The following is a 72,089-nucleotide window of genomic DNA, read 5'->3' on the forward strand; positions in this document are numbered from 1 at the left end:
GACGCCATTTTTAGCCAGTCTAACCACACCCAGTGATGCCGAAGAGTGGCAGTGTCACAGCGTTCGACAATGAAGTCGAAGATTGGGCGACATATGTAGAACGCATTGAAGTGTACTGCAAGGCAAATGAAGTGCCAGATGCCAGGAAAGCACTGGTATTGTTGAATTCCATGGGTGCAAAAACATATGGCTTACTGCGAAACCTAGTAACCCAAGAGAAGCCAGTGGATAAGGATTTTGAAAGCATAGTGGCAATCCTACAGGACCACTTAAACCCCACACCGCTGCTGATAGCAGAAAGATTTAAGTTTCACAAAAGGAACCAGCATAAAGATGAAAGTAATGCTGAGTATTTAACGGAACTGCGCAAGCTATCAAAACACTGCCAGTTTGGAATGGGACTAGCAGATACGTTAAGGGACAAGTTTGTGTGTGGGCTTCAAAGTGAAGGAACCCAGAAACGGCTTCTATCAGAAAAGGATCTTACGCTGGACAAGGCTTTCAGCATGGCAGTATCACACGAAGCAGCCGCACAGGGCGCTGCAGAGATACAACGGAGACCGCAAGAATATGGCACCAATGAAATGTCATATGGAGCAGTGAAGTGTTATCGCTGCGGCACAACAACACACGACCAGAAGGATTGTTGAATCAAGGACCAAGTGTGCAGACAGTGTGGAAAAGCAGGACATATAGCAAGAGTCTGCAGGTCAGGAAAGAAAACCAGCAGCAAGAGATCTCCACAGGAGAAGTACAAAAAGGTACATAAGGTGACGGAAAGTAGTTCAGACGAACAGAAAAGTGATACAGACTCCGGAAGCAAGGAGCTGGGTTGTCTGAAACTACATAATGTAATCAAAATGGAGGATCACCAGACTATCTGGGTCACGCTCAAGATAGACGGAGTCCAAGTGAAAATGGAATTGGACACAGGATCAGCCCTAACAGTCATAAACCGAAGGGACTACAAGCGGCTATTCTCACATATACCCTTGAGAGATACAGAGATTGTCTTGAAGACGTACACGGGGCAAAAAGTCTACCCCAAAGGAAAAATAAGGGTGAATGTGATATACAACGGCAAGGAAACACCAAAAATGGACCTATATGTATTGCCAGATGGAGGACCACCACTACTAGGACGTGAATGGATCCGGAAGATACAGTTAGATTGGCATTCCATACAAGCACTGATGGTAGAGGCCAAAAAGGATGACGACGTCACACCTGGACAACTGTCAAAAATGGTAACTGATGCACAAGAAGTGTTCCAGGAGGGACTCGGAACACTAAAAGGCATAACAGCGACGATCAAAATAGAGGAAAATGCAAGCCCAAAGTTTTTTAAGGCCAGACCGGTGCCTTATGCGATCCGCCCAGTCGTCGAAGCAGAGCTGGAAGGTTTGGAACGTTCAGGAGTACTGTCCAAAATGGACTGGAGCGAGTGGGCTACACCCATCGTTCCTGTAATGAAGAGGTCGTTGAGTAATACGCCTGGGGAACCAAAGAAGGTTCGCATCTGTGGGGACTTTAAGGTGACAGTGAACCCAGTCCTTCAAACGGTACAATATCCGCTTCCGCGGATTGAAGATATTTTCGCCTCGCTATCTGGAGGAAAACGCTTCACTAAGATTGATCTGGCCCAGGCGTACCTGCAAATGGAGGTAGAAGAAGCCTCAAAACAATACCTCTTGATTAGCACTCACAAAGGTCTCTACCAATACAACCGGCTGGTGTTCAGGGTGGCATCAGCTCCGGCTATTTGGCAAAGGGCAATGGATCAAGTCCTGCAAGGGATTCCAGAGACCCAGTGTTATTTGGACGACATCCTGGTGACGGGCGAAAATGACAGTGATCACCTCGCCAACCTGGAGCAGGTGCTCACTAGATTGAAGGAATATGGGCTCCGAGCTAATCGCCAAAAATGTGAGTTTTTCCAGAAGCAGATCTCATATTGTGGCCACGTTATTGATGAAGAGGGGTTACATAAGTTCCCTGAAAAGATTGAGGCAGTAGTCAAGGCTCCAGCACCGGAAAATGTGTCACAACTGAGGTCGTTCCTCGGGCTGGTGAACTACTACCATAAGTTCTTGCCAAATTTGTCTACAGTATTACACCCACAGAACACCCTACTGCAAACGGGGGCACCATGGAAGTGGAATGACGAATGTAAACGAGCTTTCCAGAAGTGCAAAGAATTGATCACATCAAAAGAGGTGTTGGCTCATTTCAACCCAGCACTACCAATTCAGTTGGCGTGTGATGCATCACCCTATGGTATTGGAGTGGTGCTGTCGCACAAATTCCCGGACGGTTTGGAGAGGCCAGTAGCCTTTGCGTCTCGGTCACTAATTTCAACCGAGCGCAACTACGCCCAGATTGACAGGGAGGCCCTCAGCCTAGTGTGGGGAGTGAAAAAGTTCAACCGCTATCTGCACGGGCAGAAGTTCACCTTGCTGACTGACCGCCAACCACTTGTCTCCATCTTTAATCCAAAGAAGGGCGTTTCGGTGATGACTGCGCAACGGCTACAAAGATGGTCCCTTTTTCTAGGGGCGAACCAATATGAAATAGAGTATAAGGGCACGAAACAGCATGGAAACGCTGATGGGCTATCACACCTGCCACTGCCTACTGCGGAGGAAGCACCAGCAGTGGACCCTGTCGAAATATTTTATTCAACTATAATTGAACGCTTGCCAGTAACTAACGCGGATATAGAGCAGGAGACCCGAAATGATCCGACACTGTCTCGGGTATATGATTTGACGGTGAAGGGATGACCAACACATGGCGACTCACTGTTGCCAGCATTCTCATCCAGAAGAGAACAGCTGTCAGTATGCCAGGGGACCTTGATGTGTGGATCCCGAGTGGTAATTCCACCCAAGTTAAGGGAGCGAGTGCTCAATGAGCTTCACGAAGGCCATCTGGGAGGGGTGAAAATGAAAAGCCTTGCTAGGGCTTATGTGTGGTGGCCGGGGATCGATCAACGAATCGAGGACCTAATAAAGAGCTGCTCAGGATGCCAGAAGGTCCGAAATGCACCACCACATGCCCCTCTACACCCATGGGAGTGGCCCTCCTCTCCATGGCAACGGGTGCATATTGATTTTGCTGGTCCATTCATGGACTCAATGTTCTTAATAGCAGTGGATGCGCACTCGAAATGGCCTGAGGTCATCAAAATGTCCTCCACCACTACGGAGAAAATGATTGCAGTCCTACGGACCATATTTGCCAGGAACGGCTTGCCAGAGCAGATTTGCTCTGATAACGGACCACAGTTTGTGTCCGAAGAGTTTCGGAAATTTATGAGAAGGAATGGGATAAGGCATTACACATCCGCCCTGTATCATCCAGCCACAAATGGATTGGCTGAGAGGTTCGTACAAACCTTTAAAAAGGCAGTAAGGGCCATGTGCAATGATGACATTCCACTGCAGCATAAGGTGGACAATTTCCTGTTAGCCTACAGAAATGCGACACATGCAGTTACCCACCAGACCCCGGCCATGATGTTCTTTAACCGAAGGTTGAGATCTCGTCTGGATTTGCTCAGACCAAATGTACGAAGAAATGTTGAGAATAAGCAATTCCAGCACATCAATGAGAAGCCGACAAGGAGCTTCAATGTAGGACAACCAGTCTTGGCCCGCGACTACCGAACAGAGAAATGGCAACCAGGAACGATATGCACACGGCAGGGGCCACTAATGTACACAGTGGATGTTGGGGAGAACATTGTGAGACGCCATGTCGACCAGATCCTAGCGTCACAGGAATGAGTCAACCCCATGTCTCGCGTACCTGGTGATGAACCCGACATACCGGTAGCATCTACCCCAGAAACAGTAGCATCGGAAGCTGATGAACTAACTGACGACAGGGGGCCAGAATCGCCTCCGCACCAAGAGCAAGACACTCAGGAAAGGCGCTATCCAGAAAGGATCAGGAAGCCGCCCCAAAGACTGAATTTATAAATGGACTGTTTCAGTTAATGTGCATGTGTGGTAAACCACGTTCACTATCGTATCACTGTTAGTAGTTAGCACGGTTCACCACTGTTCGTTATAACTGTATCACTGACCATTATTGTATCACGGTACGAGGTCGCCTCTTGCCACACTGCTATACCTGGGATGACCACTGCCGACTCCGCCTTGGCTCCACCCACCAGGCCAGGTATAAAGGTGAGCGACTGGCTGGTATTCCTCCTGCTTGGATCGGATCACCCACGAGAGTGGGCTCTGTTATTTAGTCAATAAAAACCTTTAGTCACCTTCGTAACTCTTCGCCTTTTATTGGAGGAATTGATAGGTATATCAATTTTATTGACTAAATTTAATGATGTCCGACAACGAGTCACAACCGGCGGAGGAGCCACCAGCGCAGCTCCCAGGAGCACAGCCACACCAGCCAGCTTGGCTGCGAGCCCTCAGACCGCCGTACCTGGACCTGAACCCACGAGCAGCAAACTCAGCCGCAGACTTTAAACACTGGCTGGTCTGCTTCGAATCATACCTGAGAGAATCCAGCGTCCCTCAGGCATCCAAACTAAGTGTCCTGCAGGCACAACTGAGCCCGAGAGTATACACTCTCATCGAGGACATGACTACCTACGAGACCGCCATCAACCTGCTGAAACAGAAGTACCGGACCCCGGTAAACTACATGTACGCTAGGCACCTCCTAAGATCACGGCCGCAACAGCCAGGAGAATCAGTAGCCGAATTCTCACAGGCGCTATATGCACTCGCCAGGAACTGTGACTTTAAATCGGTGTCGGCAGCCGAAAATACTGAAGATAATATCCGCGACGCATTCCTGAAAGGCCTACGGTCCGAGTACTCACGGCAAAGACTGCTGGAAGCTAAAGACCTCAGCATGGAAAAAGCTGAAGCCCTCGCTATCTCCCTGGAAGTGGCCCACCAAGATCAGGAAGCATTCACCAGGTACTGCTCGCGACCCTGGGACTCGGGCCCGACCCCTACCACAGCACCCTTCCCAGCGCCGCCCCCGGGACCTACCTCTGCGTCGGCGTCCCGGACCCGACCGGCCCCGCCACCCCCGGCACCGGCCCCGACATCGGGCATCCGCGATCGGGCCGCCGGCTGTTTTTTTTGTGGCCAGGAGAAGCACCCGAGGTCGCGCTGCCCAGCCAAGAACTCCATATGCAAAACCTGCCTGAAGAAAGGCCACTTCTCCAAGGCCTGCAGGAGCGGATCCTCAGAGGCCAGCAGTGCCGCATGCGAACTATGGGGGCAGCCATCTTCGTTTAGGGCAACTGAGGCCAGCATCCCCACACATGAGTCATGGGGCGGCCATCTTTGTTTAGGGCAACTGAGGCCAGCATCCCCACACATGAGTCATGGGGACGGCCATTTTTGATTAAGGCAACCGACCCCAATAGTGCCTCATGGGGCCCTACCTCGTGGGAGACGCCATTTTACTCACCACGCCCGACCGCCTCGGCCGCAGATGACAACGACTCGCTCAGCTACACACTAGCTTCCGTCACCCTGGACCAAGCCCGCCCGCACCATCTGTCCAAGTCAATGATGGACATCAAAGTGAACGGCCACGCCACGACCTGCCTGTTCGACAGCGGAAGCACGGAGAGCTTCATCCACCCAGACACGGTGAGCCACTACTCCCTCTCTGTCCTACCAACGCGCAGCCGAATCTCGATGGCATCGAGGTCCCACGCCACGGACATCAGCGGCTACTGTGTCGTGACCCTGTCGGTTAAGGGCACGGAGTATAAAAACTTTAAACTCCTCGTCCTCCCCCATCTCTGCGCTGCCATCCTACTAGGGCTGGACTTCCAATCCCACCTCCAAAGCGTAACCCTAGCATACGGTGGACCCCTCCCCCCACTCACAGTCAACAACCAGCAAACGTTAAACCGCCCACCGCGTAACACCTGCAGCCTCTCCACCCTCAAGGTCCCGCCACCCTCTCTGTTTGCTAACCTTACCCCTGACTGCAAACCCGTCGCTACCAAGAGCAGGCGGTATAGCGCCGGGGACAGAGCCTTCATTAGCTCTGAGGTGCGGCGCCTCCTGAAAGAGGGCATTATCGAGGGGAGCAGCAGCCCCTGGCGTGCCCAGGTCGTAGTCGTAAAGACCGGCGATAAAAACCGCCTGGTCATCGACTACAGCCAGACCATAAACAGATATACCCAGCTGGACGCATACCCCCTCCCCCGCATATCTGACATGGTCAATCAGATTGCACAGTATAAAGTATTCTCGACCATCGACCTGAAGTCGGCCTACCACCAACTCCCTATCCACCCTGAGGACCGCCAGTATACCGCCTTCGAGGCGAATGGGCGCCTATACCACTTCCTTAGGGTCCCCTTCGGTGTCACTAATGGGGTCTCGGTCTTCCAAAGGGAGATGGACCAGATGGTTGACCAGAACGAACTGCAGGCTACATTCCCCTACCTAGATAACGTCACTATCTGCGGCCGCGACCGGCAGGAACATGATGCGAATCTGGAGAAATTCCTCCGTACGGCCCAACGGCTGAACCTCACCTACAATAAGGAGAAATGCGTGTTTAACACCACGCGCCTTGCCATCCTCGGCTGCGTAGTGGAGAACGGAATCATCGGCCCCGAACCAGAAAGAATGCGCCCCCTCATGGAGCTACCCCTCCCCCACTGCCCTAAAGCACTTAGGAGAACCCTGGGGCTTTTCGCCTACTATGCCCAATGGGTACCCAATTACGCGGACAAAGCCAGACCCCTCCTGAAAGCCACTTCCTTCCCCCTCACGGAGGAGGCGTGCGCGGCCTTCTCCCTCATTAAGGGAGACATAGCCAAGGCCACGATGCACGCAGTGGACGAGTCCATCCCCTTTCAGGTGGAGAGCGACGCATCCGACTTCGCCTTAGCCGCCACCCTAAACCAGGAGGGGAGGCCAGTGGCCTTCTTCTCAAGGACCCTACAGGGCCCCGAGATCCGACATTCGTCGGTCGAGAAAGAGGCCCAGGCGATCGTGGAGGCAGTACGGCGCTGGAGGCACTACCTGGCAGGCAAACGATTTACCCTCCTCACCGAGGGGCTTTCATGTTTAATAACAAGCTGAAGGGCAAAATCAAGAATGACAAGATTTTGAGATGGAGAATCGAGCTCTCCACCTACGATTATGAGATCTTGTACCGGCCAGGCAAGCTGAACGAATCCCCTGATGCCCTTTCACGAATGACATGCGCCAGCGCGCATATCGATAGGCTTCAGACCCTCCACGACCAGCTCTGCCACCCCGGAGTCACCAGACTCTACCATTTCATTAAGGCCCGCAACCTGACCTACTCCATCGAGGAGGTCAGGACCATGACCAGGAACTGCCAGACCTGTGCGGAGTGCAAACCGCACTTCTATAGGCCGGACCGAGCAAGCCTGATCAAGGCCACCCGCCCCTTCGAGCGCCTGAGCATCGACTTTAAGGGGCCCCTCCCGTCCTCTGACCGTAATGTGTACTTCCTCAACATCGTTGATGAGTACTCCCGTTTCCCCTTTGCCTTCCCCTGCCCCGACATGACCAGTAGCACGGTCATTAAGTGCCTGAATGCCCTCTTCGCCTTGTTCGGGTTCCCGAACTATATACACAGCGACCGGGGCTCCTCCTTCATGAGCGAGGAACTCCGGCAATTCCTCCTAGAGAGAGGTATTGCAGCAAGCAGGACCACCAGCTACAACCCCAGAGGTAACGGTCAGGTGGAAAGAGAGAACGCGACGGTATGGAAGGCCGTCCTCTTAGCCTTAAAGTCTAAGGGCCTCCCAACCTCCCGCTGGCAAGAAGTCCTCCCGACAGCGCTGCACTCCATCCGGTCATTACTTTGCACGGCCACTAACACCACCCCCCATGAACGAATGTTCGTTTTCCCCAGGAAGTCGACTACGGGAACCACTCTACCAACCTGGCTGACCGCCCCGGGGCCGGTCTGGCTGCGGAAACACGTGAGGACCCATAAAACGGACCCCCTGGTTGAGAGGGTGAACCTCCTGCACGCCAACCCCCAGTACGCCTACGTGGCGTACCCAGACGGGCGGGAGGACACTGTCTCCCTACGAGACCTCGCACCCTCAGCCGATCCGGAAACACCGCCACCACCCCCCCCAACCTCAGTCCAGGTAGACGGCATGCCGGAACCCCACGAGCCCTCGCCGACCACGCAAACACCAGCATCAACACCGGATAAGGCACCAGCACCGGATAAGGCAACACCACCGCTGCGGCGATCGGAGAGGCTCACGAAGCCTCCGGACAGACTGACCTACCAGAATTGGTAGTACACTTCACCCCGCCGGACTTAATTCTAAACAAGGGGTGAATGTGGTAAACCACGTTCACTATCGTATCACTGTTAGTAGTTAGCACGGTTCACCACTGTTCGTTATAACTGTATCACTGACCACTATTGTATCACGGTACGAGGTCGCCTCTTGCCACACTGCTATACCTGGGATGACCACTGCCGACTCCGCCTTGGCTCCACCCACCAGGCCAGGTATAAAGGTGAGCGACTGGCTGGTATTCCTCCTGCTTGGATCGGATCACCCACGAGAGTGGGCTCTGTTATTTAGTCAATAAAAACCTTTAGTCACCTTCGTAACTCTTCGCCTTTTATTGGAGGAATTGATAGGTATATCAGCATGTTAAAAGTGTTAACTGTTAAATGAATGTTATGGTACTGTTAGTCTAAAAGGGGAGGAATTGTAGTGTCTGTACCTTTAAGAGGAGAACTACTTTTACAGCTCCTGTATACTGGAGTACCGGCAGTTACCACACCTGTATATAAACCCTGAGTAGGGATCTGTACTGTTAGTTTTTAGAATACCCTCATCCAGTAAACACCTGTTGATTGTTCATCTGCAGTCTCCGTCTATTTATTGAAGAACACCATACCTCAAGATTCACGGATTTAACAAACAGGAATTCCTGCCTACTGTATTACTTTCATTAGCAACAGACTAAGAGAGAATACAAGGAGGTCCAAGATAGGTTTACAGTGCATGTGTATAAAAGTACGAAATGTGGTAAATAAGGTTGGTGAGCTGCAGGTGCAAATAGCCACATGGGAATATGCTGTCATGGCGAAAACGGAGACCTGCCTCAAAAAAGGGCAGGATTGGGTTTTAAAATTCCTGGATATAAGGTGGTTAGGAAAGAGTCATAATGGCACAGAAGGAGGCCATTCGGCCCATCGAGTCCGTGCCGGCTCTCTGTAGAGCAATCCAGTCAGTCCCATTCTCCCCGCTCTGTCCTCGTAGCCCTGCAAGTTTATTTCCCTCAAGTGCCTATCCAGTCTCCCCTTGAAAACATTGAGTGTCTCCGCTTCTACCACTTCCATCGGCAACAAATTCCAGGTCATCACCACTCGCTATGTAAAAAAGTTTTTCCTCACATCCTCCCTGTATCTCTTGCCCAAAACCTTCAATCTGTGTCCCCTAGTCCTTTTAGCATTAACTAGTGGGAACAGCCTTTCCTCGTGTACTGGCCGCGCTAGACGTGCTCCTATCTAGCCATCCAGCAAGTTAAACACTTATTCAAAATAATTCTTCGTGAAGCCGTTTGCTGTTTTGAAGCTTTACTTCAACAAATTTGTGAAACTGTAAACAAAGATAAAGTATGTTTTGTACATAAACTGAATACTATACATTCGATATTACATAAGATATATACATGTTTACAACAGTAGAATAGACTAATTGTATAACTAACTAACATTTGGACTAACTTCTGTAACTATCAAATATTAACCTTTTATAAACATAGTGTTATCAAAATACTACTCTGACAACGTTGCTATTATGCTAAGAAACAAAGATACTCACAGATATTGCGCTTGGCCTAACATATGAAATCAGATTACATTGGATTGTGAAACCCTTATGGAATCCTCCATTACTGCCAGGTTCTTCCTGGAATTCTACTTCCTGTATTACACAGGAAGAAAGGTACAAAGGTCAAATGACCTCTCACAGGAAGAAAGGAACAAAAGTCAAATGACCTCACACAGGAAGAAAGGAACAAAGGTCAAATGACCTCTGCTTCATACAAACACACTGCTAACACAATAACCACCACCAGAGGGTGCTACTGCATGTAAAAATGTCCAGAATGTCCACATAATGTCCAGAACACTCCCTGTCTCGGGTCGTTAACGACTCCACATAGTTCAAGCTCTACTTGTCACTGGAGTCCTCTGGCGACAAAAGAAGAACCACCTCAGAGACAGCCCGTCAGTGTCGATGATAGGATGCAGCTTCCGTAGATTGCTGTGAGGAGGTAGGTTGCGTTCTGCTACGCACAGTTCCAATCTGGGTATGGTGAGGTCTGGCTGGGGCGCCAACTTGCCCCTATCAAAGACGAAGCCGATTTTGCTTTGTCCTTCTTGAGTAGTGACCTTCAGATAAGCCACACTTGCAATGGCCTTAGCGAATGCATCTGCAAAGACACAAAGCTCTTTGAATTGGGCATTTAAGGGAGAGAAAGACGAATAGCAGCGAGGTATTTGGATCTCCTGTAAGTTTTGGGGTGAGTCTCTCCATCTGTCCCACTCTGCTTCCATCTCTTCAGGGAGAGGTGAATCCCACTCTTCAGCGCGTGTGGAGAGTTCCCTGAGGAGCAGCCTGCCTTGTATGGTGACAGGGGCTAAGAAGCCGAGAGGGTCGTATAGGCTGTTGACTGTAGAGAGCACGCCTCTACGTGTGAAGGGTTTCTTGATGTCTAAGACTTGGAACGTGAACGTGTCTGTTGCTATGTTCCACGATACCCCTAGCCTACGCTGTAACGGGAGATCATCAGTGAAGAGGTCTAGGTCTTTGATGTCCTTAGCATGATCTTCAGGGGGGAATGCCTCCATCACTGCTGGTCTGTTAGAGGCTATCTTATGCAGCCTGAGGTTGGATAGTGCAAGTAGTTCCTGAGCTCGTCCGAGGGTACTGATGGCCTCTGCTTCGGTCGGGAATGACTTCAGTGCGTCATCGACATAGAACTCTCGTTCGATGAACACTCTCACATCACTGCCAAAGTCGTCGTCTTCCTTGGCAGCCCTCCTTAGTCCGTATATGGCGACAGCAGGGGATGGGCTATTCCCAAAGACATGGACACGCATTCTGTAGTCCACAATGTCTCTATTGGGGTCATTGTCCCGATACCACAGGAAGCGGAGGAAGTCTCTGTGGTCTTCTCTCACCACGAACCAATGAAACGTGCTGGATATCGGCAGTGATGGCGACGGGCTCTTTCCTGAATCTCATGAGCACTCCCAAGAGGCTGTTGTTAAGATTGGGCCCTGTGAGGAGTACGTCGTTGAGAGAGACTCCCTGAAATGGTGCACTGGAGTCAAACACCAGGCAGGTCTGTTCCGGTTTTTTGGGGTGATAGACTCCGAAGGAAGGGAGGTACCAACACTCTTGGCCTTCCTGGAGTGGAGGAGCTATCTCTGCATGATCGTTGACAAGCATTTTCTTGACAAATTCTAGGAAGTGTGTTTTCATCTTTTCAGATTCCTGGTGACATCCTACAGGGTACACATTAACGAGGCATATCTTGGAGCATGCTCTTGCGCTCACTCCTTCTCCACACACCTCGGTGCACCTAGATGTAATCTCCAGACCAGCAGCTCCCTCTCTCTCCCCGCCGTGCTCTGAAGTGGGAGGAGGCGTCTCTGACCCCCAAGGAGCTGGGCCTGGGTGTAGTGCTGAAACGTGCCGATCACTTTCGCCTTCTGTGCATTTTGCATCTACCTTGCAGTTCTTGGCGAGATGGCTCGTGGAAGAGCAGCACTTGAAACATATAGAGTTCTCTTTAAGATATTGTTTCCGATCTTCCAGGGACATCTCCCTGAAGCCTCTGCACTTCTTTAAAGGATGGGGCTTGTTGTGGATAGGGCATTGTTTGCTCATATCCTCAGGTTTCTTCTGAATCTTTGTGTGCTCAGTTGAGGACACTTGCATTTTGTGGACAGATATTGGTGTCTTTCCATGTCTGTCAAACTTGTCTCTTCTGGCAAGTGCTGGGTGGGAGGAGAAGAAGTTGAAGCTGGGGTCGTTCCTGGCTTTGGCTTCTTTACGGATGAATTTAACGAACGCAGAGAATGGTGGGAACGCCACGTTGTGCTTTAGCTTGAACTTTGATCCAAACGTTATCCACTTCTCCTGCAGGTTAAATGGAAGCTTCTCAATGATGGGACTTACCCCTCTGGAAGTGTCTAAGTACGATAGACCGGGTAGGTAGCCGTCCTGCTTTGCGGCTTTGAGTTCCGACAGCAGATCTCCAAGGTCGCGGAGCTTCTGGGGTTCCTTACTCGTCAACCTCAGAAAGTTCTCCAACCTATCAAAGAGAGCCCTTTCAATGGCTTCGGGCGAGCCGTAGCTTTCTTCTAGCCTCGCCCAAGCCTTCTTCAACCCCTCTGGCAGCTGTCCCACATTGGTCGCTTTTATCCTGCAGGCCTGTCCGGCGGACTCTGGGCCGAGCCATTTGATAAGGAGGCCGAGCTCTTCTCCTGCCGACAGGTCTAAGCGCGATATGGCATCGTGGAAACAGGACTTCCAAGCCCGATAATTCTCCGGCTTGTCATCAAACTTGATTAACCCCGAAGTCACCAGTTGGGTGCGTGCAAGGTATTTGGCGAGGTCGTAGGTGCTGGGACCTGTGCCAGGGTTGCCTTGGCTAGGGGCTCTGTTGGGGGTCTCAAGGAACCGAGAGGGGATTTGCCTCTGACTTTCTCTATTCAGCGTCCTATTCCTCTGCACCGTGTCTTCCTTTCTGCTGGGGGAGACTCTGCGGCTTGAGGCACGCCGTCTGCTTTGACCTTGGTTGGCAATTTGTGGCATGTTATACGAAGTGTTTGCATCTGTAGAGATGTGCGGGCCTCCATCCCTTTCTCCTGTAAACTGTATGTCGGCATGGTCGCTCACGTAATCTATGGTGCGCTGGCGTGGACTCTGCCATGGAACGGGAATTAAAGGTTTGTAAGCTGTCTCGGGATCAGCTCCCTCCAAAATTGCCTCGAATACTTGTGTCTCGGCTAATGCAGCATCTATCTCTTTTTGTTGCTGCAGAGCATCTAATGTGGCTTGGAGACGGGCCTGTTCAGCTTGTCGTTCAACCTGGTGATGGGCCAGGTCAGCTTGTCGTTCAACCTGGTGACGGGCCAGGTCAGCTTGGTGTCGGGCCTGTTCGGCTTGTGATTCAGCTTGGAGACGGGCCTGTCTTACTTTTATTTCTATTTCACTGTCCGCATGCACAGCTCTGGCTTGAGCTGCTACTAGCTTAGCCCGTGCTTTGGCGATGGCTATGCTTACTCTAGAACCACCCAATGACCGTGAACCAACTTGCGATCTGTAGTAACCGGAGCTTATAGACCGATTGTCACGTTCTACAGTTTTGTCTGCCTGTTTAAGGTCTTCTACTTGCTGCAAAGCATTTTCGTTATTATCTTCTGACATGTTGATGTGAGGTAGATGTGCTCTACGAGGTTAAGGCTTACTCTGGGTTCCTCCTGCTCCGCTCTTCACAGCTAGCCGTATTGCTATCTTTTCACTGATATCTTTTCACTGATATCTTTTCACTGTACTGGCCACGCTAGACGTGCTCCTATCTAGCCATCCAGCAAGTTAAACACTTATTCAAAATAATTCTTCGTGAAGCCGTTTGCTGTTTTGAAGCTTTACTTCAACAAATTTGTGAAACTGTAAACAAAGATAAAGTATGTTTTGTACATAAACTGAATACTATACATTCGATATTACATAAGATATAAACATATTTACAACAGTAGAATAGACTAATTGTATAACTAACTAACATTTGGACTAACTTCTGTAACTATCAAATATTAACCTTTTATAAACATAGTGTTATCAAAATACTACTCTGACAACGTTGCTATTATGCTAAGAAACAAAGATACTCACAGATATTGCGCTTGGCCTAACATATGAAATCAGATTACATTGGATTGTGAAACCCTTATGGAATCCTCCATTACTGCCAGGTTCTTCCTGGAATTCTACTTCCTGTGTTACACAGGAAGAAAGGTACAAAGGTCAAATGACCTCTCACAGGGAGAAAGGAACAAAAGTCAAATGACCTCACACAGGAAGAAAGGAACAAAGGTCAAATGACCTCTGCTTCAAACAAACACACTGCTAACACAATAACCACCACCAGAGGGTGCTACTGCACGTAAAAATGTCCAGAATGTCACATAATGTCCAGAACATCCCCGTCTAGCCTATCCAAACCCATCATAATCTTGTACACCTCTATCAAATCAACCCTCAACCTCCTTTGCTCTAATGAAAACAAATCCAGCTTCTCCAACCTGGCCTTGTAGCTAAGATACCCCATCCCAGGAACCATTCTGGTAAATCTCCTCTGCACCCTCTCAAGGGCCTTCACATCTTCCTAAAGTGTGGTGACCAGAACTGGATGCAATACTCCAGTTGTGGCCTAACCAGCACTTTATAAAGGTTCAGCATAACTTCTCTACTTTTGTACTCAATAACTCTATTTATGAAGCCCAAGATCCCGTATGCTTTGTTAACCACTTTCTCAATATGTCCTGCCACCTTCAGGGACCTATGCACATTAACTCCCAGGTCCCTCTGTTCCTGCACACTCTTTAAAACTGTGCCATTAAGTGTATATTGCCTCTCCCTGTTCCTTCTGCCAAAATGCATCACCTCACACTTCTCTGTATTAAATTCCGTCTGCCACTTGTCTGCCCATTCTGCTAGCCTTTCTATGTCCTGTTGCAGTTGATTGATATCATCATCACTGTTTTGCCACACCCCCAAGTTTGGTGTCATCGGCATATTTAGAAATTCTACCCTGTATTCCAATATCCAGGTCATTTATATATATTAAAAAAAAGCAGTGGCCCCAGCACTGACCCTTGGGGAACACCACTGCCTACCATCCTCCATTCTGAAAAACAGCCATTTACCACAACTCGGTGTTTTCTGTCCTTAAGCCAATTCCTTATCCAAGCTGCCACTAACCCACCTATTCCATGAGCCTCAATTTTGTTAACCAGCCTTCTATGTGGTACTTTGTCAAATGCCTTCTGAAAATCCATGTAGACAACATCCATTGCATTCCCTTCATCAATCCTCTCTGTTACTTCATCAAAAAATTCAATTAGTCAAACACGATCTGCCTTTTACAAACCCATGTTGGCTCTCTTTAATTAGCTTAAACCTCTCCAAATGACCGTTCATTTTTTCCATGATTATTGTTTTTAAAACTTTACCCACCACTGATGTTAAACTGACTGGCTTGTAGTTATTAGGATTGTCCTTACACCCTTTCTTGAACAATGGTGTCACATTTTTCACTTTCCAATCCTCAGGCACCTCCCCCGCATCTAGGGAAGATTGGAAAATTATGGCAAGCCCTTCCATTATCTCCTCCCCCAATTCCCTTAGCAACCTGGGATGCAAGCCATCTGGACCAGGTGACTTGTCCACTCTAAGCATATCCAACCTTTCTAGTACATTCTGTCTATCAATTTTCACCTCTTTCATTGCTTCTACCTTTTCCACTTCTATCAATATTTTGTCAGCATCCATTTCCTTAGTAAACACTGATACAAAGTACTCATTGAGTATTCTAGCCTTGCCCTGCGCCTCTAAGCATATATCATCTTCTTTGTCTCTAATAGGCCCCACCTCTTATTGCCTGCTTACATGCCGGTAGAAGATTTTTGGGTTCCCTTTTATGGAATATGGAAGGAAAGAAAGGAGGTGGGGTGGCAGTATTGATTAAGGCGAATATTACAGTGCTGGAGAGAGGGGATTTCCTGGAGGGGTCAAGGACACAATCTATTTGGTTACAATTAAGAAATAATAGAGGTGCCATCAGCACTACTCGGTGTACTCTACAGACCACCAACTAGTGGGAAAGATGTTGAGGAGCAAATATGCATGGGAGTTACAAAGAGGTGCAAGAACTATAGAGTACTGATAATGGGGGGTTCAATTATCCTAATATAGACTGGGATAGTAATAGAGTAAAGGGCAGAGAGGGGTAAAAATTTCTGACGTGTATTCAGGAGAACTTTCTAGATCAGTACGTTTCCAGCCCAACGAGAAAGGAGGCATTGCTGGATCTGGTTCTGGGGAATGAAGTGGGTCAAGTGGAGCAAGTATCAGTAGGGGAACAGTTAGGGAACAACGATCATAGTATCATAAGCTTCAGATTAGCTATGGAAAAGGACAAGGAACAATCTAGAGTAAAAATAATTAATTGGAGGAAGGCAAATTTCAGTGGGTTGAGAATGGATCCGGCCCAGGTAAATTGGAATCAAAGATTGGCAGGCAAAACTGTAATCGAATAATGGGCTGCCTTTAAAGAGGAGATGGTTCCGGTACAGTCGAGGTACATTCCCACGAGGGGGAAAGGTAGGGCAATGAAAACCAGAGCTCCCTGGATGATGAAAGAGATAGAGAGTAAGATGAAGCAGAAAAAGAGCGTGTAAGACAAATGTCAGGTTGAGAATACAAGTGAGAATCAGGCCGAATATAGAAAATTCAGAGGGAAAGCGTAAAAGAAAATAAGAGCAGCAAAAAGAGAGTATAAGAATAGATTGGCAGCAAACATAAAAGGAAATTCAAAAGTCTTCTTTAGGCACATAAATAATAAACGGGTAGTTAGAGGAGGGGTGGGGCCAATTAGGGACCAAAAAGGAGACCTACGCATGGAGGCAGAGGGCATGGTTAAGGAACTAAATGAGTACTTTGCATCTGTCTTCACCAAGGAAGAAGATGCTGCCAAAGTCATAGTGAAAGAGGAGGTAGTGAAGATACTGGATGGGATAAAACTTGATAGAGGAGGTACTAGAAAGGCTGTCTGTATATAAAGCTGATAAGTCACCAGGACCGGATGGGATACATCCTAGGATGCTGAGGGAAGTTAAGGAGGAAATTGCGGAGGTACTGGCCATAATCTTCCAATCCTCTTTAGATACGGGGGTAGTGCCAAAGGACTGGAGAATTGCAAATGTTAAACCCTTGTTCAAAAAAGGGTGTAAGTTAAACCCAGCACCTCCAGGCCAGTCCATTTAACCTCAGTAGTGGGGAAGCTTTTAGAAATGATAATCAGGGACAAAGTTAACAGTCACTTGGACAAGTGTGGATTAATTAAGGAAAGCCAGCATGGATTAGTTAAAGGCAAATCGTGTTTAACTAACTTGATCGAGTTTTTTGCTGAGGTAATAGAGAGGGTTGATGAGAGCAATGCAGTTGACGTGGTGTACATGGATTTCTAAAAGGTGTTTGCTAAAGTACCACATAATAGGCTTGCCGGCAAAGTTGAAGTTCATGGAATAAAAGGGACATGGATATGAAATTGGCGAAGTGACAGTAAACAGAGAGTAGTGGTGAACGGTTGTTTTTTGGACTGGAGGAAGGTATACAGTGGTGTTCTCCAGGGGTCGGTATTAGACCCATTGCTTTTCTTGATATATAGTAATGACTTGGACTTGGGTCTACAGGGTGCAATTTAAAAATTTGCAGATGACACTAAACTTGGACTTCAAGAAGACATAGACAGGCTGATGGAATGGGCGGACACATGGTAGATGAAATTTAACACAGAAAAGTGCGAAGTGATACATTTTGGTAGGAAGAACGAGGAGAGGCAATATAAAGTAAAGGGTACAATCCTAAAGGGGTGCATGAACAGAGAGACCTTGGGGTACATGTGCACAAATCATTGAAGGTGGCAGGGCAGGTTGAGAATGCAGTTACAAAAGCTTACGGGATCCTGGGCTTCATAAATAGAGGCATAGGGCTGGATTTTGTCAATGGGGACGTGATGGAGGCGGGACTTCCACGTTTTGGGTTGTAGTCCCGCCTCCATTGACTTGTGGCCAACCCACACTATTTTCCCTTGATTGACCTGGTTAAGCCCGCCCAGCGGGCTCAGCAGGCCAATTAAGGGACACCTGGTTACTGGTGACGTCAGTGATTGACATTTCATCTGTCGAGCTTTTGACAGATGAAAAATCAGCGTTTGACAGCTCTGTGAAGCTGTCAAACACTGACAATCTGTCTTCTAACTTGAGTCCTTCTACTCAGACTCAGTTAGAGATCTCTCCAGACCAAAAAGCCGAAGGCTGCAGCTTTTGACATTTCAGCGGCCATTCTGCTTTCTGTGCCGATGAACTGAGGGACTCCCGAGAACTGAAGGAAGGAAGCCTGAAGGAGAAAGTAAAGGTAAGTAAAACTTATTAAAACACTTTACACTTACCTCACACACTTACCTCTGCACACATGCACCCATCACTCACCTGCACAACGGACATCTCGACCCCGCCGACCCCTTCAGACCGACGGTCCGCCTCGCTAACTTGGCGTGGTTCGGAGCCGTCGGGAGGCTCACACTTCAGGGCTAAAAATGAGGATTAGGCAAAAAACTGCCCGTTAACTACCTGTTAACAGGCAGTTAATTGGCACTAATCCCCTTCCCGCCTCGGGGAGGCGGCTCCCAGCACAGGTCAGATACCCACCTCCTGGGACATTGGCACAGAGGCGGGTTGGTGGCAGGATGGGTTCCTGCCCCCTGATTCTGCAATTTTCCCACCACTCCTGCCTCCAAACCCGCCTCCTCGGTGCTTGGAAATTCGAGCCCATAGAGTACAAAAGCAAGGAAGTTATGATGAACCTTTATAAAACACTGGTTCGGTCTCAATTAGAGTACTTTGTCCAATTCTGGGTATCACACTTTAGGAAAGATGTGAAGGCCTTAGAGATGGTGCAGAAAAGATTTCCGAGAATGATTCCAGGGATGAGGGACTTCAGTTATGTGGATAGACTAGAGAAGCTGGGGTTGTTCCCTTGGAGCAGAGAAGGTTGAGAGGAGATTTGATAGAGGTGCGTCATGGTCCTGCAAGTCATGGCCGCAGATGGTCACATTGTCCAGATATGGGAAAGTGGCCTGCAACGCATTTTGATCGACCATCCGGTCCATCTCCCTTTGGAAGACGGAGACCCCGTTGGTGACGCCAAAGGGAACCCGAAGGAAGTGATAGAGGCGGCCGTTTGCCTCAAAGGCAGTATACTGGTGGTCCTCAGGGCGGATAGGGAGCTGGTGGTACGCTGATTTCAGGTCAATGGTCGAGAAGACGCGGTACTGCGCGATCTGGTTGACCATATCAGCTATGCGGGGGAGTGGGTAAGCGTCCAGCAGGGTGTAGCGATTTATTGTCTGGCTGTAGTCGATGACCAGGCGCTGCTTCTCGCCGGTCTTAACGACCACAACCTGGGCTCGCCAGGGGCTGGTGCTGCCCTCAATAATCCCTTCCTTCAGGAGCCACTCCACTTTGGTTTTAATGAAAACCCTGTCCCCGGCACTGTATCACCTGCTCTTTGTGGCGATGGGCTTACAGTCGGGGGTGAGGTTAGCAAACAGTGGGGGGGGGGGGTGACTCTGAGTGTGGAGAGGTTGCACCTGGTGCGCGGCGGGCAATTTGGAAGCTGCTGGCTGCGGACTGTGAGTGGGGGGAGGGGTCCACTGTACGCCATCGTAACACTTTTAAGGTGGCACTGAAAATCTAACCCCAGTAGAACGGCAGCGCAGAGGTCGGGCAGGACCAGAAGTTTAAAATTATCGTACACAGCCCCGTCTACTATGAGTGTCACCACGCAGTAGTCGCCAATGTCCGCCGACTGGGACTCGGAGGCCATAGAAATCCGCTGGTGCGCAGGCAGGACTGGGAGAGAGCAACGCCGCACCGTGTCGGGGTGGATGAAGCTCTCCGTGCTCCCAGAGTCAAAAAGGCAGATTGTTTCGTGACCATTTACCTTAATGTCCATTGTGGAACTGGCCAGCTGGTGCGGTCTCGCTTGGTCCAGTGTAACGGAGGCCAGCGTAGGGGTCGGTGTGTCGCTGCAGGTATCAGATGAGGCAGTGTTGGGGGCCTGCTGCGTCCCGGCTGTCGTCCAAGATGGCGGCGTCCATGATCCCCATGTGGCTGGAGGCGTCCAAAATGGCTGCTGTTCCGGTGGTTCACACATGGCTGGGGAGGCCCAAGATGGCGGCCCGCACGGCCCACACGCAGCACTGCTGGGGTTCGGGGTGGCTTTGGCCCTGCAGACGCTGGCGTAGTGTCCCTTCTTCCCGCAGCCCGAGCAGATCGCATTTTTCGCCGGGCAGCGCGCTCTGGGGTGTTTGGCCTGGCCACAGAAGTAGCATTTCTGGCCTTGGGGCACTGCTGTCTGGCCTTGGGACACTGCTGCGGTAGTTGGGCCGTTGCTGGGATGTGGCTGGGGTGGCACGGCGCTATGAGATGGTCCTACCGTGTCCCAGGCTGTTGTTCCCCGCGGCGTCCACGGTGCCGAGGAGTAGGCATCCATGCCCCGGTAGGCTGCGTCTAATGATAGTGTGAGTTCAGAGGCCTTGTTGAGATCGAGGTCACTCTTCTCCAGCAGTCGCTGTCGGGTGTAATTGGACCTGTGGCCCACTACAAAAGCGCCCCGGATAAGTTCCTCTGTGTACACGGCGGCCTTTACATCCTTACAACCACAGGCCCGGCCAAGCACAGACAGTGCCTGAAGGTATTCCTCGGTCGATTCCCCAGGTTGTTGTTTACGACTCCCCAGGAGGTGCCTAGCGTATACTGGGCACGTGTACTGGTTCTTGAGGAGCTTGATAGCATCCGCATACGAGGTCGCGTCCTGGATGACTGAGTACACTCAGTGGTTCACTTTGGAGGTCAGGACATCCAGTTTGTCCTCGTCCGATTTGATTGCAGCGGAGGCGGTCAGGAATTTTTCGAAACACCTAAGCCAGTGAGTAAACTTGGTGGATGAGTCCGCCTCCCGATGATTTAAGTCCAGGCATGCTGGTGTGAGGATCTTCTCCATTATAAAAATCTTGTTAATAAAATTGATGCGCTATCAATAACTCAAAAGACCGAGATTAAGCGAGTAATTAACAGGCTTTTATTAACAAGAGAATGAAGGTGTGCCTCGAGTGGTCGACCGGTCCAGAATACAAAGGGGCTGTGGAGCAGTCACCTTTATACCTGGATTCGTGGGAGGAGTCAGCCGAGGCATGTACAGGCATGTACACAGTGGAATACAAACAGTGGTTTACCACAGAGGGGTCTAGACAGAGTAGATAGAGAGAAACTGTTCCCGTTGGTGGAAGGGTTGAGAATCAGAGGACACAGATTTAAGGTGCTTGGCAAAAGAACCAAAGGCAACATGAGTAAAAACTTTTTTACGCAACGAGTGGTTAGGATCTGGAATGCACTACCTGAAAGGGTGGTGGAGGCAGATTCAATCGTGGCTTTCAAAAGGGAATTGGATAAGTACCTGAAGGGTAAAAATTTGCAGGGCTATGGGGAAAGGGCGGGGGAGTGGGATTAGCTGAATTGCTCTTGCAGAGAGCCGGCACGGGCTCGACGGGCCGAATGGCCTGGTTCTGTGCTGTTATCATTCTATGATTCTATAGGACTATAGTAATGGCACTGAGGGGAGAGGGAAGGTGGAATGCAGAGCAATGAAGGGCGAGGGGAGGGGAAAGAAATGCATAACAATGAAGGGGTGAAAGAAGGGGATAGGAAATAGATGCAACTGGGGGTGGTGCTTTGGGGCGAGGGAGGAAGGAGAGTATTTGCAGTAACCGAGAGGGAGAACAGTGCCAGCATGAACTAGAGGACATCAGAAGAATACCAGCTTATTTTTTTTCTTACTTTTCCTTTCTCTCTTTTTTTCCTCTCTATTAATCCAATCTTTCTTTCCCTCTCTTTATTTCTCTTCCTGTACCTGATTTGGCAGTGAATTCACCTGCTCTAATTCACCATGCTTCTCATTCCTTCCTGTGTTTATTTGCCAACCCTTAAATGACATTGGTTAAGGAGATAGGCATGTTTATTAGTGCTTGTCCACAAAGTAGTTATGGTATGGGTAGCACTCTCGCTTCTGAGTCAGAAGGTTGTAGGTTCAAGTCTCACTCCAGAGACTTGAGCACAAAATCTAGGCTGACACTCCAGTGCAGTACTGAGGGAGTGCTGTACTGTTGGCGGTGCTGTCATTCGGATGAGTTTTTAAACCGAGGCCCTGTCTGCTCTCTCAGGTGGATGTAAAAGGTCCCATGGCACTATTTGGAAGAAGAGCAGGGGAGTTATCCCCGGTGTCTTGGCTATTATTTATCCCTCAACTAACATCACTAAAAAACAGATTATCTGGCCATTATCACATTGCTGTTTGTGGGAGCTTGCTGTGTGCAAATTGGCTGCCACGTTTCCTACATTGCAACAGTGACTACACTTCAAAAAGTACTTCAGTGGCTGTAAAGCGCTTTGGGACGTCTGGTGGTCGTGAAAGGCGCTATAGAAATGCAAGTTTTTTTCTAAATGAAAATGCAGCTTCTAAAATGTTTATTTTCCTCAAAAGAATTTTCTGGGCCTCGTCCAGCTGTTGTCTTATATGAAGGTTTATTTTCTTCAATATTTTTCACAGCTGCATTGTTAAAGATAAAGTGGATGTTTCCTGATGTGAACATGTTAACTGACTTTATTTGACACTTCTTATCAACATGCTAATGGAATTGTCAAGCTTTGGAAATAAAACAGAGCAAGGCCTGAGAGTGGTATTGTGTTCTATTTAATTCAAGAAACTCTGAGCTTCACACTCGAGTAGAGTTGGCCCCAAGATGCCAACTCAAATATCAAAAATCAAAATGCTCTGGGTGGGTGGGGGTGGGGGGCTGTGGGGGGTGGAGAGAAAATAATTCTCGTTCCTTCAGCATTCACAACCCCCCTTCAATAATTTAAAATCACCACTGCTGCCAACTGCGCTTTTGTGCACTGAAATAAAAGTGACAGGATGTTGGATATCCCAAGCAGCTCTCATTATGACAAGCTCGTTGTCCCACTTGACACTTGGGCCGAGCAATCCTTGGGTCCCTGATGCGGCGGGGGGGGAGGGGGAGAGGGCTCATGCCCACTGATGTTGGAGGAAACTTACCCTGACAGAAACTTCAATAAATGCTGGTGGGGCAAGGGCAGGCGTCTCGCCACCAGGAGGGCCAGATATGTTGGGGGAGCTTGGAAAATTTGGTAGAAAGTGCAACTTCTGTATTTAAAGGGCTGCATGCTGTTAAAGGGCTGAGCATGGAGAGGGGCTGAAATAGCTCGTGCTAAAGTGGAGGAAAAGGGAGAGCGTATAACTTCTGATGTGGAAATGTTGCTGGCCCAAATTAGAGACAGGAGCGATGCAATTGTTGGAGTACCAGGGAAGAGGTCATCACATGCAGCAGCACAGGCCATAATATTCACTGTCCTGTTGTCCTATCTGATAAGCCTCTTCTATACTGCGCTAAATTGTATAATCTAGAAATTAGTTTGCAATATTAATGCATGAAGCTTCATGTGCACATATGACATTATTCTGCCTGCTAATTTAACCGAGGCACTGACCCATTTTAAAAGAGCACATTAGCCCCTCCATTAAAGTAGTGGAGAGATACAGAAAACTCTTTTTTATCCGGCACCGACGGGACCGGCGTGGTGCCGGTTGATCAAAAAGTCCAGATTACAGAGAGGTATACTTACTAAGGTACGAGAGCCCTGTACACGGCCACAGATCCAGGCGTCCCTGTTGCATGGCAACAGGTGTAGGGAACCCGGTTACATGGCCATAGATCCAGGAACCCCGGTTACACGGCCACTAATATGAAGTAAAACTTACCTGAACCTATTCCTGAATTTTGCCGGTTAAGAGAGATTTCTGGTTATTTAGGTGCCGGTAAAAAGAGAGTTTCCTGTACTAAGCTTATAGAGTAAATTTTGTGAGGTGTCATACCAATGGCAGAGCCTCAGAAAATGTAATCTTCTATCTCTTGCACTTAATGTACTCGCTGTAGAGCAGAGAATATATTAACTATCCAACGTAGGAAAACATTAGTATTCGGAAAACAGCAGATTCCTTTGCATCTCAGGGTTCTGACTCATTTACTGATTCACAAATATCAGATTCCCTGAAGACTTTTCCTGCTATTTGTCTTTTAGGGAAATATCTTCAAACTCTGTGCCCTTCCCCATCCAATTAATGCAATATGGAACCATGGGAATTCAAATTCATGTTTACTAAATTCTGTGGATTATTTATAGATTGATAGAAGAATCTGAACTGTGCAGGCAGAGTGATGGTGCAGAACAGAGGCTATACTAATAATTTATGACAATGAAGTTGAAAGAAAAAAGTTGAAATGCAGGGGTAAAAAACAGCCATGGCAGGGTATTCTCTGAAAACAGTGAATGATATTTGCTGGGGTGGTGTTGGCCTTAAAATATCAGCATCCAGTCAGCACCACCGGTCACTGGACACTGTGGTTCATGCTGCAGCAATTTCCTTCCCCACACCTGATCCACTGGAAACAATAGTGGGACCTGCCCACTTATTAAAGTAAGCTTGATACCGGGAAATCAGCCTAGCTCGGGGTTGCATCGCAACCTGCAAGAGGACATAGACAGGCTAAGTAAGTGGGCAGAGATTTGGCAGATGGAGCTTAAAAACAAAAAGGGGGCAAGCACTTTGCTGGGAGTGTACTATAGGCCCCCAAACAGTCAGGGGGAGATGGAGGAACAGATATGTAGGCAAATCTCAGAGAAATGTGCAAATAATAGGGTAATAATAATGGGGGATTTCAACTTCCCCAATATTAACTGGGATAGTCAGAGTGTGAAAGGCTCAGAGGGTGTAGAATTCTTAAAGTGCATCCAGGAGAGCTTTTTGAGCCAGCATGTAGAAAGTCCTACAAGAGAGGGGGCGGTACTGGACCTAATTCTAGGGAATGTGGCAGGCCAAGTGGAAGAAGTGCTAGTAGGTGAGCACTTTGGTGACAGTGACCATAATATGGTGAGATTTAAGGTGGTCATGGAAAAGGACAGGGATGGGCCGGAAATAAAGGTTCTAAATTGGGGGAAGGCCGATTTTAATAGGATAAGGCAGGATCTGGCCAAAATGGACTGGGATCAGCTACTTGTAGGAAAATCCGCATCGGAGCAATGGGAGGTTTTCAGAAGGGAGATTGAGATCATACAATGGCAACATGTTCCCATTGGTCAAGGGTGGTTCCAAAAACCACAGGGAACCTTGGATGTCAGGGGATATACGAGAATGGATTAGGAAAAAAAGGAGGGCTTTTGGCAGATACAAAAGGCTAAAGACGGAGGAAGCCCTAGAGGAGTACAAAAAGTGCAGGGGGATACTTAAAAAAGAAATTAGGAGATCAAGGAGGGGCCATGAAATAACACTGGCGAGCAAAATAAAGGAAAACCCTAAGATGTTTTATAAGTATATTAAGGGTAAGAGGATAACTAGGGAAAAAATAGGGCCCATTAGGGACAAAAGTGGCAATCTGTGTGTGGAGCCGGAAGATGTAGGAGGGGTTCTAAATGAATTTTTTGCATCTGTTTTCACTATGGAGAAGGACGATGTAGACATAGAAATAGGGCGGGGGGACTGTGATATGCTCGAACATATTAACATCGAGAGGGAGGAGGTATTGGCGGTTTTAGCAGGCCTAAAAATGGATAAATCCCCAGGCCCGGACGAAATGTATCCCAGGCTGCTGTGTGAGGCAAAGGGAGAGATTGCGGGGGCTCTAACACATATATTCAGAACCTCTCTGGCCACAGGGGATGTGCCAGAGGACTGGAAAACCGCTAATGTAGTACCATTATTCAAGAAGGGGAGTAGGGAAAAACCGGGGAACTACAGGCCAGTGAGCCTAACATCAGTGGTAGGAAAATTATTGGAAAAAATTCTGAGGGACAAAATTAGTCTCCACTTGGAGAGGCAAGGATTAATCAGGGATAGTCAACATGGCTTTGTCAAGGGAAGATCATGTCTGACTAATTTGATTGAATTTTTTGAGGGGGTGACTAGGTGTGTGGATGAGGGTAACGCAGTGGATGTGGTATACATGGATTTCAGTAAGGCCTTCGATAAAGTCCCACACAGGAGACTGGTCAAGAAGGTAAGAGCCCATGGAATCCAGGATGCCTTGGCACATTGGATACAAAACTGGCTTAGTGGCAGAAGGCAGAGGGTGATGGTCGAAGGTTGTTTTTGTGACTGGAAGCCTGTGGCCAGTGGGGTACCACAGGGATCGGTGCTGGGTCCCTTGCTGTTTGTGGTCTACATTAATGACTTGGATATGAATGTAAAAGGTATGATCAGTAAGTTCGCGGTTGATACAAAAATTGGTAGGGTGGTAAATAGCGAGGAGGGTAGTCTCAGTCTGCAGGACGATATAGATGGGTTGGTCAGATGGGCGGAACAGTGGCAAATGGAATTTAACCCGGAAAAGTGCGAGGTGATGCACTTTGGGGGGACTAACAAGGCAAGGGAATACACAATGAATGGTAAGACCCTAGGCAAGACGGAGGGTCAGAGGGATCTGGGTGTGCAAGTACACAGATCCCTGAAGGCGGCGGAATAGGTGGATAAGGTGGAAAAAAAGGCATATGGGATACTTGCCTTCATTAGCCGAGGCATAGAATATAAGAGCAAGGAGGTTATGATGGAGCTGTATAAAACACTGGTTAGGCCACAGCTGGAATACTGTGTGCAGTTCTGGTCGCCACACTACAGGAAGGATGTGATCGCTTTGGAGAGGGTGCAGAGGAGATTCACCAGGATGTTACCAGGGCTGGAGCGCTTCAGCTATGAAGAGAGACTGGGCAGATTGGGTTTGTTTTCCTTGGAGCAGAGGAGGCTGAGGGGGGACATGATTGAGGTGTACAAAATTATGAGGGGCATAGATAGGATGGATACTAAGGAGCTTTTTCCCTTAGTAGAAGGGTCAATAACTAGGGGGCATAGATTCAAGGTAAAGGGCGGGAGGTTTAGAGGGGATTTGAGAAAGAACTTTTTCACCCAGAGGGTGGTTGGAGTCTGGAACTCACTGCCTGAAAGGGTTGTGGAGGCAGGAACCCTCACAACATTTAAGAAGCATTTGGATGAGCACTTGAAATGCCATAACATACAAGGCTACGGACCAAATGCTGGAATATGGGATTAGATTAGACAGGGCTTGATGGCCGGCGCGGACACGATGGGCCGAAGGGCCTCTATCCGTGCTGTATAACTCTATGACTCTATGACTATGACAATACTGGAAAGTGTGAGGTTATGCACTTTGGCAGGAAAAATCGTAGAGCAAGTTATTATCTTAATGGCAAGAAACTGGAAAGTACTGAAGTACAAAGGGATCTGGGGGTCCTGGTGCACGAAACTTAAAAGGTTAGTATGCAGGTGCAGCAAGTGATTAAGAAGGCCAATGGAATGTTGGCTTTCATTGCTAGGGGAATAGAATATAAAAATAGGGAGGTATTGCTTCAGTTGTACAAGGTATTGGTGAGACTGCACCTGGAATACTGCGTACAGTTTTGGTGTCCATACTTAAGAAAGGACATACTTGCTCTCGAGTCAGTACAAAGAAGGTTCACTCGGTTAATCCCGGGGATGAGGGGATGGACATATGAGGAGAGGTTGAGTAGATTGGGACTCTACTCATTGGAGTTCAGAAGAATGAGAGGCGATCTTATTGAAACATATAAGATTGTGAAGGGGTTGGATCGGGTGGATGCGGGGAAGATGTTCCCGATGATGGGTGAAACTAGAACTAGGGGGCATAGCCTTAGAATAAGGGGCTGCTCTTTCAAAACTGAGATGAGGAGGAACTACTTCACTCAGAGGGTGGTAGGTCCATGGAATATGCTGCCCCAAAAAGCTGTAGAAGCTACATCATTACATAAATTTAAAACAGAAATAGACAGTTTCCTAGAAGTAAAGGGAATTAAGGGTTATGGGGAGCGGGCAGGAATTTGGACATGAGTCTAGGTTCGGAATGGTCATGGCCCTGTGGGTAGCGGAGCGGGCCCAGGGGCCGTGTAGCCTGATCCTGCTCCTATTTCGTGTGTCTAATTCTGTTAGATTCAGGAGATGGTTCTGTGATAGTGTATTGGCGGTTAGGATCAGATCAGCCATGATCTTATTGAATGGCGGAGCAGGCTCGAGGGGCCGATTGGCCTACTCCTGCTCCTATTTCTTATGTTCTATGTTCTTATGAAGATCTAATGCCACTTGTGGCAAAGATGATGATTCGCTCTGTTGGCTCTGCATGACTTGGTTGACAACCAACCTAGGTCCTCCTCCAACAAAGGGAGGCAGGGGTCCTCACTGCCTATTCAGCCTGCCATTTCCATGTCCAACCCACACGATCATGGGTCAATACCCACCTACCTATAGTTAGACCTAAGGGTATAAACCTGTGTTGCGCTACAACAGCTGACCAGTGTCTTTATCTTTGCTGTGTCGTTTGAAGACATTGTCGAGAAACTCGAGGACCATTTCGACCCAAATCCGTTAGAAATAGCAGAGGGCTATAAGTTTAGTACCAGAAACCAAAAACAAAGTGAAACCACCAGTGAGTACATTGTAGCTCTCAAGAACCTGTCTATGCATTGTAACTTCGGCACATTTTTGGGTCATGCATTGAGAGATAAGTTTGTGTGTGGACTTGTGGATGAGCACACACAGTCCAAGTTACTGAACACTCCAAACCAAATGTTTGACATAGCATGCAAAATTGCCCTATCTATGGAGATGGCGTCTAAGAATGCTAGGGAGCTCCATCCAATTCAAGTGACTAGTGCAGCTGAGGTCTACAGACACAAAGTCACCGCCGAACCTAAAGCTGAGAGACTGGGGCAAAAGCATGTCGGTGAGAGCAGTTCAGTGAATTGTTATCGCTGCAATTGAAATCACTTACCACGGTCCTGCCAATACAGAAATGCGAAGTGTTTTCACTGCCAGGAGCAAGGCCATATTTCAACAGCTTGCAGAGCTAGATCTAAAGCAGGAAGTAAGAACCATTCTAGTGGTAATGCAAAACAGTGACAACAAAAGGGAGGAGTTCACAATATTGAAGTGAACACATCTGATGTTGAAGAACTAGGCATCTACAGTATCTATGCCACTAGCGGCAACACTAGTAGTTGTGAGAAAGACTTCTGTACAAAACTTTTGATCAATGAGCAATATATTGATATGTGTATCGACACAGCAGCGGACTGCTCTATCATGAATAAGGACACATATAAGAGTAAGTTTAATCAAATACCACTTACAAAGAGTACCGTAGAGTTAAAAACCTACTCTGGAGAAATCCTAGAGACATGTGGACAAATGGAATGTACAGTTCAATACAATGGCCAGTCAGTAAAGCTGCCTATTATTGTAGTGAGCTACAACAACAGGCCAACTCTCATGGGCAAAGACTGGTTGAGAAAGTTAAAACTAGACTAGAAAAATGTCTTCACTGTAGGTGCTTCAAAGAAGTGACTCGACAATGCTGAACAAATACAAAAGCATGTTCACAGACAGTTATGAGGGCATCACTGGGTATGATGCACATATCCACATCAAGTCCAACGCGAAGCATTGTTATGTCCGTGTATAATAAGATACAGACTGCAGCAGAAACGGTACAACAGGTGTTTACTCAACGTGGCTCACAGTTGAACTGACTGTACAGATTACTACTCAGTGCTATATACAGGTGTGGTCACTGCCGGTACTACAGTATACATGAGCTGTAAAAAGTAGTTCCCCCCCTTAAAGGTATATACCTTACAAGCCTGTCTATTGTAAGGCAAGGCCGATCCCCTATGCATTGAAAAGTCAGGTGGAGGAAGAGCTAGCAAAGCTCAGAGAGAACGGAGCACTAGTAAAAACTGACAAAAGTGAATGGGCTACCCCGATTGTGGTAGCGTCCAAAGCAGACAAAACTGTATGCTTGTGCGGTGACTACAAAGTTACTATCAACCAAGCAGGTGATGATGAGCAGTACCTGTAATGATATCAGCAAATAGTGATGATATTTGTCTGTGTTTGATTACTTATGCCTTACAGCATATTTGTCTGTGTTTTTGATTGCTTGTGCCTGAGCAGCAGAGTTCATGTGACACAGACAAACAGGCTGACAGTTTTACTTTCAGTTTCATTCTAGATGCATCACAGCATAGTGTGTTCACAGAATCACAGAAACAGAAACCCCACAGTGCAGATAGAGGCCATTTCGGCCCATCGAGCCTGCACCGACACACATCCCACCCGATCCCCGTAACCCCTACACCAACACATGTCCCACCCTATCCCCGTAACCCCATGTATTTAATCCCCCTAACACTAAGGGTCAATTTATCATAACCAATCAACCTAACCCGCACATCTTTGGACTGTGGGAGGAAACCGGAGCACCCGGAGGAAACCCACGCAAACACGGGGAGAATGTGCAAACTCCACACAGACAGTTGCCCGAGGCCGGATTCGAACCCGGGTCTCTGGCGCTGTGAGGCAACAGTGCTAACCACTATGCCACCGTGCTGCCCGTGTTCTGTAAAGGCTGTTAAAAAGAGTTGAATAGACTTTAGATTAAAACTCATTCTCTTTCATAAATGAGTCGTTATTGAACCCACGAAGAAATCAATACATGATGTCAGAAGTGGCTGAAAGAGAAAAAATCTGAAGTTAGCAACTCGATGGGACAGTGAAAGGAGTTGTGGCAAGTAAGCGAAATCAGCTCTCCACATATTAGCAAGCCAGAAGAGAACATCGTTGCTTACCATTAGAGAATAGCTAACGAAGTGAAAAATGGAAGGTTTACTCCCACCGGCGACGCTTCAATTGACAGGTAATGTGGCTGAAAATTGGAGGAGATTCAAACAACGTGTAGGGTTGTATTTATCAGCTATCGGAGCTGACAAGAAAAGTAATAAAAGGAAATCGTCACTGTTCTTACATGTCGTGGGTGATGAAGCGCTCGAGGTGTATAATAACTTCACATTTGATGTTGATGGAGACAAAATGAAGCTAAATAAAATAATGGAACAGTTTGAGGCCTACTGCATACCTAAACGCAACGTGACCTTTGAGAGGCACAAAATTTTCACATGTGTACAGAAAATCGGTGAGACTATTGATCAGTATGTGACTGAACTGAGAAACTGAAGCAAATCGTGTGAATTTGGGGGACTCACAGACTCGCTGATAAAAGACAGACTGGTGTGTGGTATTCCAGATAACGGTCTAAGGGAAAGACTGCTAAGAGAGCAAGATCTAGACCTGGGAAAAGCCATAGCACTGTGTAGGGCTACAGAGACTGTGAAGTTGCAGGCAAAGGAGCTGTTCAGTGACAGTAGCTGCAACGTGGATGCAGTGAGAAAGAACGGATACAAACCGTTTAACAAAGAGAGCGCCAATGTGAAAAAAGAGACGTGGCCAGCAAATGAAAATGAAAGGGACAATCGGAAGTCATGTAGTCGATGCGGTACACAGCATCCACCAAGAAAGTGTCCAGCATATGGTAAAACATGCAATAGATGCAACAAAAACAACCATTATGCCCGTTGCTGTAAGAACCAAGCGCAACAAAGCAAGGTCCATACAGTAGATGAAAGCAAGATAGAGGAATTCTATGTAGATGTGGTGTCTGAAAACAAAAAAGAAGAAAGAGACTGGATGTTGACACTAAAAGTGAATGACATACACATTCCATTTAAATTGGATACTGGAGCACAAGTTAATGTGATACCAGAGACTGATTTTAAGAGAATTAGACCCAGACCAAAGTTACATGGAATACAAGTGAAAGTGACCGGATACTCAGGTACTGATATACCAGTGAAAGGAAAATGCATTGTCAAAGTAACACACAAAGACAGAGAGCACACGCTAGCATTAATCGTGGTGCCTAAGGATGTGCAAGCCATACTAGGTTTAAAAGCCTGTGAGAGACTGAACCTGGTAAAGAGAGTCCTCGTTGTGGAAAGCGAAGGAGAGACAGTCTATGATGAACTCATGAAAGAGTACAAAGACCTATTTAAGGGTCTAGGCTGCATTCCAGGAGAACACACGATCAGAGTAGATAAAAGTATGACACCGGTCATACATCCATGCAGAAAAGTTCCGTTTGCTCTTCAAAAGCAACCGAAGGCAGAGTTGGACAGGATGGAAAGCCTGAACGTGATCCAGAAGATAGATGAGCCAACTGAGTGGGTGAGTTCCCTCGTCGTAGTGGACAAAAAGAATGGAAAGCTCAGAATTTGCCTGGATCCAAGAGATCTAAACAGAGCAATAAAGAGAGAGCACTTCAAGCTTCCTACACGTGAGGAAATCATGGCACAGTTTGCAAATGCAAAATATTTCAGCAAGTTAGATGCATCCTCAGGATTTTGGCAGATGAAGCTGGACGAAGCAAGTTCAAGACTGTGCACATTCAACACTCTATTTGGCAGATACAGATTCCTAAGGTTACCATTTGGCATTGCCTCAGCTCCTGAAGTGTAACACAAGACTATCCATATGATCTATGAGCACCTGGAGGGAGTTGATACATCAATGGATGACATCATAGTATGGGGAACCACGAGAACTGAGCATGACGAGAGACTGAAAAAAGTGCTGGAAGCAACAAGGAAAACAAACCTGAAGCTGAATAGAGAGAAATGCCAGCTCGGGGTGACAGAACTGACATTCGTGGGAGATATCCTTAGCAGTGAGGGCATCAAACCAGATCCCAGAAAGGTGTCCGCCATTGAGAATATGCCAAGGCCACAATGCAAAAAGGACGTGCAGAGGTTTAATGGAATGATCAATTACATGGGTAAATTCATATCCAACCTCTCAGAAAAGATGGCGCCGCTGAGAAGACTAACTGAAAAGAACATAGAATGGGAATGGAATCATGAGCATGAGAAGTCATGGAGCGATCTAAAGAAACTGTTCACAGAGGAACCAGTTCTGAGGTTTTATGACCTAGCGAGACCCATCAAGATATCATCAGATGCATCACAGAGTGGGCTCGGTGCCGTTCTTCTGCAAAAATATGACGACTGGCAACCTATTGCATATGCATCGCGCTCAATGACAGACGCGGAGACGCGATATGCTCAAATAGAAAAGGAGCTGCTCAGCATCACATACGCCTGTGAAAGATTTCACCAGTTTGTGGCAGGACAAGCAATCAGTGTAGAGACTGACCATAAGCCCTTGATTGCATTGTTCCAAAAGCCACTAAATAGCTGTCCGCTTAGAATACAAAGAATGATGATCAGGCTGCAACGCTATACACTGAATGTTGCGTACACACTGGGTAAGCTGATGTATACAGCAGACACGTTGTCCAGAGCTGTTGACCCAAGTGAGCCCGCAAACACCACAATGGATGAAAAAGTGAACGCCTACGTGGACATGATCACAAGTGCACTGCCCATAGCAGATGCAAAAATGGAGCTCATAAAGACTGAGACAAACAAAGATGAAACAATGAGACGACTGAGAAAAAGCATCTTGGATGGATGGCCCAACATGAAGCAAGACTGCTCACCTGATATAGCAGAGTACTGGAACTGCAGGGCGGAACTATCAGTGGTCGAAGACATAATCTACAAAGGAAGTAAAATAGTTATCCCAAAGAGTCTGAGAAGAGAGATGCTAAAAAAGGTCCATGGAGGACATCTGGGAATCGAAAAGTGTAAGAAAAGAGCACGAGAGGTGATGTACTGGCCACGAATCAACCAAGATGTGACAAATGAGGTGTCAAACTGCACAATATGCCTGAAATATCGAGCAAGCAATCCGGTAGAACCACTAAAGCCACACCCAGCACCAGACAGACCTTACCAGAAGGTAGGCGCTGACCTATTCGTATGTCAAGGGAAGGACTATCTTGTCGTCACAGACTATTACTCCCTGTATCCAGAGGTTTGTAGACTGTACACCACCACTGCAGAAGCTGTGATAAGAAGTATGAAAGCCATATTCTCCAGACATGGCGTGGCAAGCGAGGTCTTCACAGACAACGGACCCCAGTTTAACAATGCAAATTTCCGACACTTTGCCAAAGAGTGGGACTTTGTCCACACAACGTCAAGTCCTCACTATCCACAGTCCAATGGACTAGTGGAAAAATCGGTCCAGACAGTGAAAAGACTGATGTACAAGGCAAAAGACAGTGGAACTGACTTCTACCAAAGCATGCTTGTATACTGCACAACGCCGCTCGAGTGTGGTATGTCACCAGCCCAACTCCTGATGGGACGTCGGCTAAGGTCAAACCTACCCATCCCGGAGAACCTCCTGAAAACAAAAGAGGGGGAGAAAGTGAGGAAGTTCAAAGAACAACAGAAAGAAAAGCAAAAGTACTACTATGACAGAGGAACACAAAACCTACCTGAACTCCACACTGGTGACCAAGTAAGGTTCAAAGACAAAACAAACACATGGACTCAGAAGGGAACTGTCCTGAGTGAAGTTCAACCAAGATCATACACCATTCAGACAGATGAGGGTGCTGTTCTGAGAAGAAATCGTCGAGATCTTCTCATGGGACCAGCCACAGCAGGTCAAGAGACTGATACTGGTAAACAACCTGATCACACAGCTGAGAACCAATCATCTGAGGCAACAACTCAGATTCAAGGACAATCAATCAGAAAATCCTCAAGCGACGTGAAGCCTCCTGAGAGGCTCATTGAGCAAATTTAAGGACTATTGTTATAGAAGGAAGTAATGTTATCTTATTCTTTCTTCAAGTTCTAGTGTATTGACATATTTCATGTGAACACACAAAGCAAGGGTAAAAAACCTTGATCATGATAATGATAATGTAAGTTCATTAAATGTTGTTAGTTAAAAGTAAAATACTTTTGTTTTAAGAAAGGGAGATGTAATGATATCAGCAAATAGTGATAATATTTGTCTGTGTTTGATTACTTATGCCTTACAGCATATTTGTCTGTGTTTTTGATTGCTTGTGCCTGAGCAGCAGAGGTCATGTGACACAGACAAACAGGCTGACAGTTTTACTTTCAGTTTCATTCTAGATGCATCACAGCATAGTGTGTTCTGTAAAGGCTGTTAAAAAGAGTTGAATAGACTTTAGATTAAAACTCATTCTCTTTCATAAATGAGTCGTTATTGAACCCACGAAGAAATCAATACAGTACCCATTACCTACATCACAAGATTTGCATACAGCACTCTCTGGGTCAAAGATTTTCTCCAAGCTTGACTTGTCGCACGCTTACGCTCAGCTGAATATTGGCAAAGAGAGCCAACAGTATCTCACCATCAATACACGCAAGGGACCTCGTACACCAAGCTGCTGTATGGTGTAACGTCTTCCCTCAAAATCTTCCAGGCTATGATGGATAAGATCTTGCAAGGACTTCCAAATTGCATATGCAATCAAGACAATGTGCTGATCGCAGCAAGCAATGAGGAAGAAAATCTAGGCGTGTTAGATTTAGTGCTTCAAAGGTTGAATTCCCACAATGTCAAATTGAAAAGGAGAAAATGTGCTTTTGTACAGCCCAAGGTTGTGTACCTTGGCCTGAAAGTTGATGCAAATGGCTTGCAACCATTTAAGGAAAAGGTTGATGCAGTCATCAAAGCTCCAAAGCCACAGAACGTGTCTGAGTTAAGATCTTTCCTTGGAATGGTCCAATACTACACACATTTCTTACTTGAGTTAGCGACCATGTTAGCTCCATTGCACGAGCTCCTCAAGAAGGATGTCCAGTGGAAGTGGACAAAAGCTCAACAGGAAGCTTACGTCACTTGTAAGAGAAGTCTCTCTAGTGATGCTCTACGACACAGAACGTGAGTTTAAGTTAGCGTGTGATGCTTCCAGTTACGGCGTGGGAGCTGTCATAAGCCACGTAATGGATGACGGCCAAGAGAAATCAATCGCGTTCGCATCGCGAACCCTCACAAAGAGCGAAAGAAACTACGCGCAAATTGAAAAGGAAGCACTCACCATCGTGTTTGGAATCAAAAATTCCAACAGTTCCTGATCGGCAGAAAGTTTACCCCAATAACTGATCACAAACCGCTCCTAGTAATATTGGGGCCCAAATCTGCCATCCCTGCAATGGCCACATCAAGAATGCAACTTTGGGCAGTGTTGTTGTCACAATATGACTACAAGATTGAATATCGCACTTCAAAGCAAAACACAATCGTAGATGCCTTGTCCAGTTTGCCACATGAGGACTCGTGTTTGGAATGAAGGTGAGATTTTCACACAAGGTGCAATTGACAGATTTTCCCATCACTGCAACTGAGATTGCAGATGAGATTCAAAAAGACTCTACTGAAAAGAGTGTATGAAAACACCTTAAATGGATGGACTGATCAGTGTATCGACACAGAATTGAAACCATTCCATAACCGTCGTATTGAATTGTCTTGTGAGCAAGGTTGTATCAAGTGGGGAAACAAAGTGGTGGTACCTACTTCTTTGAGAGCGAGAATTCTGGCCGAACTTCATACTGAACATCCAGGGATCGTCAGTATGAAATCAATTGCAAGAAGCTTTGTTTACTAGCCTGGATTGGACAGTTATCTTGAACCACTTGATCATGAACTCATACATGAGTTTGACTCAGTTCAGACTTCAGTAACTGAAGTACCAAGTTCAAACAAGTCTGAGATAGAAACAGGATCGTCTTTGAATTCGGAACCAAGACAAAACAACCTGAAAATTGGTTCAACACCAAAACCTTTTGTCAGGAGATCAGGAAGGTTCGGCAAACCTATTATTAAACTGGATTTGTAGTTCATTTGCAGCATTTGTAGTTCATTTAACAGAAAAAAGCCAGGAGTTTTTGTTATGTAATGCTGGGAAAGGTGGGACCATAGTTCTGTTGTATTTGAGAGGGGAATACATACATTTTTTTTTAAAGGGGCAAGCAGTGTAATGTATTATCACAAAAGCAAAATACCGTGGATGCTGGAAATCTGAAATAAAAACAGAAAATGCTGGAAACACTCAGGTTAGGCAGCATCTGTGGAGAGAGAAACAGAGTTAACGTTTCAGGTTGATGACCTTTCGTCAGAACTGGAAAAAGTTAGAGATGTAACAGATTTTAAGCAAGTGCAGGGGCAGGGAAAGGGGGGAGGGGACGAAAGAGCAATCTATCTGCGATAGGGTGGAAGGCAGGAGAGATTAAAGGACAAAAGGGATGATGATGAAAGGCAAAAGGAGATGGTAATGGGACGTGTTAAGAAACAAAAGATGAGTCTAGAAGAGGTGTAAATGGGAATGGCAGAATCATCAACAGCTGCCATCTGAAAAAATAGGGGCAGAGGTTATGGACTGAAATTGTTGAACTCGATGTTGAGTCCAGAAGGCTGTAATATATTATCACATGGGTTATCACATGATGTAGTATGAGCATGCTCAGTTTGCTCTGGCCTAATAAAGCAAGCACATGGACGAGCAACTCATGGGGCTGGATTTTCATTGGGCCGTGGAGTCGGGATTGGAGGCGTGTGGGGGTATAAAATCCCAAAATCGGGGGTCCTGACCCCTTCTTGCTCCCAACCCGTCTCCATGCCAGTTTCAAAGGAGGCGGGTACCAGCCCCGCACTGGGACCCGCCTCCCCGAGGCGGGAAGAGGATTAGTGCCAATTAACTGCCTGTTAACAGGTAGTTAACAGGCAGTTTTTAGCCTAATCCCTATTTTCATTGGTGAAATGTGGGATTCCCGACGGCTCCAAACCACACCAAGTTAGCGAGGCGGGCTGTTGGGATGAAGGGCTTGGAGGGGTTGAGATGTCCAGTGTTCAGGTGAGTGATGGGTGCATGAGTGTTTGGTCTGCGTAAAGTGTTTAAAGAAGTTCTACTAACCTTTACTTACCTTTACAGCCTTCCTTCCTTCAGGTCTCGGGAGTCCCTCATCTCACCGGCACAGAAAGCAGAATGGCTGCCAGCTGTCAAAATCTGCAGCCTCTGCTTTCTGTTCCGGGGAGATCTCTAAATCATCCTGAGAGTAAGGAATTAACTTGGAGTACAGATTGTCAGTGTTTGACAGCTTCAAACAGCTGTGAAACGCTGACATTTCATCTGTCAAAAGGTCTTGACAGATGAAATTTCAATCTGTGACATCACCTGTTGCCGGGTGGCCCTTAATTGGCCTGCTGAGCCTGCTGGGTGGGCTCAACAAGGTCAATCAAGTTAAAATCGTGTGGGTTGGCTAGAACTCGATGGAGGCGGGACTACAACCCCAAAAGTTGTAGTCCCGCCTCCTACCCGCCTCCTCAATGAAAATCCAGCCCATCGTGTCTCTGTCCTTCATTTGTTCTACCCACATATATTACACATATGTTTATGTACAAATGTTTCATCGAATCTATTGATTATTGTACTGAATGAGGTAGTGATGAATATTTGTAAGAACTTGGACCAGATTTAGAGGGTCAGAAATACAAGTGTGTAGTTTAAATTTAATAAGTCAGAAAGGAAAGGTCAGAAAAAACTTGGATACATAGCCACAACCCTAAGCGTCACCCCCAATATGAATAAGACATATATACCCCAAAACACTGTGAGAGACTTTGACGCCTAACCTGATTCTGTCCTCATTTGATGCACATACATTTAGGGGGAAAAATTGGTTATCGCCCATTGTGGGGCGCTAATATCGGCCGGGCACAAAGTTTAGTGCCCGGCACTAATTATCGCCTCCGACTGCAAAATTCGCCTCTATCACCCCTGGAAGTGATTTGAGTGCTGCTTCTCTCTGGTGATGGGGAAGGAAATGTAGTCCTTTCTCCAATGTAGAGAGCCTCTGTGATCTCCCGGATGCAGCGATGGACGGCGAACTGCGACATTTTCACTATATCTCCTGTTGCAGACTGGAAGGAACTGCTGGCAAAGAAATTGAGGGCGACAGTGACCTTGACTGCCCCTGAGAGCGCTGTGGTCGCCTTGATCTGAGGCTTGAGGTCTGGTTGCAGGAGATGGCAGAGTTCGGTGACCACCTCCTTGGTGAAGCAGAGCCTTCTAATGCACTGCTCCCCACTTAATTGGAGGTAGGGAAGTGGTCTCGGAATTTCCTCAGAGGTAAGGCCTCCCGTTGAGAGCCCTGATGGCCCTCCTCCTCCCTCTGGCCACATCTTACAATCTTTCTCGCTGCCTCTCATCCCTCTGCAGTAGATCCTGGTTGACTGCCAGTACAGCCCCCATTAATGTAATGATGTGTAGCACTTTGAAATTTTGTCAGAATAAATGTAACACATTTTTAGTAGCCACAACACTCCTGACACTAAAGAACCTTTAAGTGACTGAATTAAATTCTTGCACAATCGCAAACTGACAAGGAAGCAGTGAAACTGCACTAACCTGACAGCTGCGACTCATCCCTTTAAATATCGCCCATGGAGCCGCCATCCACCTGCTTCACGCCTCCTCATCCTGTCGTTGTCGGGGCAAGGCACTAAGGCAGGGGGCGATAATCAATTTGGCAGATCGGGCACTGAGTGAGTGTTGCGCACTCACTGACGTCACGATCTGCCAGGCGCTAACGGTTATCGGCAGGACTAAGGGACGACTGAATTTGCCGTGCACCGCTGGATTCGCCTCGCCCCGGCGCTACTTCATTAGCACTCTGGTAGCTAACAGGAGGCTCTAACCAACCGAATTTCTCCGCCTACATACTTTGATGCAAAGCTACCGTGTTTAAGCTTTTCTAAATCCTATTGATATGGCACCATGACTGGAAATCATAACACAAATTTCACTAGAATTCAGGAACGGTACAGTATATTATACTGCAAACCAATTTAGAAACATGCAGCAATAGTTATAGCTGCAATAATTGGAAGTATAGCCCAGAACCATTAAGTACAATCTACTTTCTTGAAAATTGCAGAAGAATGGCTTTAGGGCTGATAGATGAAAAATAGTGATAGAAAGCTGATTAAATATTTTATATGTTGAAACTTTCATTACTGATCCTTTCATCATGTCATCAAAATAATTGAATGGCATTTCTACAGCTGATATATATTTCTCCCCAAGGAGAACACTGTAAAGAAGGAAATAAGCCATTTATTTATCCATTAACAAAGAGAAATTTCTACGGTAATAAGATTTATATTGAACCATTAGTTTTTATTGACATGATCGGCAACAATATAATTGTTTAGAGTTAAACATTTTTAGAAATATAAAATTCCTGAAATATTGAATTTGTGGCTTATGTTTGAAGGCAATCTGAGAAAGATGTTTCGGTGTCGGATTTTTAATGAATGCTCTTTCATCATTGTTATTGATAGTCAATTCTTATAATGATTGTGGTGGCAGCAAGTGGTTGATAACTCAATGCTCTCCATTGTTAAGAGAATTTCTGCCATTTCACAGTAGTGATTACCATGGAGATATGGATCAGTTGATGCAACAAAAACTTACATTTATATAGCACCTTTAACATAGTAAAATGACCCAAAGTTCTTTTGGGGGCGGGGGGGTTAGTGATATGATTGGGCTAAAAGGCATAATCACTCAAACATTTCTGACTGGCAGGCTTGTCAAAATAAAAATAGTTTCAACCTCTGTTCAAGACTTATCGGGGAAAACCATAGTACGTGAATATTAGCCTCTCATTTTTTCTTGCATTCTCCCTTTTCCCCTTCTTGCTTTCGGACTCATTTCCTGACTTCTTTTAGCTCTGGCTCTCTTTTTTTTGTGCTCTCCACTTCCTCTGAGCATAACAGACTTTTCAGTGAGGCTTGAGCCTTTAACTTGACTGGAGAATATAGTCCTGAAAATCTGCAATCCCGGTCTGCCGCCATAACAATGGCAGCCAGGACATCCCTGCACTGGCCAGTTAAATCGCTGACACCGCCAGAATTCCTGGGGTCAGGGGCATCTCCATAAAGTGGGTGGGTGGGTAGGTGCCCGCCCTCCCCTGTCACACCCGCCCGCCCCTGTCATGGTGCAGTTGGGATGTCCTCTAGGTGTGGAAATTGTTGTGCTGGAGCTGAGTGCCAGCTGAAGAATCAAGGACCCATCAAGAATGGGCCCTTTTCTAGGAGGGTCACTTTCTTTACAGCAGTTGATTGCATTGTAACTACTTGCTGCAGGGAAACTGGCCTTTCTGAATTGGATGGGCTCCACTTCCGCCAGCTTTAAACTATAGTTCGCCTTCTTTGTGCAGGTGCCAGAGGTGGGACTGGCAGCAATTTTGCTGGATTGCATTGTCCCAGCAGTCCTGCCTCCTTCTCAGGAGGGGTCTAGACAGAGTAGGTAAAGAGAAACTGTTCCCATTGGCGGAAAGGTCGAGAACCAGAGAACACAGATTGAAGGTGATAGGCAGAAGAACCAAAAGCGACATGAGGAAAAACTTTTTTACGCAACGAGTGGTTAGGATCTGGAATGCACTGCCCGAGAGGGTGGTGGAGGCAGATTCAATCGTGGCTTTCTAAAGGGAATTGGGAAGTACCTGAAGGAAATAAAATTGCTACGGGAAAGGGCAGGGGAGCGGGACTAGCTGAAGTGCTCTTGCAGAGAGCTGGCACAGGCTCAACGGGCTGAATAGACTCCTTCTGTGCTATAACCATTCTATGATTCTATTATTCTCTGAACTCATTTGAAAAAGGTGGAGTGGGAGCAGTAGCGGGGGGAAGGGGGGGTGTTGCAGGCAAAAAAGCCACTTCCCCTTCCCCCAGGAAACACCAGGATTTGAAAAAGTGTGAAACCCACCATAAATGGGATCCACCTCAACTTCCATCCATTTGGGACTTTAGAGTCATAGGGGGAAAAATTCAGTATCGCCCCGTTTGGGGCGCCATTATCGGTCGTGCGCAAAGTTTAGCGCCTGGCACTAATTATCGCCTCCGACTGCAAACTTGGCTTTCGTCGGCCCTGGAGGTGATTGGAGCACTAAATTAGGCGCTACACAACTGTCTTAAGGCGCAAAGGCCGAGGAGCGAGGCGCCACCTCAGAGTGCTGGCGAAGCTCGTGTGATGTCAGTCAGCAGTGGAACACAGACACAATGGCGCCGGCCAGTTCTTAAAGGGGAGGGTTGATCTTGCTCTCCACCAACATCCTGCTCATTGCAGCCTTGAATCTCAGCCTGGAGAGACCTGTACATCAAATCTGCTGGAAAGAACAATGGAGAGGCCCAGGGAAAGAGCTCACAGTGCAGCCCCCACAGTCTCTTCTAAATCGATACAAGGAAGGGCAAATCAAAATGAACCTGCAAAGTGCTGTTCAGTACCCAAAACTCCTTCACACAGCGTTGAATCTCTCCAGAAGTCTCTCTCTCTCTCTCCCTCAGAATGCGTGGTGCAAAAATGTCACCAACAAAAAAAGGCAGGAAGCGGTCACTTTTAAATAGCGCTCCCCCAGTCCCTTCCTGACTGCAAAATGCTCCCCTCAACCTGTCGTTGCTAGCGGCAGGCGGTAAGGCAGGGGGTGCCACTCAATATCTGGTCCGGGGCGCTACCGGGGTGTTGCACACTCGACTGACGTCATGATCTGCCGGCGCAGGAGATCGTGGTGGTAGTGTTTAGCGCCGCTGTAAAATGTCTAGTTAATTTTGTGAGCGGCGCTAACATCGCCGCACACAGGGGCTAGTTGCTCTGTGCCCCATTAACGCCCTCTTAAGACGCTAACAGGAGGCGCAAAGCAACTGAATTTTTCCCCCATAGAGTTATACAGCACAAAAAGCGGCCCTTTGGCCCATTACGTCCGCGCCGGCTGTGATGAAATATTCCATTCAACACTGCCTGTGACTGAGATCGGTTTCAGTGTCATTTCCCTTCCCCCAGACCTCATTGTATTGTGTACTGGAATGTGCTGTATTGTATACTGGAATGTGCTGGAATGTGCTGTGTGTAGGGCTCCGCCCATACCTGGCCCCGTTTGTTCCAGCAGTTCAGTCTGGCCTCAGTCTCCAGAAGGAAGACATCTCTCTCTCTTACGTGTTACTTTCTAAGTTAATAAAAGCCTTGTTTTTGTTCTGCTAACTTCGAGTCTCGGAATTATTGAGGCACATCACCGGCCATCAAGCCCTGTCTATTCTAATCCCATTTTCCAGCACTTGGTCCGTAGCCTTGTATGCTATGGCATTTCAAGTGCTCATCTAAATGTTTCTTGAATGTTGTGAGGGTTCCTGCCTCTACCACCCTTTCAGGCAGTGAGTTCCAGATTCCAACCACACTCTGGGTGAAAAAGCTTTTCCTCAAATCCCCTCTAAACCTCCTGCCCCTTATCTTGAAACTATGCCCCCTGGTTATTGACCCCTCTACTAAGGGGAAAAGTTCCTTTCTATCTACCCTATCTATGCCCCTCATAATTTTGTACACCTCAATCAGGTCCCCCCTCAGCCTTCTCTGCTCTAAGGAAAACAACCCCAGCCTGTCCAGTCTCTCTTTATAGCTCTTCCTCTGAACCAAGTGGCTGCTGCATTTCCCTACATAATAAGAGCGATTGAACTTCATGAAGTAATTAACTAACTGGTTATGAAGTGCTTGAGGATGTCCTGATAAAATGCTATATAATTCCACTTTGTTCTTTCTTTCTCCTGAAAAAGATTCATGAACCACTGTGCCTTCTGCGGTATCGGAAGAAATCATACACCTCACCACGTCCTAAAACTCTACATTTTAGGGCTGATTTAAAACATTTTCCTTATACAATTGTAGAATATATTCTAGCTATAGAATTTCCTCACAGTCAACTGCAGTTTATTTCTTGATAGAGCTACAGTAATAATTGATGTGTTTCCATATTTGGACACTCCTAGCAATTGGGAGCAGTGCTCACAGCAAGTGCAGGTTGGGAAATTGTGGGTAGGTCGTCCATAATTTTCAATGAATGGAAAATCACAGGTTGCACACCCACAGTTTCCCAAGATGCACTTCCTGTGAGCGCTGCTCCTCACTGGGAGTGCATCATCATCACTGATGTCTCAAATGAGAGTTGTATAGAGCATTGGTCAGACCCTATCTTGAGTACTGTGTTTAATTTTGGGCACCGCATCTCAGGAAGGATATATTGGCCTTGAAGGGGACAGAACAACAACAACTTGCATTTATATCGCGCCTTTACAATAGTAAAACATCCCAAGGCACTTCATGGCACTCGGGGATCACGTCAGGTAAGTGTGTCGGTTTCTCAATGACTCTCTATTGCTGTAAATAGTTGACAGCTGCAAAAGTGGTATAAAAGCTACCATTTCACAGCTGGTCATTTTCCAATCTTAGAGGCTGGAGACTTCAGGATTTGGAATACACTTTTCAGCTTTATGGAGGTTTGAAGTATTTGGAGCAAACTCTCTATCCAGTGTCACCTCCTTGGAGCAACCTCTCTCACCATTGACAGATCACTTCTGTCATCTCAATTTCAGCTGCCATCTATTCCATCAGCATCGGTGCCCTTGAAAAAATCTCACTTTGGTCCTCAGAATCCCACCACGATTATCCCCAACACCAGCATCATCAGGCACACCAGCAGCACCAACAACAGCACCAACCTTCTCCGCAATCACCTGATGCTGCACAGGACAGAGGGCATCAGCGCTTGAGCACTTTGCTGCCTGGGAGGCCAGGGATGTTCTCACCATGGCCAGATTTACTTCACTTGACGCTGTACACCCTGGTTGCCACATGATGTGCCAGGTTGGCACCACCCCACACCAACACCATAAAGCATCCCTACAATGCCCAAGCCATTCCTTTCACACTTGGGCGGTGGGGGGGGGGGCTACCATTATGTCTCACCATTCACTGCAACTCACTAAGCCACTTCCAAAGGTGCACACAGATCTGTCCAAGAAGGCAAAGTGTGGAAAATAAGGATTTCAATGTTTGACAAACATTTTACATGAACGTTGGTGATAACACCCAACTGCCTACCCTTGTGTGTGATTGGAAAAGGATGAGGGTAAGTGTGAGGGGTGGCTAGTGAGATGGGGAAGTGATAATGTAGATAGAGAGTGATGGGTGGAGGTGCAAGGTAAGTTGGTGTGAGAAAGGATGTGCAGGAGTAGGGTAGTGAAGGCAGAGTGATGGGGATGTGTTGAGGATGAGGTTGAATGTGGCTTTGCAGTAATATTTTGTGATCTACTGAGATCATTGAAAGGTTTGCGCCACTGCAGCCTGGTCCTCCTGTCCACATCTCTGCTTGTGCCCTCCTGTGCAATGTGCAACCAGGCTGTGTTGATCTCCTGGGGAGGTCTCTTCCACCCATTGGAAGGGTGGAGAACCTCCATGCATGCTATGACTCCCTCCATAAGCATATGAAGGGAGTAATGGGAGAGCCTGGGTGCAGTCGTGCATCTTTGTGCAGCGCTTGTCAATGTTTGTAGCACCTCAATGCTGCGGAACACTGACAGCACAACTATCAAAATGAATGTGGACATGGTCCCTTTAAGGAAACCGGCTGATGACGCATCATCAGATGACGTCATCAGGCTCGCTTCCTTTTAATTGGCCAGGAAACCCGCAGGGCGGGCTTAACAAGCCCAATCAACATAAAATCATGGTCGGAGGTCCGGATCGACACAGCTGCGGGGTCAGGACTCGCCAAGGATGATGCCCGCCCCGGACATGCCGAGGTTGGAAAAATCCAGCCCAGATAAACTATTTCCTCTGGTGGGGGAATCAAGAACAGGGGACACAATCTTAAAAATAGTACTAGGTAAATAGCAATGGCAGAACCATCAACAGCTGCTGTGTGAAAAAAAGAATAGGGGCAGAGGTTATGGTCTGAAAGTGTTGAACTCGACATTGAGTCCAGAAGGCTGTAAAGTGCCTAATCGAAAGATGAGGTGCTATTCCTCGAGCTTACGTTGAGCTTTGTTGGAACAGTGTAAGAGGCCGAGGTCAGAGTGTCAGAGTGGGAGTGGAGTGGAGAATTAAAGTGACAGGCAACCGGGAGCTTGGGGTCACCCTTACGGACTGAACGGAGGTGTTCCACAAAGTGGTAATCCAATCTACGTTTGGTCTCCCCAATGTAGAGGAGACTGAATCGTGAGCGGCGAATACAGTACACATGGCAGCTGTTGATGAATCTGCCATTCCCATTTACACCTTATCTGGACTCATATTTTGTTTCTTAACTTGTCCCATTATCATTTCCTTTTGCCTTGCACCATCATCTTGTTTGTCTTTTAATCTCTCCTGCCTTCCAACTTATCACAGACCTTCCCTTTTGTTCTTTCCTCCCCTCCCCCCTTTCCCTGCACTTGCTTAAAAATCTGTTACATCTCTAACTTTTTCCAGCTCTGATGAAGTGTCATTGATATGAAACATTAACTCTGTTTCTCTCTCCATAGATGCTGCCTGACCTGCTGAGTATTTCCAGCATTTTCTGTTTTTTATTTCAGATTTCCAGCATTCGCAGTATTTTGCTTTTGTGCTAACTTTCTGGGCTCGATTTTGCTAGGCCCGAGGAGGCGGGATTGGAGGCGTGTGAGTTGTTAAAATCGCCAAAAATGGTGGGATAGGCCCTTAAGGCCCTTAACAACCACTTAATTGCCTCTATAATCCCATTTTGAGAGGCCTTTCTGATTTTAACACATTTCCCCCATCCTACATGCCTCCTCTGGAACACGCCAGGTAATCCTGGCGGCCTCACAAGCGGATTGCTTACGAACAGCTGCAGCTCCACCATTACAAAGGAGTTTTCACCAATGATCATTTGCAGATGGCAGAACTTTGTTGTTTCAGGTCTGGGGGAACTTTTAGCAGGCATACTCAGTGTTGTGGAAGTTTGGAGCCTGACACCCATCTCCAGTGCGACCTCCTGGGAAACCCCTCTCCCCACCTTGACTAAGTGCTTCCTCAACTGAGGCATATACCAGAAGCATGGTGACCATTTAAATCCTTTCCTCCTGGACATCAGATTCGGAGGAAGACCAGCCGCGGCAGCAGCAGAACCATGAGCAACAGCAGCACCAACAGCAGGAGCATCAACAGGAGCGCCAAGCTGCTAGTCACCCACCTGAAGATGCACAGGCGAAAAGGCGCCAGAGTGCGACCATATTGCTGCCCGGGATGCAAGGGACGTGTAGTGTATGTGCCTTTAAGAGCCCCATGTGTACTGTAATGCCGGTAATGGCCACTCGGGCTATATAAGCCTGTATATTGTGTTGTATCAGTTAGTTCCCCTCCAGACTTTGTTTAGTAAACACCTGTGAAACCAACTCCTGTCTTCAGTGTTTATATCAACACACGGACACAACAGTGGCGACGAATTGGAAACTGACTTACCTGCAATTCGGCAGCACCTCAAGGACATCGATTCCTCTGGCGTCCAAAGTTGAAAAGAAATCAAGAAAAAGAAAAAGCTGTGGTTTCACCAGCTAGCCAAGCTGGTGGCAGGTACTGCAATAATCCTTCCTGGGCGTTGGGCTGGGGCTCCAGCGGCTGGCTCTGCGGCTAGGCCAAGCAGCGAAAGCGGAGGCAAGCAGTAACAGACGGGGAGGGAGCACTCGGGAGATGGCCGGCGCTGCAAGCAGGTCGGCGTTCAGACCTAGAGAGAGAGTCCGGCAGGAACGAGTCTCCAACTGTAAATAAATAAATAAAAAGAACGGAAACCGCGGGAAACAGCGTTGTCATCGGCAGCAGCGGCGGGGAAGCGCGGGAAGCGCCATTTTTTTCTAGGATGCCTAAGTGTGGCAATATTGATGCTTTTGATAACAAGATAGAGGATTGGACCACATATGTGGAAAGAGTGGAGGTATATTGCACCGCAAATGGAATAGAAGATTGAAAAAAACCTTCAGTACTTCTAAATCTAATGGGCGCAAAGACATATAAGCTGTTACGAAACTTAATCACTCCAGCCGAACCGATGGACAAGAATTTTAAGGAGATTGTTGATACCCTACACTGCCAATTCGGGGCAGGACTGGCAGATTCTCTACAAGACAAATTCGTCTGCGGTCTCCTAAGTGAAGGAACACAAAAAAGGCTACTTTCTGAGAAAGATTTGACACTGGACAAGGCTTTCAGTGCAAGAGGAGCTGCAGAAATACAGCAAAAGCCACAGGACTTCGGCACCCATGAAATGACACGGGGTTTCGAGAGATGTTATCGCTGCGGCAGATCCACCCATGACCAGAGGGACTGCTGGTTCAAGGACAAAGCATGCAGGCAATGCGGAAAGATGGGACACATTACACGTGTATGCCAATCTGGAAACAAAAAATCCACTAACAGAAAAAAAATCAATAAGGAAAATCACAGAAAGGTACAAATGATGACGGACAGTAGCTCTGAAGACCAGAAGAACGATAGCGACTCCGGAAACAAGAGACTAAGCTCTCTCAAATTACATAATGTAATTGCCAAAGAAGATCACCAGACCATTTGGGTTACCCTCACAATAGCAAGGTCCCCAGTTAAAATGGAGCTAGATACAGGATCAGCTCTTGACCATCATAAATCGGCGGGATTACGAGCGGCTATTTCCGCATATACCTTTAAAAGACACATCCATTATCTTGAAAACATATACGGGGCAGAAAGTATACCCCAAAGGAAAAATAAGGGTGCCTGTTGTATACAACGGCAAGGAAATACAGAAGTTGTATTTATACGTTCTACAAGATGGTGGTCCACCGCTGTTGGGACGTGAATAGATCAGGAAAATACGTTTAGACTGGCACTCCATTCAGGCACTGACGGTGACCAGTAAGGAAAAAAATGATGATGACGTCATACCTGAACGATTAAAAGACATCTTGGCCAACGCCAAGGAAGTGTTTCAAGAGAAACTAGCAACCTTGAAAGGCATCACCGCCTCAATAAAAGTGGAAGATGCGGCAATTCCCAAGTTTTTTAAGGCAAGGCCGGTGCCATACGCAATTCGTCCAGCAGTCGAGGCAGAGCTGGAGAATTTGGAAAAGGCAGGCGTATTATCCAAAATAGATTGGAGCGAGTGGGCAACACCCATCGTCCCGGTCATGAAGAAAACGTTGAATAATGATAAATCTGAAGAACAGAGAAAAATTCGCATCTGTGGAGACTTCAAGGTGACTGTAAACCCAGTCCTTCACACGGTACAGTATCCTCTTCCGAGGATAGAAGATATTTTCGCCTCACTGTCCAGAGGGAAACGTTTCACCAAAATTGACTTGGCACAGGCATATCTACAGATGGAGGTTGAAGAGGCCTCTAAAAAGTATCTCACGATAAATACACACAAAGGCCTATACCAGTACAACCGACTGGTTTTCGGAGTAGCATCCGCTCCAGCTATCTGGCAAAGAGCTATGGAGCAAGTCCTCCAAGGGATTCCGGGGACTCAATGCTACCTAGACGACATCCTTGTAACAGGAGAAAATGACAACGAGCACCTTGCCAATTTGGAGCAGGTGCTCACTAGGCTGAGAGAACGGGGCCTACGAGCAAATCGCCCCAAGTGCGAATTTTTCCAGAATCAAATATCATATTGTGGCCACATAATTAATAAGGAAGGGTTGCATAAGTCACCTGAAAAAATTGAAGTGGTCATAAAAGCCCCAGCACCTGAAAATGTTTCACAATTAAGGTCGTTCCTGGGATTAATAAATTACTATCATAAATTTTTACCGAACTTATCAACTTATCAATTTGGAAATGGAGCGAAGACTGTAAACGTGCCTTCCATAAATGCAAAGACTTAATCACGTCCAAAGAAGTTTTGGCTCATTACAACCCATCACTGCCAATCAGACTGGCGTGCGATGCATCCCCTTACGGCGTAGGAGCAGTATTATCGCATAAATTCCCTGATGGCTCGGAACGGCCGATAGCTTTTGTGTCACGCTCATTGAACTCAGCTGAGCGTAACTATGCCCAAATCGACAGGGAAGCACTCAGCCTGGTATGGGGAGTGAAGAAATTCAACCATTACCTACACGGACAAAAATTTACCTTGTTGACTGACCATCAACCACTCATCTCCATATTCAACCCTAAAAAGGGTGTTCCCGTTATGACAGCGCAAAGGCTACAGAGGTGGTCCCTTTTTCTAGAGGCACACCAATACAACATAGAATACAAAGGATCAAAACAGCATGGGAATGCTGACGGGTTATCGCGCCTACCGTTGCCAACGGTAGAAGAAGCACCTACCGTAGACCCAGTGGAGATTTTCCACTCTACCATAGTCGAATGTCTACCAGTAACAAATTCTGCCATTGAAAGGGAAACTAGAAATGATCCGACTCTCTCACGAGTCTACGATTTAACAGTGAAGGGATGGCCAGCACATGGCGAACCACTGTTACCAGCATTCTCATAAAGAAGAGAACAGCTGTCAGTATGCCGAGGAACCTTGATGTGTGGATCCAGAGTGGCGATTCCACCCAAACTCCAGGATAAAGTTCTAAAGGAGCTTCACGAGGGGCATCTGGGTGGAGTGAAAATGGAGAAACTAGCCAGGGCGTTTGTATGGTGGCCAGGTATCGATGGAGACATCGAAGAAATGACCAAGAGCTGCCTAGGATGCCAGAAGGTCCAAAACGCTTCACCACAAGCCCCTCTACATCCATGGGAGTGGCCCTCACCCCGCTGGCAAAGGGTACACATCGACTTTGCTGGTCCATTTATGGACTCAATGTTCTTAATCGCGGTTGATGCACACTCCAAGTGGCCGGAGGTAATAAAGATGCCCTCCACCACCACGGAAAAAACCATCACAGTATTAAGGACCATATTTGCCAGGAATGGGCTGCCGGAACAGATCTGTTCTGATAATGGACCGCAATTTGTGTCCGAAGAATTCAGGAAGTTCTTAAAAAACAATGGGGTTAAGCACTACACGTCCGCCCCATACCATCCCGCCACCAATGGATTAGCTGAAAGGTTTGTCCAGACCTTCAAGAAGGCCATAAAGGCCATGGGTAATGAAGACATAAAACTTCAGCACAAGGTGGATAACTTCTTGTTCGCATACAGGAATGCAACACATATGGTTACAAACCAAACTCCCGCCATGATGTTCTTCAATAGAAACCTAAGATGCCGGCTGGATTTGATCAAGCCAAACATCAGAAGGGACGTGGAGAACCGGCAATTTCAAGGCATGAATGAAAGGCCAACTAGAACCTTCCAGATAGGTCAACAAGTTTTGGCCCGGGACTACCGTACCGAGAAATGGCAGCCTGGAACTATCTGCACACGACTAGGACCGCTGATGTATACCGTAGACATCGGAGAAAGCATAATAAGGCGCCATGCTGACCAAATCATAGAATCATCCGAAAAGGGACAACCTACACCACAACTCTATACGCCTAATGATGAAGTAGAGATACCCATATCTACCTCCGATCCGGTGATACTGGAACCCGATGAACCCGACACTGGCATTCAAGCCGAATCAGCCTTGCCAAAAGAACCTACTACACCACCAGAAACTACTACACCACCGAGGCGTTATCCGGACTGAGTCAGCAAGCCTCCAGAGAGACTGACTTATAATTAATTAACTGCCGCAATGTATAGATTATTTTTCTTGTAACATGTAATTAATGATTACTTAAAATATTATGTGCTGGTTGGCTAAAAGGGGAGGAATTGTAGTGTATGTGCCTTTAAGAGCCCCATGTGTACTGTAATGCCGGTAATGGCCACTCGGGCTATATAAGCCTGTATATTGTGTTGTATCAGTTAGTTCCCCTCCAGACTTTGTTTTGTAAACACCTGTGAAACCAACTCCTGTCTTCAGTGTCTCTATCAACACACGGACACAACAGGACGCACTCATGTTGGTCACATTTGCTTAGCCTGTACAATCAAACACTTTTGCCTTGCACCTTCTTACCAGAGCATCGACAATGGACAAGAACCTGCGAATTCCTATCACTCTGACCTCCATAATAACAATTGAAAGTCGCCCTAAGCCCTCAATGTGGAAGTACCATTTGCGAAATGACACAGGCCACAACTTCAACAGTTTAGCATCAGAATTTTTTATCACAACAAGCAACTGGTGGCATTTCAAAAATAAACACAACATAACATCCAAGTGACTACCCTTGTGACTACTTGTGCATTATCTTCCTCTTACGCGTGCTCCTACATAGTGCTTCCCCTGCGGCTTCAGCAGATGTGGAGGCCCCTTGCTCACTTTCTTGCTGCTCCTGTCTTGATACCTTTGGCGGCCGTCCTCTGGGGTTGCGAACCTGTGAGGGCTCGTCAACAGTCTGCTGCTCCTGCGGCTGTATAGGGGCTGAGATGCCCATCTCAGTTGGGTGAGGACTCTGGTGGGGCTCTGACTGAGGGCTTTGCAGTGGCATGGTCGTGTAAGCGCTTGGAGAGGAGCCCCCACTTCCTTGTTGTCTGCCACCAACATTCCTCTCATTGGTCAGCCCCACTTCAGAGCTAGCAAGTGGCTTAACAGCACCTTGCTGCACTTCAGGGGGGCCATGAGGACCCGTTTCTGCACTGGAAGTCCTACTCCAGAGGACTTCCATGAAGGTCTGGTTTCTATGCTCAATAGCTGACCATCGCTCCTCAAGAGATGTCAGTCTATTCTGAACAATGACCATGTTTTCTACACTCTGGTGACTTAGCTCCTCCATGGCCATAGCCATCCTTTCCACGGAGGTTACCATCCCTTCCATGGTGATGCGTTCATGCGCCAATGCCTCCACAAAGGCTCTGCTCATGTTCGTGATGGACTCCTCCATTCGCTCAACACTCACAGCGACCCTGGAGACAAAATCTGACAGAGACTCTTGCACCTGTTCCTGGAGTTCCAGCACCGCTCTCCTTCTGGATGGACCTGGAGGCAGTGTCGACATGCAGCTGAGCCGAGCTGGCAGAGTCCTGCGCCCTCCGACGAGGACTCTCCACTGCTGTCCCTGTCTCCACCATCTGCTGATGTTCACTTGTGAGCTGTGATGCACCAGGTGCCAACACTTCTCTATCTCGCGAAGGTCCCACCGAGGTGTGAGTGTCTGCGCTGGTGCAGGGTGCGCTAAATTCTGCTGACGCTGCGCCCTCAGAGGTTGCAGCTTCCTCTGAGGAGTCTGGAAGCTCATGCTGTTCCTCTTGGACAGTGGGGACGGGGGCTTTCGATGGTCCGGTGGGGGAGTAAAGGAAAGAGTTAGAGATGTGAGGTCAAGGTTACATGAACATTGAATTGTGCAGATGATCATAAGTCAATCTGTTAGAGCATCAGATTTATTATCAGTGACTCATGCAATGTCAATGAGAGAGATGCCAAACTATTCTGTCACCAGCTTGCTGTGATGCGCCCATCTGTCCGTCCCCCACTTGGGAATCCTCCTCGATCCCGGCGATTTCCAGGGCCGCCTCCTCACAGGCGGTGAGCTGGGCTACTGAGGGTAGCCCTTTTCCTGTCATGACTCTTTCCCTCTTATTGTGTGCTCTTTTCCTGCAATGAGGGAGACAAGTGGAGTTTGAGTGAGAATGAAAGAGTGAGTGTAGAGAATCCATAGCATAGATGCTTAGAAGGAGACAAAGGACCCTCCCTGTGTGTTGAAAGTTGTTGTTGTCATGACATCACAGTGATAGGGAGTGTGAGGGCTGCATGGTCAAATAGTTAAGTGAATGTGACCTTAGAGAGAGAGAGAATGCGTAAGGGTGCAGGCATGTAAGTGTCAAGTGGGTTGTGGAGGAAGAGGTTGGCAAAGCAGAGTGCTGGTGAGGAGAGGCGATGGGGATCAGATTGAGGGTGATGGGAAAGTCATACTCACTTTTCTTGTGCGGAGAAGGTCATGAAACCTCTTCCTGCATTGCAGCCAGGTTCTGCGGCTCATTGAAATGGAGCTGACCTCCTGGGCCACTTGTAGCCACACAGCTTTTGTCTGCTGGGGTGACTTTTTTCTCCCTGAGAAAGAGAACAGCACCTCCTTATTACAGCTGGCTCCGTGCACCAGAGCTTGGAGGGAGGGCTCATCAAACCGAGACACACTTTTGCTTGATCGTAGACATTGTCGGGAAATCAAGTCCCCCTTCATACAATTTGCAGAGCCTTTGCAGTCTCCAGAAGAAGCAAGGCTGGTTGCAGGTCTTAAATCCAGCAGCATTGATGATGTCATCGAAGGCGACTTTCTGTATGAAAAGACTAATTGGGCCAAGGGTTCCCACACATAGGAAATCAATTGCCCAATTAGGGGAAAATCCCACTTTTTCAACACTTCACTTAGGAGTCGGGGTCCTGACACGATTTCCACCTGACACGCCCCAGCCCGCCCACACTGGCAAAATCCAGCCCTTTGTGTTTCCTGTACGAGGACACCTAAATCTCTCTGAACACCAACATTTATTAGTTTCTCACCATTTAAAAAACATTCTGTTTTTCTATTCTTCCTACCGAAGTGAATAACCTCACATTTTACTCCATCTGCCACCTTACTGCCCACTCACTTAACCTGTCTATATCCCTTTGCAGGCTCTTTGTGTCCTCCTCACAGCTTACTTTCCAACCTAGCTTTGTATCGTCAGCAAACTTGGATACATTGCACTCGGTCCCTTCATCCAAGTCATTAATATAGATTGTAAATAGCTGAGGTCTTGCGGCACCCCACTAGTTACAGGCTGCCTACCGGAAAATTACCCGTTTATCCCTACTCTTTGTTTTCTGTTTGTTAACCAATCCTCTCTCCATGCTAATACCCATGATCCTTTATCTTGCGTAGCAACCTTTTACTTGGCACCTTATCAAATGCCTTCTGGAAATCAAAATATACTACATCCACTGGTTCCCCTTTATCTACCCTGTTAGTTACATCCTCAAAAAACTCTAATAAATTTGTTGAACGCGATTTCCCTTTCATAAAACCATGTTGACTCTGCCTAATCATATTATGATTTTCTAAGTGCCCTGTTACCACTTCCTTAACAATGGATTCCAGTATTTCAGCCTTTGCCCCATATCCCCAGGTCTACACCTGAACTGTGAGGGAGCCGATGTCCTCGGGGTAATATTTTCTAGGGCGGTTCGGGAGGATTTAAACTAATTTGGCAGGGGGATGGGAACCTAGATAGTGGAAAAGAGGGAAGTCATATGAAGTCAGAAATAGATGGTAGAAAGGTGAGAAGCAATAAGCAAAGGAGAGAAACACAAAGGGCCAAACTAATTCATAATGAGAGTGTGAAAAAAGCAAGCCTGAAGGCTTTGTATCTTAATGCTAGAAGCATTAGGAACAAGGTGGATGAATTAGTTGTGGAAATAGAGGTAAACAAGTATGATTTGATTGGGATTACAGAAACGTGGCTGCAGGGTGGGCAAGGCTGGGAACTTAACATCCAGGGATATACAATATTTAGGAAGGATCGGCAAAAAGGTAGGGGAGGTGGGGTAGCATTGCTGGTAAAGGAGGGGATTAATGCAATGGAAAGGAAGGATATTAACTCGGATGAAACGGAATCTGTATGGGTAGAAATGAGAAATAGCAAGGGGAGGAAAACGTTAGTGGGTGTGATATATAGGCCTCCAAATAGTAATATGGAGGTGAGGGAAGGCATAAAAAGGGAAATTAGAGAAGCGTGCGATAAGAGCACAGCTGTCATCATGGGTGACTTTAATTTACATATTGATTGGACTACCCAAATTAGTAAAAATTCTGAGGAGGAGGAATTCCTGGAATGTTTTCGGGACGGTTATCTGGACCAATATGTCGAGGAGCCGACTCGAGATCAGGCCATTTTAGACTGGGTATTGTGCAATGAGAAGGGACTTATCAACAATCTTCTTGTACGAGGCCCCTTGGGTCAGAGCGATCATAATATGATCGAGCTCTCAGTCGAGATGGAGAGTGAGGAAATTGAATCAGAGACTAAGGTCCAGAACTTAAATAAAGGGAATTACGAGGGTATGAGACGGGAATTGGGTAAGATTGATTGGGTGGTGTTTCTGGGGGGATTGACAGTGGATAGACAATGGCAAGCATTCAAAGATAGAATGGAAGAATTCCAGAACATGTTTATACCGGTTTGGCATAAAAATAAACCTAAAAAGGTGGCTCAACCGTGGATAACGAGGGAAATTAGGGACAGCATAAAATCAAAAAAAAGGGCATATCAACTGGCAAAAAAAAGCACCAGACCGGAAGATTGGGGGCAGTACAGGATACAGCAAAAGAGGACAAAGGGATTAATCAGGAAGGGGAAAATAGAATACGAAAGTAAACTTGCAGCAAACATAAAGACAGACTGCAAAAGCTTTTATCGGTATATCAGGAGGAAAAGACTGGTAAAATCCCAAGTCGGTCCCTTGCAGTCCGATTCGGGAGAATATATAATGGAGAATAAGGAAATGGCAGACCAATTAAACTCATACTTTGGTTCTGTATTCACAAAGGAGGACACAAATAACCTCCCAGGAATATCGGCAAACATAGGGACTAATGAGAGGGAGGAGCTGACAGAAATTAGTATCTCTAGGGATATGGTGTTGGGTAAGTTGAGGGGACTGAAGGCCGACAAATCCCCGGGGCCTGATAAACTACATCCTAGGGTACTTAAGGAGGTGGCCCTGGAGATAGCAGATGCTCTAAGGATCATCTTCCGGAACTCCATTGACTCGGGAACAGTACCCGTGGATTGGAGGGTAGCTAATGTTACCCCAATATTTAAAAAGGGGGGTAGAGAGAAAGCAGGGAATTATAGACCAGTAAGCCTTACATCGGTTGTGGGCAAAATGCTAGAGTCCATTATTAAGGATAAAATAGCGGAGCACTTGACAAATGGGGAAAGGATCGGACAGAGTCAACATGGATTTACAAAGGGTAAATCGTGTTTGACTAATCTGCTGGAATTTTTTGAGGAAGTAACTGGTAAAATAGATGGGGGAGAGCCAGTGGATGTGGTGTACCTTGACTTCCAGAAAGCCTTCGATAAGGTTCCACACAAAAGATTATCATGCAAAATTAAGGCTCATGGGATTGGGGGCAAAGTATTAACGTGGATAGAGAACTGGCTGGCGGATAGAAAACAGAGAGTTGGAATAAACGGCTCGTTTTCGGAGTGGCAGGCAGTGACCAGCGGGGTGCCGCAAGGATCTGTCCTGGGACCCCAGCTGTTCACAATATATATAAATGATCTGGATCAGGGAATTGGATGCAATATTTCCAAATTCGCTGACGACACTAAACTAGGAGGAGGGGTGGGCTCTGATGAGGATGTCAGGAGGCTACAGTGCGATTTGGACAGGTTGGGGGAATGGGCGGATACGTGGCAGATGCACTATAATGTGGATAAATGCGAGGTTATCCACTTTGGGGGTAAAAACAGGAGGGTAGATTATTATCTAAATGGCAATAGATTGGGAGATGGGGAAGTGCAGAGGGACCTGGGTGTTCTTGTGCACCAGTCACTGAAGGAGAGCATGCAGGTGCAACAGGCGATTAAGAAGGCAAATGGTATGTTGGCCTTCATATCAAGGGGGTTCGAGTATAGGAATAGGGATACCTTACTACAGCTGTACAAGGTGCTGGTGAGACCGCATCTGGAGTATTGTGTACAGTTTTGGTCGCCCCATCTGCGGAAGGATGTTCTTGCCATGGAAAGAGTGCAGCGGCGATTCACCAGGCTGATACCTGGAATGGCGGGAATGACCTACGAGGAGAGATTGAATAGTTTGGGCTTGTACTCACTGGAGTTTAGAAGATTGAGAGGGGATCTCATCGAAACATATAAAATTATGGCAGGCCTGGACAGGCTGAATTCAGAGAGAATGTTTCCAATGGCAGGGGAGCACAGAACCAGGGGCCAGAGTCTAAAAATAGCGGGCAAATCATTTAAAACAGAGATGAGGAAGAATTTCTTCACTCAAAGAGTGGTGAGCCTGTGGAATTCCCTGCCACAGAGGGCTGTGAAGGCTAATTCAATAAATATTTTCAAGAGAGAATTGGATATATTTCTGAAGGCTAAGGGGATTAAGGGTTACGGAGAAAAGGCGGGGACGGGGTACTGAACTGGTAAGATCAGCTAAGGAGGTGGCCCTAGAGATAGCGGATGCACTAAGGATGATTTTTCAGAATTCATTAGACTCGGGAACAGTGCCGATGGATTGGAGGGTAGCTAACGTTACCCCACTATTCAAAAAGGGGGGTAGGGAAAAAGCAGGTAATTACAGACCTGTAAGCCTTACATCAGTTGTGGGCAAAATGCTGGAGTCCATCATTAAGGATGAAATAGCGGAGCACTTAGCAAATGGGGACAGGATAGGACAGAGTCAACATGGATTTACAAAGGGTAAATCGTGCTTGACTAATCTATTGGAATTTTTTGAGGGAGTAACTGGTAGAATAGATGGGGGAGAGCCAGTAGATGTGGTGTACCTGGACTTCCAAAAGGCCTTCGATAAGGTCCCACATAAAAGATTAGCATGGAAAATTGAGGCTCATGGGATAAAGGGGAAAGTTTTGGCATGGATAGGGAACTGGCTGTCAGATAGAAAACAGAGAGTTGGAATAAACGGCTCATTTTCTGAATGGCAGGCAGTAACAAGTGGGGTACCACAGGGATCTGTCCTGGGCCCCCAGCTGTTCACAATTTACATTAATGACCTGGATCAGGGAGTCGGATGCAGCATTTCCAAATTTGCAGACGACACTAAACTAGGAGGGGGGGTGGGCTCAGAGGAAGAGACCAGGAAGCTCCAGAGCGATTTGGACAGACTGGGCGATTGGGCGGATAAATGGCAGATGCACTATAATGTGGACAAGTGCGAAGTTATCCACCTTGGGTGCAGGAACGGGAGGGCAAATTATTATTTAAATGGCAATAGATTGGGAGAGGGGGAAGTACAGAGAGACCTGGGTGTTCTTGTACACCAGTCACTGAAGGCGAGCATGCAGGTGCAACAGGCGGTCAAGAAGGCAAACGGTATGCTGGCCTTCATAGCAAAAGGGTTAGAATACAGGAACAGGGATACCTTGCTGCAGCTGTACAGGGCACTGGTGAGACCACACCTCGAGTACTGTGTACAGTTTTGGTCGCCTCATCTGAGGAAGGATGTTCTTGCCATGGAGGGGGTGCAGCGGCGATTCACCAGGCTGATACCAGGAATGGCGGGAATGACCTATGAGGAGAGACTATGTAGTTTAGGGATGTACACACTGGAGTTTAGAAGATTGAGAGGGGACCTCATAGAAGTGTATAAAATTCTGACAGGTCTAGACAGACTGGATGCAGAAGGAATGTTTCCCTTGGCGGGTGAGAACAGAACTAGAGGACATAATTTAAGGATAAGGGCTAAACCATTTAGGACAGAGATGAGGGGGAATTTCTTCACTCAGAGAGTGGTGAACCTGTGGAACTCATTGCCACAGAGGGCAGTGTACGCCAGCTCATTAAATATATTTAAGAGGGAATTAGATATATTTCTACGGGCAAAAGGGGTTAAGGGTTACGGAGAGAAGGCGGGGACGGGATACTGAATTAAAGGATCAGCCATGATCTCATCGAATGGCGGAGCAGGCACGAAGGGCCGAATGGCCTACTCCTGCTCCTATCTTCTATGTATCTATGTATCTATGTATCTCAGACGAAGATCAGCCATGATCTCATTGAATGGCGGAGCAGGCTCGAAGGGCCGAATGGCCTACTCCTGTTCCTATCTCTATGTTTCTATGTTTCTATGTATCCCTAAATACCTTTGATTAACAGAAATCTATCAATCTCAGATTTAAAATTAACAATTGACCCAGCATCATCTACCGTTTGCTGAAGAGAGTTCCAAACGTCTACCACCCTTTGTGTGTAGAAGTGTTTTCTAACTTCACTCCTGAAAGGTCTGGCTCTAATTTCTAAGCTAAGTCCCCCAGTCCTAGATTCCCCAACCAGCATAAACCATTTCTCTCTATCTACTCTATCAGTTCTCCTTAATGTCTTGAAAACATCTATCAAATCACCCCTTAATCTTCTAAATTACAGGGAATACAACCCTAGTTTGTGCAATCCCTCCTCGTAATTTAACCCTTGGAGTCCAGGTATCATCATTCTAGTAAATTGATGCTGCACTCCCTCGAAGGCCAATATATCCTTCCTGAGGTGTGGTGCCCAGAACTGAACACAGTACTCCAGGTGTGGTCTAACCAGTGCTTTGTATAGCTGCAGCATGACTTCTAACCCCTTTTAACACTCAAACTTTGCTCTCCCAGTTTATGTTATCATCCAAACTTCCACTATCATTTTTCATGGGCCAATTCTATTTTTTAGTATATGTTTGAAAAAAAACCTTTATTATGTTAACATAATCTTAGGAATCTCATAGTCAAGATTTTTCTTAGCTTCTCGTTGCTTTTGCTTTACTTTATACTTTACCTAATCTTATTAATGGCCCAGAAATTCGGGTTGGGGGCTTCCCGCGGGTGCAAGCCCCCGACCTGCACTTACCTTGCGCGCCGGCCGTTGAGCTGTAGGGCCCCGTGGAATTTCAATCCAGGGCCTGGTCCAGCTGCTGGCGCGCAGTGCTTGTGTATCCCAGGGGCGCAGTTAGTTCGATGCATCCCCTGGGATCACGTGGGCCATGGGGAGCCAATCGGAGCAGGGAATGCTCCATTCATAAGTCTTGACAGGAAGTGCTGTCAAGACTTATAAATACTACGGCCCCAAAATAGCACTAAACCTTCAAATAATTTTTTTTTTTAAATCACATTTTTTAAATAAACTATAAATTACATGAAATAACTATTTTAAACAATAATTTAAATTTTTGAAAAAAATAATTTTATATTCTAACGGGGCTAAAAATAAACTTACCTTGCTTTAAAGTATTTAAAAATAATAAACCTGTGGAAAAAATGTTTTAATTTTAATTAATTCACCACTTACCTTGTAAAAAGCAGGCCTTACGCCTGCTTTTTACATTTCTAAATTCTGCAGACTTACCCTCACAGAAAAACCTGTAAAAAAAACCTAAGTTCAATGCGCACGCGCAGCCTCCCCCGCGCACGCGTTCGACCTCTGAACCCCTGCTTTCAGAGGAACGGAAGTGCTGGTTTCCCGCGCATGCGCAGTGCATGCAGGAAACCGGCACTTCCATCGGGCCTACGGGTGAGTACCCCATGCGCACTCACCCGTGGAGACCCGAATTTCTGGGCCAAAGTCTTTTCGAAGGCCTTTGTGAGATCAACAAAGACACAGTAAAGGTCCAAGTTTTGTCCTTGACACTTTTCCTGAAGTTTTCTGGCAGTAAAGACCATATCAGTAGTAGCTCTGTCTTTTATAAAGTCACAATGGCTATCAGGCAAAAAATGTGCTCAATGCAATGATTTAGGATAATCCTAGCAAGGATTTCCCCTGAAAGTAGGGAAATTCATTGATGATTGTCACACACATAACTACTGCCTCTGTGTTTCAATATATGGTAATGGATGCATCTGTATAACCTTGCAGGATGATTTATTTTCAACACATCAGGTGGAAAACCTCAGTCAGAGACTGAGCTAGTTGGTGTTCTCCAGCTTGATATATCTCGGCAGGTATAGCATTGGAACATGGTGCCTTGCCACTGGAGAGAGACTTGAGAGCCTTAATGATCTCAGTCAATGGAGGCCTTTGATACAGTGGGCAGAGAGGGCCCCTAGAAACTACTGGCTAAAGTTGGCTGTCCCAAAAAGTTTATTCAGATGGTCTGCCAGTTCCATGATGGCCAGAGTCATGGAAGATGGTTACGTTTCCAATCCCTTCCCTGTCTCCAATGGAGTGAAACAAGGTTGAGTTTTAGCCCACCTTGTTTAGTACCTTGTTTGCTTCTATGTTTACTTACGCTTTCATTAACTTGATACAGGAGTGTATACTAACTACAGGAGTGTATACTAACTACAGGAGTGTATACTAACGTCAGAACGGATGGTAAATTGTACAATATCTGTCGTCTGCAGTTTAAAATTAAGACCGCTGAAGAACTTGTTTGGGCGCTCTTGCTTTCTGATGACTGCGCCCTTGTTGTCCACATAGAAGAGGATCTCCAATGCATCTATGGGCCATTTCTCTGATCCTTGTAAAGAATTTGGCCTCACTATCAGTCTGAAGAAGACGGAAATTATCTACCAACCTATCCCTGGGAAACCTGTGCCAACCAATATTACCATCGAAGGGCACACCCTGACTGCCTTAGGTTCACCGACCTAGGAAGCACCATGTCACATGATGCACTGCTAGATGATGAGGTGAGCCACAGATTGTTTAAAGTCAATAGTGCTTTTGGAAGGCTCCATATGAGGTTATGTGATAAAAGTGGCACTGAACTAGCAAAAAAGCGTAAGGTCTACAAGGCAATAGTTACAAAATCCTTACTGTATGTGTGCGATAACTGGACCACTTGTAGTCGCCACATCAGAAAACTCAAATCGTTTCCACCTAGGCTGCCTCAGAAAGGTCATGAAAATCTGATGGTGGCACAAGATTCTCACTGAGGTGCTCAGAAGAGCAAGTATGCCAGTCATAGAGGCAAATATAGTAAAGGCGCAGTTAAGGTGGGCTGGTCGCATAGTCCGAATGCCAGATAATAGACTACCCAAATATGTATTTTACAGTGAGCTGAAGCTTGGTAAACGCTCTTGTGATGGTCAGTTCAAACGATACAAGGATTGTCTAAAGAACAATCTAAAAGAATTATGGCATCTCAACTGACTCATGGGAGCACAATGCATGTGACAGGAAAAAGTAGCAAAAGATGATTCATGATGACATGACAAAACTTGAAGAAAGTCGTATCCAGATAGCGATTGGGTCAATCTAACATCGGATGTCCTGTGTGTGGGAAATTGAACTTCAGTCATAGGAGAACCACAACATGTATTAAATTGGATGTGAATCATAGGCTGACAAACCATTAAAGAAAATCTGCACCACTTCTAATTATTCTTGAGTTTTTCCATTCAACATCTGGATAATCATCACCTCTCATGAGTAATGACCTTTTTACAGGTGTCCTTGATCTGCAAAAATACTTCCTCTGATCCTATCTGTGAGATTCAAAACATTAAACATTGGCCCAGAAATTCGGGTCGGAGGCTTCCCGCGGGTGCAAGCCTCCGACCTGCACTTAACTAGCGCGCTGACCGTTGTGCTGTGAGTCCGTGTGGGATTCTGATCCTGGGCCTGCTCCAACTGCCGGCGCGCAGTGCTTGCGTATCCCAGGGGCGCAGTTAGTTCGAAGCGTCCCCTGGGATCACGTGGGCCATGGAGAGCCAATGGTAGCAGGGAATCTGTATTCATAGATTTGACAGGAAGACCTGTTAAATCTATGAATACAATTTAGCCCCAAAACATAACTAAAACTTCAAATAATTTTTTTTAAATCACATTTTTAAAATAACTATAAATTACATAAAATAACTATTTTAAACAATAATTTAAATTTTTGAAAAAATTAATTACAGTTTCTAACGGGGCTAAAAATAAACTTACCTTTCTTTAAAGTATTTAAAAATAATAAACCTGTGGAAAAAATGTTTTAATTTAACTTAATTCACCACTTACCTTGTTAAAAGCAGAGACTTACCCTCCCGGAGAAACCTGCAAAAAAAACGGAAGTTCCAGGCGTACGCGCTGCCTCTCCGACGCACGCGTTCGACCTGTGAACCCCTTCCTTTAAGGGAACGGAAGTTCCGGTTTCCCGCGTATGCGCAGTGCATGCACGAAACCGGCACTTTCATTGGGCTTATGCGTGAGTACCCAGCGTGTACTCACCCATGGGGACCCGAAGTTCTGGCCCATTAATATTATCTTTTATTCTTTACTATCTTTGACCTCAGTTCGTCTTTGCTGCATCAACCAAGACACAGATATAGGGGGAAAAATTTGTTCCCTTATTGTCCCCCCCCCGGGGCACTAGAGCATTATTGCCTGGGCGAGGCAAATCCACGCCAAATCCCGCCCCTCCCCGTGGCGCTGCCGCTAACAGTTATCGCTAGGAGCCTCAAAGCCAAGTGGATCGTGATGTCAGTGAGTGTGCAACGCTCACTGACTGCCCAATCTGCTAAATTGATTGTCGCCACCTACCTTAGCGCCTGGAGTAAACACTGACAGGGAGAGCTGGCATGAAGCTCCAGGGACATTATTTAAAGGGATCATAAGTAATGCTCGCAGCTGTCAGGTTAGTTCAGTTTCAGTGGCCTCTTGTCAGTGTGACATACAGTTCTATTAAGTAATTTCAAGGTGCTTTTGTTTCAGGAGTGCTGTGGCAACTAAAAAGTAGCTACATTTATTCTTCAAAGAATCAAACTGCTACACTTGGTAACATTAATGAGGGCTGTACTGGCAGTCGACCTCGCCCTCCAGGATCTATGGCAGAGGGAGCGGAGGCAGTGAGAAATACGGGAACATGTGGCCAGGAGGAGGAGGACTGCCATCAGGGCTCTTGACAGGAGGCCTTCTTCCGAGAGCACGTCTCCTACCTCCAATTAAGCCAGGAGCAGTGTATTAGGAGGCTGTGCTTCACCAAGGAGGTGGTCACAGAACTCTGCCACCTCCTGCAACCAGACCTCCAGCCTCAGACCAGGGCAACCACAGCTCTCTCAGTGGCAGTCAAGGTCACCATCGCCCTCACTTTCTTCACCAGCGGATCCTTCCAGTCTGCAACAGGAGACATGGCTAACATCTTGCAGTTTACCGTCCATCGCTGCATCCGGGAGGTCACAGACGCTCTCTACAGTAGGAGAAGGGATTACATTTCCTTCCCCATCACCAGAGAGGAGCAGGACGAGTGTGCATGTGGCTTTGCCAGGATAGTGGGCTTCCCCATGGTGCAGGGTGCCATTGACTGCACCGAAATGGCTTTGCAGGCACCGCATAAAAATCCTGTGATCTTCCGTAACTGCAAAGGCTACCACTCACTTAATGTGCAGTTGGTGTGCGACCATAAACTGCAAATCCTAAATGTCAATGCCTGCTATCCTGGCAGCAGCCACGACGCCTTCATCCTGCGCCAGACCAGTGTTCCAGCCACCACGTCAAGCTCGAGGCTGGCTGCTGGGAGACAAGGGACATCCGCTCTTCACCTGGCTCATGACTCCCCTCCGCAACCTCAACACTCCTGCCCAGCACTCATATAATGAGAGCCATGCTGCCACCAGGAACATCATCGAGCAGACCATCGGGGTGCTCAAGCAACGGTTCCGCTGTCTTGACCGCTCAGGAGGAATCCTCTAGTACTCGCCAGAGTGGGTGTCCCATTTCGTGGTGGTGTGCTGCATGCTCCACAATCTGGCCATCATGAGGGCCCAGTCCTTGCCACCAGGGATTGTGGGACCACCTCAGGAGGAGGAAGAGGGAGAGGAGGACGAGGAGGAGGAGGAGGACGAGGAGGAAGAGGGAGACGAGGAGGAGGAGGAACAGCAGCGAGGGATGAGGCAGCCACTCAATCAGCCTTCCGGAAAGGTGGTCCATGACCGCCTCATCAGACTGCGGTTCGAATGAATTAAACCTCAGATTCCCTTTGCTCACCACATCCCCGTCATTCCATCCCTGTCGCAGGCCATATCACAGCACAAGACTGAAATGAGACACACCACAAAAGAATCCAAACTGAATTAATAAATTTATCAAAAATCAGTGAACACATATTTACAACAACAATATGAACTATTCACCTTTGTGCAATCCCTTAGTGCCTGTCGTTACTGTGCCTTTACCTACTCTAGTGCTCCTATGAAGAGTTGGCCCAGTGGCTGCAGCAGAGCTGGTGGAAGGCTGCTGAGTGTCCGTGCGGGAGACTTCAGATGGCCTTGCAGGATGCCCTCGACCAGCTCTGGGCCTGGAAGGCCCGCTGTAGACCACCTCAGCATGGGTGACAGCAGTCTGGGCGGGCTGGATAACAGGCAGCGACAAGGGCAATGGCAGAATGGCAGTGGTGGGAGCAGGAATGCTGTCATCCTGAGAGAGGACAGCAGGTTCCTGCTCCACTGACCCACTGCCACTCCCCTGGGGCACAATCTGTGTTGCAGCACAGATTGCTGGCCTGCTATGACACTGTGAAAGCCCCGGTTGACAGTGCGAGACCCAGCCACGATGGCAGCAGTCAGAGCATGCGTGGCATCAAGCTGAGACTGCATGAGAGCAGTCTGAGATTGGATGTCACCAAGCATAGGCTGCATTACAGCACTAAGACATTGCGTCGCTTCCACCTGTGTTGCAATGGAAGCTGCCAGATCGCCCATCATACATGGCATCAGGTCTGGGTCGCCACGGTCTCCCTGGGAGTCTACCATCCTTTGCAGACTGGAAATGATGGGCTCCATGGTGTGCGCAGAGCCCTGTGCAATGTTGGAGGCGGACTCCTCCACACTCCTTATCATTGCTGAGAGGCTCTATGATCTTTGTGTGCATGCCCATCACCCTTCTTCTAAAAGCCTCCCCATCGAGGTCCTCATCTGAGTCCTATGCAGTAGAACTCACGTGCGAACTTACCCTCCAGGGAGCTGGCCCCCAAGCTACCCTTTCCCCCTGGCCTTGCTGCAGCCCACTCATCCCCAGTGCCTCGCCCTGTGCAGATCCCACTACTATACTAGCCTCTAAAGAACACATAGTGCCGGTATCTGAGCTGGAGTCTGCGGGTGAGACATGCAGTGGCACGGTGTGTTCTTCCTCCTCCTCTTCTCCCGCCTCGCTCTCTACAGTGCCCTCAGGGACAGGCTGCTCAGGTGCTTGCTGATTATCTGATAGCATAAAAGCAGAAGAGTTGGATTAAAGTGAGGGGAGTGGGGCAGGAAGGGAGAAATGCATGCATACAGCATGATTAGCTGGAAAGTGCAGCACTCGATTCTCCAGTGCAGACAGTGGTTGGGTGTTGGCTTGTCCCTCGCCTGTGCGCACCTGTTCCCTCCTGTTGTGAGCCACCTTGGCCTGCAAGAGAAAGGAAAGTGTGTGAGTGAGTGTGGAGCAATGTGTTTGGGTGATGGGCCTACCATAATTGAATAGCTCTCATTGTGTGCAAGGTGTGAGATGTGGGTGTGAGTGTTGGTAGTTAGAGATTGTTGGTGGGTGAGTGCTGGGGGGTGTGGTGTTTTGGGCAGTGCGTGAGGATTGTGGCTAAGATGGTGGCATGTAGCATTTGTTGAAACATTCACTCACCCTGACCACCCGAGTGAGGTTTTTAAATATCTTCCTGCACACTGATCCTGGGGACCACAGTGCTGTCCGAGATGTGCTGCGCTACCTCCCTCCACATGGTGCGAAAGACTTGTGGTGAGGGCCTCCTGCCACTTGCCAGGTAGAGCACCATCCTCCATCTCTCCACAACAAAAACCAATGCCTCCAATACTTCATCGCAGAATCTGCGGGCTCTCTCCTTGGGGCGTGGATCTGCCATGAGTACACCTGGTTCAGTCAACTGGTTCCTTCTCCTTGTTGTGCTTCTCCTTGCAGAGGCAGCTGCACAGCCAGCAATGCTGAGAATGAGGTGCTGCAGCATCAATGAACCTACCCTTTAAGTACTGAAAAAAGCCTGTGACAATCATGGCTTGCGATTAGACTGTACCTGATATTGGTCCACCCTTTGAGTGTAATGCCAATGAGCTTGGGCTTTAAGACTTGAATTAGACTCTAATCATTCTTTTTGAGCAGTGAGCATGAATTTTGCATGCAGCCTAAGCATTAGCGCCTGCCGTTAATTATCCAACTTTTCTACTGACACCGCCCATTCCTTGGCTATAACAAATTTCTAGCCCCCAATTTCTTTCTCTGGATGCAATATCCTCTCTTACCTTTTAATGGCACTCCTTCACCTGCTTTGTTGATTTATTCAGATCTTTTGCAGTTAGTTGGAAACATAATAGGGTAACTTTATTAAGACTCCCTGCCTGGAGCCAATTATCCGCAAATGTCATACAAAAGCTAAATACTGCGGATGCTGGGAATCTGAAATAAAAACAGAAAAAACTGGTGGGGGACTTCAATGTCCATCACCAAGAGTGGCTCGGTAGCACCACAACTGACAGAGCTGGCCGAGTCCTAAAGGACATAGCTGCCAGACTGGGTTTGCGACAGGTGGTGAGGGAACCAACAAGAGGGAAAAACCTACTTGATCTCGTCCTCACCAATCTACCTGTTGCAGATGCATCTGTCCATGACAGCATTGGTGGAAGTGACCACTTGTGGAGACGAAGTCCCGTCTTCATGTTGAGGATACCCTCCACCGTGTTGTGTGGCACTACCACCGTGCTAAATGGGACAGATTGCGAACAGATCTGGCAACTCAAAACTGGGCATCCATGAGGTGCTGTGGGCCATCAGCAGCAGCAGAATTGTATTCAACCACAATCTGTAACCTCATGGCCCGGCATATCCCTCACTCTACCATTACCATCAAGCCGGGAGATCAACCCTGGTTTAACGAAGAGTGCAGGAGAGCATGCCGGGAACAGCACCAGGCATACTGAAAAATGAGGTGTCAACCTGGTGAGGCTACAACACAGGGCGACTTGCATGCCAAACAACGGAAGCAACATGCGATAGACAGAGCTAAGCGATCTCACAACCATCGGATCAAATCAAAGCGCTGCAGTCCTGCCACATCCAGTCGTGAGTGGTGGTGGACAATTAAACAGTTAACAGGAGGAGGAAGCTCCAAAAATATCCCTATCCTCAATGATGGTGGAGCCCAGCACGTGAGTGCAAAAGACAAGGCTGAATCATTTGCAACTATCTTCAGCCAGAAGTGCCGAGCGGATGATCCATCTCGGCCTCCTCCTGAGGTCCCCAGCATCACAGATGCCAGTCTTCAGCCCATTCAATTCACTCCACGTGATGTCAAGAAATGGCTGAAGACACTGGATACTGCAAAGGCTATGGGCCCTGACAACATTCCGGCAATAGTACTGAAGACTTGTGCTCCAGAACTGGCTGCACCCCTAGCCAAGCTGTTCCAGTACAGCTACAACACTGGCATCTACCCGGCAATGTGGAAAATTGCCCAAGTATGTCCTGTCTACAAAAAGCAGGACAAATCCGACCCGGCCAATTACCGTCCCATCAGTCTACTCTCAATCATCAGCAAAGTGATGGAAGGTGTCGTCGACAGTGCTATCAAGCGGCACTTACTCAGCAATAACCTGCTAACTGACGCCCGGTTTGGGTTCCGCCAGGGCCACTCAGCTCCTGACCTCATTACAGCCTTGGTCCAAACATGGACAAAAGAGCTGAACTCAAGAGGTGAGGTGAGAGTGACTGCCCTTGACATCAAGGCAGCATTTGATCGAGTGTGGCATCAAGGAGCCCTAGCAAAACTGAAGTCAATGGGTATCAAGGGGAAAACTCTCCATTGGTTGGAATCATACCTAGCACAAAGGAAGTTGGCTGTGGTTGTTGGAGGTCATTCATCTCAATCACATGACATCACTGCAGGAGTTCCTCAGGGCAGTGTCCTAGGCCCAACCATCTTCAGCTGCTTCATCAATGACCTTCCCTCCATCATAAGGTCAGAAGTGGGGATGTTCGCTGATGATTGCACACTGTTCAGCACCATTCGAGACTCGTCAGATACTGACGCAGTCTGTGTCCATATGCAGCAAGACCTGGACAACATTCAGACTTGGGCTGACAAGTGGCAAGTAACATTCGCACCACACAAGTGCCAGGCAATGACCATCTCCAACAAGCGAGACTCTAACCATCTCCCCTTGACATTCAATGGCATTACCATCGCTGAATCCCCCACTATCAACATCCTGGGGGTTACCATTGATCAGAAACTGAACTGGACCAGCCATATAAATACTGTGGCTACAAGAGCAGGCCAGAGGCTGGGAATTCTGCGGCGAGTGTCTCACCTCCTGACTCCCCAAAGCCTTTCCACCATCTACAAGGCACAAGTCAGGAGTGTGATGGAATACTCTCCACTTGCCTGGATGAGTGCAGCTCCAACAACACTCAAGAAGCTCGACACCATTCAGGATAAAGCAGCCCGCTTGATTGGCACTCCATCCACCTGCAACGTTCACTCCCTCCACCACCGGCGCACTGTGGCTGCAGTGTGTACCATCTACAAGATGCACTGCAGCAACTCGCCAAAACTCCTTCAACAGCACCTTCCAAACCCCCGACCTCTACCACTTAGAAGGACAAGGGCAGCAGACGCATGGGAACATCACCACCTACAAGTTCCCCTCCAAGCTACACACCATCCTGACTTGGACCTGTATCGCTGTTCCTTCACTGTCGCTGGGCCAAAATCCTGGAACTCCCTTCCTAACAGCATTGTGGGTGCACCTACACCATATGGACTGCAGCGGTTCAAGAAGGCGGCTCACCACCATCTTCTCAAGGGCAATTAGGGATGGGCACTAAATGCAGGCCTAGCCAGCGATGCCCACATCCCATCAATGAATTAAAAAAAAACAGATTTAATGTTTCAGGTCGATGTCCTTTTGTCAGAACTGGAAAAAGTTAGAGATGTAACAGATTTTAAGCAAGTGCAGGGGCAGGGAAAGGGGGGAGGGGAGGAAAAAACAAAAGGGAAGGTCTGTGATAGGGTAAAAGGCAAGAAAGATTAAAGACAAAAGATATGATAGTAGAAAGCAAAAGGAGATGGTAATGGGACAAGTAAAGAAACAAAAGATGAGTCTAGAAGAGGTGATTTTTCCTCAACCGAGGATTTCCCTCTACCATGTCCGTTCCATTTCCCGCACTTCTGCTCTCACCCCTTCCCCTCCCTCCCAGAACCACGATAGGGTTCCCCTTGTCCTCACCTTTCACCCCACCAGCATCCACATTCAACGGATCATCCTCTGCCATTTCCGCCACCGCCAGCTAGTCCCACCACCAAACACATCTTCCCCTCACCTCCCCTTTCAGCATTCCAAAGGGACTGCTCCCTCCGCAGCACCCTGGTGCACTCTTCAATCACCCCCTCCCCTTTGCCCGGCCCATTCCCGTGCAAGTGCAGGAGATGCAACACCTGCCTTTTTACCTCCTCCCTTCCCACTGTCCAGGGCCCCAAACACGCCTTCCAGGTAAAACAGCAATTTACTTGTGCTTCTTGCAATTTAGTATACTGTATTCGCTGCTCACGATATGGTCTCCTCTACATTGGGGAGACCAAACGCAGATTGGGTGACTGCTTTGCGGAACACCTCCGTTCAGTTTGTAAGTGTAACCCCGAGTTTCTGGTCGCCTGTCACTTTAATTCTCTGCTCCACTCCCACTCTGACCTCTCGGTCTTCGGCCTCTTACACTGTTCCAATGAAGCTCAATGAAGCTCGAGGAACAGCACCTCATCTTTCGATTAGGCACTTTACAGCCTTCTGGACTCAACATCAAGTTCAACAATTTCAGACCATAAACTCTGCCCCTATTTTTTCACATCACAACTGTTGATGATTCTGCCATTCCCATTTACACCTCTTCTCGACTCATCTTTTTTTTCTTAACTTTTCCCATTACCATCTCCTTTTGCTTTGTACAACATACCTTTTGTCATTTAATCACTCTTTCCACGCTAAAAAAGATTGCATTCACATAGCGCCTTTCATGACCACCAGGCGTCTCAAAGCCCTTTACAGCCAATGAAGTACTTTTTTTTTTGAAGTGTAGTCACTGTTGTAATGTAAGAAATGTGGCAGCCAATTTGCACACAGCAAGCTCCCACAAACAGCAATGTGATAATGACCAGATAATTTGATTTTAGTGATGTTGATTGGAGGATAAATATTGGCCAGGACACTGGGGAGAACTCCCCTGCTCTTCTTTAAAATAGTGCCATGGGATCGTTTACATCCACTTGAGAGGGCCTTGGTTTAATGTATCATCTGAAAGACGGCACCTCTGACAGTGCAGCACTCCCTCAGCACTGCACTGGAGTGTCAGCCTGGATTTTTGTGTTCAAGTCCCCGGAGTGAGGCTTTGAACCCACAACCTTCTGACTCAGAGGCAAAAGTGCTACCCACTGAGCCACAGCTGACACTCAGCCTATCGCAGACCTGTAGTGTATGTACCTTTAAGGGGAGAACTACTTTTTACAGCTCCTGTATACTGTAGTACCGGCAGTGACCACACCTGTATATAACGCTGAGTAGGGATCTGTACTGTTAGTTTTAGAGCAACCCTCATCCAGTAAACACCAGTTGATTGTTCCTCTGCAGTCTCTGGCTATTTGTTGAAGGACACCATACATCAAGATTCACGGATTTAACATTGGCGACGAGTCGATTCGAACCTACCTGCAACTCTGCAGAAGAAGGCCGATTCCAGGGGTACGGGCGTCGACCATCCGGCAGAGACTCCAGCGAGATGGGATGGCAGCAGGTACGGCGCAGACCCCTTCCCGGACGGCGG

The sequence above is a fragment of the Somniosus microcephalus genome, chromosome 9 (assembly GCF_052327205.1).
Source record: "Somniosus microcephalus isolate GS21.2 chromosome 9, FLI_Smic_1.0, whole genome shotgun sequence".
Lineage (NCBI taxonomy): Eukaryota > Metazoa > Chordata > Chondrichthyes > Squaliformes > Somniosidae > Somniosus > Somniosus microcephalus.